Below are 68,112 nucleotides of genomic sequence, written 5' to 3'. Positions count from 1 at the left end.
CCCCCCCCCCCAACCCTGTTGATATTTCTGCATTAATCTGACTTTTCCTTCTCTTTCATGTGCAGGAAGACGACACTGAAGACGAAGAGTCCTGCCATCATGGAGAAGGCGCTGGCGTAGTATGGGAAGGCTGAGGGGATGAAGCGCTCATATTGTGTGTGCTGCAGGGGACGAACTGATACCTGTAGAAGATAAACAGTTGGGAAAATTGAAATTATTAAGCCATGCATCAGCTGATGAAAGTGTTGAGTTTTTATTTAATTCAACCTCCTGTAACAACTAGGAATAATATCAGTTTTTTTATTTGAGTAAAACTTGGTGGAATTATCTTGTTCAACTTGCCTGAGTGGAGGAGTAGAGATGTGTGTATCCCAGTCGGTTGTAGTCCACCTTAAACTGGAAGACTCCATACACATCAGGCAGCTTGAACTGGACGCTATATTTACCTCCTAGACAAAAAAAGGGCAGCATTTATAGGGATTACAGCCAAAAGACATTAGGTGCTATTGATTTATGTTGAATCAAGATTTGCATACCATTTTTCTTGAGATAAGTTCTGACAAAAGGATCGATCCTCACAAACTCTAGCTGAATATCATCTCCGTCAAAAGGGACCCAGCGGCCCTCAGACAATATTTCAATGACGATGCTGTACTCCTGAAAGAAAAGGTCTTACTTTCAGATACAGGACTTTTAATTTAAGAGGGAAAAAAACAAACCTTAATGATAATGGCGGTAAAAACTCACCACAAGGTCAGTAACAGTGTATGCTGCCGGGGGAGTGGTCTCTCCCACAGGATGATGGGTAACGGCTCCCACTCTGAGGACTCCTGCCTCCTTGAACACCCAGCGAGACAGAGCCGCAGCCAGCTCCATGTTCCCCGTCTGCTCGTGCCTGTTCAAGCAAACAAGCAGAGCAAAGATTTCAAAACACAGCATTATTATTTGTATTCCTTTTTAAAACTTGTATGCTTTCACAAAGTCCTGATAAGAACGCTTCCTGTTGAGCTTCGTGAATCTTAGGTTGTAATATTTTTTTGTTTTACTGGAAATGAGTGAAAGATGTATACAGACAAGGAAATAAGAGAAACCCAGTACCTCTGTGAACCTGGTCTGGCCTTCTGCACAGCAGAGTTGAAGAAAGCATCACTGAAGAACTCCATGGAGCCGCTGAAAACCACTCTGGCGTTGTTCCTGGCCTGGAGTCCGGCGATCAGAAGGGTATTCTTACCCACAGCATGGGGGTACTGGAGCAGAAGAAGACATGTTACTGACTCTGCTAAACCATTTCTATGACTGAAGTGTTATGTTTAAACTAAAACACAAAAAGATATAAAAGAATACCTAGTAGCACAAAATTGAGAACAAGGTTCATATAAAAGGTTTATACAGACAACATTTTACAAACAGCATTTCTTTTTTCCCTCTCCATGTCCAACTGTTTGTTGGCACAGATGTAGCAATCCTGAGGCTTTGAATAGGAGGCAACTGGACATAATTTCTTAAGAAGCCTTTTGGAAGTTGGAGGTGAAACGTCTTCAAGAAACAAGTGCAGTTGCCTTCAATTCAAACCCTTAAAATTCACCATCTTTTCCACCCTTTGAAGTTTTGTAGTTTACTTGCATAATATAGCACTGTTTGAAAAGCAATCAATAAAAGAAAGAAAATAGGCCTTGTTAAACTGGTAATGTATGGGCACATAAATCATAAAATGCCTATATAAACAGACAGTCTTAAAGCTTAACTTTGTAAATAAAGCTGTACAGAAAATGTTAAAAGTTACCTGAGAGATGGGTCTGTCAGGGAAATACGAGTAGGAAGTTGAAGAGCCAGTAAGGATGTCCAAGACAAGCGGGTTGTCTGGGTCAGCAACCATTCTAGAAAGAAATTTAGCACGATTGGAATAGGTTTCATTTAATTTTACCATCCTAAACAAGAAAACTGTGATATTTATTAAATCAAAATAGTAAGAGTTATTTTTGATATTTAGCACCAATCAGTTACATCCATTGTGTGGTTTAGTAATAACCATTTAATTTTGCCATTTGTACTTACCCAACACCCTTGAACAGAACAGGTTTATTGGTGGGTTTGCCAACAATAGTTGGAGCTTTCAGCAGGTTCTCTGGGTCAGCAACGATCAGAGTGTGCTGGAGACAAGATAAATTGGAAATTATAATGTTGACAGACAAATCCCAAGATTAGTTTTGTGAAGCAGAGTTAATGGTTCTGCTGTGCAAAGATGAAGCTATTTACCTCTCCGGGATCAGACACGTCATAGTTGTGATGGTCAATAACAGCAGTCTTCTCCTCATCAAACTCGATGCCACATTCACTGCCTAACTCCCTCAGAGGGTCGCCTGTTTCACAAGGAAAACAAAAACATGAATAATAATAATACATTTATACTTTAAGTGATGAAACGTTAGACAATGTTTTCATTAATCAACTGACCAATATCGGAGCTAGCAGCAATCAGGACATTGCCTCCACCGTCAATGAAAGATGTTATGGTCTCCACGTTTATATTTCCACCAAAGTCTGAAAATAACCAAAAATATTCCACAGATTGCTTAATCAAGAGAAACACAAGCCATCAAAAAGTCATTTTCATTTTGAATACAAAAAGAAATTTACCCTCAACAGATGGTGAGAAGATGATCAAATGGTCGTACAGGAACTGTCCATATTTAATCAGAGACAGGGATGGATCGTCAGCTGTCTTGAATGTGAGGTCAAAGCCCCGATCTGAAACAGAAAAATCAGCAACACTGAAACAAACGCTGTACTCATGATTTTATGCATTAATTGAAAGGGTTTTAAAAGAACTTCCAAATGATTCTAAGATCATGCATCTGGGTTAAATTAAAAAAAAATAGGAATGCTCCAGCGCCATAAAATACAAAATTTGGGCATATTTGTGTTATGCTATATTATATATGTTAATGCAAAATTTAATTTTGTCATTAACATTTCAACGAGGCACCAGCTTTGTCCAAGCAGCTCCTTAAGGCCTGCAACAGACTTAATGCCAGGTGGCACTAAAAACGATATTTGTTAATGTAAAAGTGATTAATGAAAACAGCACCGTGTCTTTCACTGACCTGCCAGGTTGCGGAAGAAGACTGAATGGGTGTCTTTGATGTTGAGGTTGTCCAGCAGCACCAGGGTCTTACCGTCGGCCAAAGCACCGTGCAACATGGAGGCTAACGACAGGAACAAGATAACATTTCTGTCCAAATGTTTAAACCACCGTGCTGCCCTCATTCCGGTTCGTTTTTGAGTCGTTAATGAAGAACTGAACCGGTTAGCCTCCCTCACCGCTGTCGACGACGCCATTTTGCTGCAGAAGTCGACGTCAGCGTAAGCAGAGGTTGTATTACCTTTGACCCCAAGATCCAGCCAATCAGAGGAAGGAACGCGTCCCGAACGCCTCTCTACCAATCAGATGAAGGCTGTGCTGACAGACACGGAAATGAAATGAAAATATTGCCTTGATTTATTAATAAAACCGTGAATCATTAAATAACTTAAGGTAGTAAGCGTCGAGTTAAATATTATTCTACTTGATTTGTTTATCTTAATTCTAATCTATGATAGCTGGCTATTATTGACAATGCAAAAAAAAAATCAGTTTTTATTAGGTACACATATATATTTTATCAATTATCAAGTTCACTGTTCCAAATTCCATGAAATACAAAACACTAAAAAAATTATAACACTACAACACATAGATTATCAGACAGCAATAATCTTTAATGAGATGAGGTGGATGGTCACTGAGTTAGCAAGGTTACAAATATTTTTATAGGTCAGATTTTTATAGGTCAAATTATAAACTTTTTGTGCCATAGTCACATTTACTTTTTGTCAGATTAAGAGACTTTTTTTTCGACAGATATGTACACACATACAGTACAAGCGCAGGATTTGTGTTTGTCAAAAAACACACCATGAAAACAAACAAAAAAAATCCCATTTAACTTCTTTACTACAGTAAAGTGTGAACTGTCTTGCAGCTAAATATTTAGTACCACTGTATGTTTATGTAGCTGTTCTACATAAAACACATTTAGTTAGGTATAGTAAAATATTGTTTTTTAAGAAAATGTACACATTTTATCTAGAAAAAAGAAAAATATTAGCTTTTCTTCCAGTTAAATTTAATGATATTTATTACCTAACATAAAGGACAAGACACTGTCCTACATTTTAGTCTAAAAATAAACCAAGTATACAAATTTGTATATTCATCTCTGCAAAGCTTTACAAAAATAACTGGACACTGCTGTGCTATATGAAAGCAAATACATAATTTGAGATTAATAATTCTTTGAAAAAAAAACTTATTTTAAAGGTGTATTTTATAGCTCCAGTTAAGATTTTTTTAAACATCATGGTACAACTAAATCAATGCCTCATTAGGGCACCTAATATTTAAATTTTCTTCTATTGCATAAATTAGATTAGTCAGGACGAACATTTCATGAAATCTTATAAAATCTCATCCACTATGCCTGACTCTCACATTCCATTTCCTCCTTCTTTTCTTCCTCTACATCTTCGCCCTCTGTTTGGTGCTCAGAATGAGTTTCAACTTGTCCTTCCTCCACCTCCTCCACTACATGAATTATTTCTTCTGACCCTTGTGGTTCCTGTGTCCCCCCAGGTATCCCGTCCTCTGGTTTTCTCTCTCCGTCCTCTGTACGGATGATAACTTGTCCTTCCTGGATAACCTGTTCAGATGTGGGTTGCCATGTAGTAGCGGCATCCCCCTCAGCAGTGGTGGCTGTGGTGGTGTACTGGTAGAAGTCGGAATCTGCCTGAAACATGACCAAGGCCTGAGCTGTGTGGATGCGCACATGCTGAGCGAGGGAGCTGGCATCCAGGAATTTGTCCCCACACGAGTCACAGGCATACAAGATCTGAGTGTTCGGGTCTGTGAGCAAAAGACAAGGTAACAAAGTGAGTCATTTGCAGTCTGATTTCTTATTTCATGCTTCCTTTAAAGCTGAAAGGTCTACCAGGAAGGTTAGCAATTTTTCTTCCATTTTGTTAATGAAAACAACAAAAATAACATTACATTTTGAAAGCAATTTTTTGTCCTTGAGCTGCTTGTATCTATAGTTAATGCTTCCCATCATACTTTATTACATGGCTTTGAAGACCTTTTTGTACTCTACCACATCACTTCAAAGATATTGTCAAAGATATTTTCCTGATACTAACTGAAGCATCATATCTAACTCCAATATTTGAACAACGTCCTGCTTTTTGATCCTTGATTCAAAGAAATCTTACCTTCTTCTTGCACCTTCTCCACTGCTCTGTTGATTTCAGCTTTCAAAGCCTCGGTCTCATCTGCAGACACTGATGCAGACACTGGAACAACTGTTAATTGAAATAAAAAACATTTAACATTGTCTGATCACGCCACGTTGTACAGAAGCATTCATCCCTGAGCACTAACTTTATATCAAAAAACACAGATCTTGCAGAAGCTGTTTGACCTGTAAGCTGAGCTACGGCGCTGGCTGCAAGGGCTTCGGTTGCCAGAGTGACGATGTCCTCTGTGGAGACGGTAACAATTTTGATCTCGTCAGTGGAGGATGCTCCTACGCAGTCTTCACTCTCTTCCTCTACAGTTCTGCCTGCTACCACAAGCCGCTTCATGCCAGCTTTGCCGTGGTGAACAGTCTTGACGTGGGAGCGCAGGTTATCCACACGGTTAAACCCTCGGCCGCATTTATCACAAAGGAAAGGTTTCTCCCCTGAAATGACAAAATGAAGAAAGATGAGCTACTGAAGACCTGAGAGGGAATGCTGTGAGCTCAGTCGGAGGTAGATGTGGTAGGAAAAGCGACTTCACAGTTCAACATGTGAAAAAAATCTACAAATTTCCACAACTCCAAAACCTCATGATTATTTGACCCAAAGTTTTGTCCTTACCAGTGTGTATGATAATATGTTTGGACAGGTCTCCCACATTGACAAACGCCTTGTTGCACATTCGACACTTGTGTGGCCGCACGTTGTCATGGTGGCGAATGTGATTGGCCAGTTGGCTTGACTGCACAAATCTGCCCAGATAAAAATAAAGATTAGATATTCTTGTAGCAAAAAAAGGCAAATAAAAAAAAAACAACAATAACAAACAAAAAAAAACACACACAAAACACGCATATCCATCTTAATTATAACAATTCAAATGAAAATAAGTGGTATCGAGATTAAAAGTCTGATTTTTTTGATGGAGATAGCATTTTAGTAAACTTTCTTAAGATGACTGTTTCATGGGTATCTTGAAGCTCAAAACTCCAACATGTCATTGTTATGGTGTTTCAATTTCATTCAAAAATTAAAAATAAGCCATTTACAGATGGGGTTGAGTGTGATTGAAGCTACTTGTTAACCTCATCTTTGATCATTCATCCATTAGCACAATGGATGAATGATCAAAGTCAACTCAAAAAGCCACAGTAGCTGTGTCAGCAGTTTATTGAGTGAGCCCAATAATTTGTCTGGCATTTCGATCATGATCCTGTTGTTTCATTACTGATGTGTCCGTTCCACCTCAGCAAGCTGACCTTTTGCCACAGCGCTCACAGACGTAGGGTTTCTCTCCAGTGTGCTGACGAACATGAGCGATGAGGGAGCTGGCCTGGGTGAAAGCTTTGCCACAGACGAGACAAATGCAGGGCTTCTCTCCTGTAACGCATAAATTACTGTCTCACTATAGAAGCAAGGAGGTTACATTCACCCGAGGTTTCTGACTTTCACAAAACAGCATGTCTGGATGTGATAAGAGTACCTGTATGGATGCGTTCATGGCGCTGCAGAGCTCCTGGGTCGCTAAAAGCTCTCTGGCAGTGCGAGCACACGTACGGTTTCTCCCCACTGTGAACCCGCAGGTGTCTTTTCAGGTTTCCTACAAAGCAGACACCGTCACACAAAGATTAGACCAAGAGACTCAAAGTCAAAAGCAAAACAAAAAAATACTTGTTTTTACTACCAGCAGACTAACAACAGCTATAATTGTGCCTGTTTGAAACATTTACATGAATATCTAAATGTAGCTGTGTGACCGCTAAATACTTGTAAGGGCTTTAAAGCTTTAGCCAACATGATGTGCATTATATGTTGAACAGTGTCTGAAAACAATCCAAAATTCAAAACAGAAAACCCTCATTTGAGTTTGGCTGTTAAGGATATTTACTAAAATCAAACCACTTCAGGATTATTTTTCTTTTATAAAAAGGTATAGAATAGTTCACTTTTTTTGCTGAATTTTTATAATATCCAAACACATTTTAACCTTCTTTTGCATTCCTTGATTGACATCAGGTCCATAACAGCCCAAATAGCAAAGAGAAATAAAAAATGCATCTCATGCAAGAGTTCAGGACTTGGGAGGTTAATGTTGGTTATTTTATACATAACCTTTTAAAAAAGTAGAAGCAGTTTCATATGGAACAAAAAAAAGTGAAATAGCAATATATTTAATTTATGAGACTGATTTACCAGACAGGGAAGTCATTTTTACGGCTAACAGGATTTTCTTCTAGAGGAATCATTTTATTTTTTTAAGAAACTGGAAGCCTAAAAACCTTAACATCCTACAGATTTCTTATGCAACAAGCATAATTTCCTTCTTTTACCTGAAGTTGTAAACTGTTTGCCACATTCTTTGCACTTCAGAGGCCCGTCTGCAATATGGATTTTTAAATGTGCCTTCAGATTCCCCACCTAGTGAAAATAAAAGGTAAAAATATACAGGAAGAATTTACTGGATCTTACTGTAACTGTGAACAGCTCAGCTGGTGATGCAAAAATTTCTATTAAAAAGAGATGCAGCTCCAGCCACATTTTTCAGAACCCGTTGTTACCTGGTTGAAGCGTTTGTCGCAGTGTGGACACTTGTTGCCCTTCTCGGTGTCGTGCGTCTCGAGGTGCCGCATCTTGGCAGTGGGGTCGGAGAAAGCCTTGTCGCAGTAGTCGCACTGGTATGGCTTCTCGCCGCTGTGCACCAGCTGGTGGCGTTTCAGATTGCCCGATGTCGTGAAGAGCTTGCTGCAGACTTCGCAGCTGTACCGTGCTTCGCCCGTGTGGCGTTTGCGGTGCAGGTTGAGCAGACTGATCTGGCGGTAGCTCTTTCCACAAGTGGAGCAGCAGTATGGCTTCAGAGGACTTGGAAGGCACAGAAAGTCCCGTTTAAGACCATAAAATCCTGATGTAGCTCAGTGTAAAGAAATAAATAGAAGCGTAAATAAAGTTTATATTCACCTGTGGGTTTTCTCATGGGCTTTGCAAGCTGCAGGGTCAGAGAAAGCCTTGTTGCAGTCCCGGCAGCTGAAAGGCTTTTCTCCTGTGTGAATACGCATGTGTCTCTTAAAATTACCTGTGTGGGTGAATTTCTTCCCACAGTCCTAGAACGAAGGAAATTGTGTCATGAAGGTTGAACAGATAAAACCCTGAAATGCTGAGTTACATAAGCAAATGTATCTAAATGCATTTGCACCAAAAACTCCATGTAACCTTACATCACCAGCATTTGCACGTTTGATCCCATCATACAAGCTTTAAACTCATTCTTCCCATAAATACCATTTCTCACCTCACATTTGTGCGTCACAGAGCTGTAGGACTTTGACTCAGATCGACTGCTCATGGAGGCCGACTGAGTTTGTTTTTCATCTCTCTCATCGGCTCCATCCACTTCCTGGCTGGTTTCGACATTTTCCTCTTCAAGCACATCTTCATCATCAGCATCCCCAGAGTCATATTCCTGCTCGTCAGCCACCTCTTCAGGCTCCGCTGCCTTCTTCTCCTTTTTCATTTTCGATGGACCTTCATCTTCAGAGTCATCTTCTGCAAAGAGGTGGACAAAATGTTGTAAAAATGACAGCCTGTAGTAGAAATAGTTTTAAAGGCAAAATCACACCAGATCACAGAGGAACAGTTTTAGAACAATGCCACCACCAGTCATTAGATCAAAATAAGAAATTTAATAAGAAATATTCAAAAAATCTAATTAAAGTGGTTAAAAATCTTCAAGCTATACTATTTTAAAAATTCTGTTTTTTTGTCCTGACTAAGTACCCGTTCAGACCTGAAACTGTAGCTTATGGTGACCAAAGCGGGTCGAGTCAGCTCTAAAAACAATCAGAACAAACTTTAAACTAAAGAGAAACTCATCATGCATCCATCTGGTAATCCTTTCTGACCAATAAAATCCAGACAAAACAAACATTTCTATTGAAGTACACTTCTTTAAAACTTTAACCCCCCTCCTAAAATCAAATAAAGCCATATCTTCAGAATAAAAGATGTTTAATTATCTTTAATCAGCGACAGGTGAGAGGACTCCCTCCCTCCAAGGCAGCCAGGGCGTAGGACCTCAGTAAGTCCTACATCGAGGATCAATATGGACTACACTCAGACTACCAAACGTATGCTGATAAAGGAGGTCCAGACCTCCATGAAAGGTGGTTGGAAGTTTTCATTGCACATAAAGGCCATTTACACATTTACTGCATTTAGACGTATCCGAGTGCCATAGCTAAAGTCAAATTGAAACATCAGGTCTGAACAAGGTCTAAGAAGAGTAAAGTTGGTAATAAACACTAAGCCGTTGTTAAAGCTGATACAGCAGGTCTTGCTCACCAGGTGGAAAGTTCCTTCGAAGAGGTTTGCGGATTCTTCTCCCTCGAGAGCTCATGTAGGATGAGCTGCCTGAAGACTTCAGCTGGGATTCTGGAGATAAATTTGTAAACCAACAGATTACGAGGGTCAAACACTTACTTTTTATTATTATTGCTTATTATATAGACCACCAAAACTGATAAACATGTATTTACTAGTCGTGTAGTCGGCATCTGAGGGGTCATCCTGAAATTCAGAAGCATCTGGCTTTGAGCTTTCAACCTCCTTTTTCACAGTTATCGTCTTCTGAGCAGAAAGCTGAGAGGTTTTGGGGGGTCGGCCACGGCCCCTGTGTGTTTCAGTGGGGTTGGGCTGACAAACTGTTTGTTGCGTGTCAGCTGAGACGTCTTTGTTTAAATCGTTGTGACTTTCTGTGGCTTCATGATCTTCTGTGGAAGTACTAGGAGGACACTCTTCTGCCGGTGCTGGCACCTCTGGCAGGGGGTTTTCAGTCCCTTCTTTCTGCTCTTTTCCACTCACCTTTTCATCTGATTTAATGAAAGAAAAAAAAAGGTTTAAGATTTATTAAAACTCTAATCTAGTTGATAAAGAACAATATTGTTAAAGTAATAAGTCAAGGAATCGTTTATAAACAGGATGGTGAAATTTAATCTAACAACAATGTATGAATGCTCCTCTGACTGTCTAACATAAAAGATAAAATATGTTAAACTCTCAATATGGAAAAATTTAACTTATAAGGCTGGAATTATGCTCAATAAATATTTAATGTGTCTAATTTATTCTGGGCACAAATTAATAAATCAAAAATAAGGCCTAAGATACAAAAGGTAAAAGTCAAGATGCTAATAGCATTCATTACAGAAAAATATAAGACCAAAATATATACATATGTATATTTGAATACCTGGCTCATTAACAGGAATATCCAGTGTTATGATAGATGGAGCTGGACGTGATATAGACTGATAAGCAGAACATGCATTTATGATTTCTTGCATCTGCAGGAAGTGAGCGACAGAAAGCACGTCTTCAACATTTTGTGGGGTTAAATTCAGCTTGGAAGTGTACATAAAATCCAGGACTTGACCTAAACCTAAAACAACAATCAGAAAAAAAAAAAAAACGAGAGATCAGATTAGAAAAGCAAAGCCAGAGTGGCAGACATAAATAAATAAATGAGGTGGTACGCAAAACACGCAGCTTGATTCGGTCACACTCTGAAACCTACCAGCTGCGTTGCTAATGTCCAAATGCACCACGTCCTTCTGATCCAGGAAAAGGGTGCGGAAGTACATACTGCATGCTGCCAGCACAGATTTGTGGGCTTTGAAGTCCACACCGTCCACAACGAATGTGCAGTCACACAGCAGGCCCTGCTTACGCTGCCGGTTCAGCTGCTCCAGAACCTCGCCGCTGTGCCACGGGAACTCCATCTTCCTGACGGGGTGAGGGTCGGCCCAGAGCCCAGCAAGCACAAGATCTGAGTTAAAGAACAACAAACATTTTCTTATGTGTGCCACCTGTTCATGTATCTAGCATTACATATGTTAAAAAAAGATCATTAAGTGCTACTCTCGTTTTAAAATCAGTTCAAATTTACTGAAATCTCTGGAGATTTTCAGACTATGTGAAATAAGAGCAGGTGGAGACACATATCTTTTATGATTTACATTCCCCTGTGTCATGTAACATAACACTGATCATTTTTAAACGAAAAAAAGTCATTAAGTTTTGTAGTTCTATCATTTTGTGCTGCTGTCTGTTGGGTCAAATAATTTTATTATAGATGTGTTAGACATGCTTTATCTGCTTTGATGAGCAAATATACAAAGAAATCATCACATATAGCACATCCCAGCTGAGCCTTATTTTTAACCTTTTCAAGATTTACTTATTCTGGCTTCACTGATTTATAAGTTGGATCGATTCATTTGTTTCCCCTTAACAGCTCCTCATAATGTTAAAACAAAAACATAATTTTTATTTGATAGTTTGTTTCTATTAAAAGCCAGACAGAAACCTGCCATTAACCGAAGTGTTTAGTCCATTTGTTCTGACACACCTGACCTCAGGTGTACCTTATGACACTTTTACATCTTGACTAGGGTCCATCTGTGCCTAACCGAGCTCGTTAGGACTCATCTATAGGGACTTCCTTGTGTGTAACCTTAAGGACACAGAGTGCAATCAAAAGAACTGTCCTAAGTCCTGTGAGACATGATGATCTGTGTATTGGGGGAAAAAAAATCTGGGAAAGGATGCAGGAACAATTCTGCAGCATTCAAGTTATAAAGTCTGCTAATCATATTGATAATAAATAATCAGATAGGTTTGGCCTGTACCACTGCAGTTGTTGTGAACATTTTCTCCTCATCAGCAGGGCAAAGCATTTGTGAAACCTAAAAAAACCAGGATGCTCTTACTTTAAAAAAAGGAGGTCTGCTTTCTTCTCTTACCTTGAATTATTAAAGTTTTACTTTTGTGAAAAAGCCCCCAGCAGGTCTGATAATAAACCATACCACAACACACACACAGGATTTTTATTTGCAGCAAAGTTTTCACGTCTAAAACTAATTTTAATGTGTATCTAGCAGTGCGACGCAGTGGAACAGCAGGTAACCTCAGCTAACTATGAGCAGTCTCTTATCCCCGACCCATCTTCCATTTTGTCTTCCTGAGAGAACACGTTTAGTATCTAGTAATATGAGTTTTCTACAAGTTTACAAAGATTGGTTTGACAGCGCAATGCATCGATTGCAATTCCTCCATCCTCGCAGCTTTTGTATCAGGGATTAATTTAGCTTGCCTACATGCAGTGAAGCAGGGACACGAGCCCAGCCCGGGCCTGTCTTCAGCTCCTGCTGTTTACTGAGTTAGCACCCGCTTTTCGCCCAGGCACTCGCCGTCATTTTAACAGAAACTAGCTCCAAAAGTACCTACTTGTTACCGCCTCCTTTCTCCGGTTTCACAACCGCTGAAATGCGACGTGTTGTGTAGTTTCTGACTGGCGAAAGGACGAGCCCAATCGAGCTTTCGGCGATCGATCTTCGCCCCGATGGCTACAGCCACACCGCCATCTTCCTTTCTCTGATCGATTGATAGCGACCGGTGTTGTACCGTAAAACGTACCCATGTCACAAGAAGCCCCTTTTCAAGACACTTGTCTCACCTATATTAAGTAAAACTGAAAAATCGACTCTTTTTGCGGGACTGACAATTGACAAACCGACTTTTTAGGACCCTTATGGACACAGGTGTTGAAAAAAGCGTTACCTCTCAATATCCAAAACTAATTTATGCTAGGAGCACCGGCACGGTAGTATAGCTGTATATACGTAATTCAAAATTAAATAACTGTAGGTAATTGTATACTTAAACAAAGATAAAATGTTAGTTTGTCGTTTCTGACTTTTACTCAGTTTCTTATTGAATATAATATAAAAATATAATAAACCTTAAACGACAGGGGTGCTTTTTTGGACACAACACCAGTCGGCTGTCTCAGTGGAGCATGCGCACTATGAACACATGTTAGACCGATGTTGACCGCTAGATGGCGAAATAGGAAAGTAAATAATACAAACACTACAACTGCCATTAGCAACAAAACTTTTTTTCTTGAATTAATATTTTTTACTAATTTCAACTTTGCATATTTGTCAAACATAGTGTTTTTCTTCTTAGACCACATGTTGACCTGCCCAAATGAATTATAGTCTGGTAAACAGCAAAGAATGAAAGATTAAAATACACTATGCCCAAAATAGAGTTGTTTAAACTGTGTACACATAGCATTTTTACCTTTGAATACCTCCTTTAAAAGTTTTGCTTTCAAAAAGGAAGGACAAGATTTTTCACAATTACTTCCACACAGAAAAGACTGAATAAAAGCCTCCTCTATCCACTGAATGCTAATTTTGCTTCGTATTGATACAGGGGTTTTCTTTGTGGTTGTCATTGTTCCCATTTGCACATTTTATTTAATCTGGATTATTTTCTTTAACCAAATGACTATTAGTCATGCATTTATATATATTTTTTTCTTTTCATTAGTACAGAAAAACAGTCATAGTCAGCTGCAGCAGATGCTCCAGTTTCCTCTTGCAGTCCAAAAACATTCATTTCCAGCCAATCTGGTGATTCATAATTGAGATAGACACAAATGTTTTCTGCCCCTTTGTCAGTTGGGAAAAAAGCTCTAGCCACTGTGACCCTGGTAAATATAATAAACTGAACAGATAAATGGATGATGTTGTGAGAATAAGATTTCGGCACGGAGGTAACTGCCTCCCTATTTTACCCTTCATCTCCCACACAGAATTTACATTTTAATAAATGCAAAATGAAAGTCTGAATGCCCCGAAGTTATTTGGTTTAAATAGAAAATATTTTAACCTAAAAAGGACAAAATAATCTTAATTCTTCACATAAAAATAGACATATTTAACATGAATTCAGAATTTCTTGTTAATGTTTTCTACCTTGTGATTTCATGTTTTTGCTTGCGTCTGTGTCCATATGTTCATTTGCCTTCACTTTAGCAAAATATCTCTTGAATCACTGATCTAATTTTAATGAAATTTTCAGAATATAATTATTGGATGCACCTCTACAACTGGTTAACTTTTGAAATCAACTCGATTTAAGATGGCTGCCGCAGCAACATGTTCATAGCAAACACAAAAAGGGCTAAAATACTAACAGTTTTACATTTATGAGCTAAAATTTGTGCTTTTTAAGTAGCTGAGAGTGATCCCCAATTCTGAGAGTTAATCTGCAAAAAATATGTTTAAAACAATCAAATCAACGCTGTCTGTCTGTTAGCAAAATATTTCATGAATCACTCAATGAATTTCAGTGATACTTTAAGAAATTAATCATTGGATGTACATCTACAACTGATTAACTTTTGGCAACAACTGGACTCAAGATGGCCGCCACAGCCAAGTGACCTTAGAAAGCACAAAATGACTATATCTCAGATAAATCTACATATATTGAGCTAAAACTTAGTGTGGTAGTAGCTGAGCATCATGGCTAACACATACTCACATATTTAATTAAAACTTTTGCATTAACTATTTGCATCAAACCTATTAGTCTGTTAGAAAAATATCTCATAAACAACTGGACAGATTTTAGTGAAGATAATGATTGCATGTATATCTACAACTGATTAACCTGTGGTGTCAACTCAATTCAAAATGGCCACTGAGTAAATTGACTGTAACCAACACAAAAATGGCTAAAAAGTAGTTTATTTTACAGCTCATGAGCTACAATTTAATGTGGTTCAAGAGCTAACAAATCATACAATATGTTCAATTGTCGCCTGAGATCATCCATAATGTCTTTTACAAATATTGTCCCCTCTCGTCATAAAATGATCTTTAAAACTCTGGGACTGGGATGAAAGGTGATGGGTGATATGCATTCCTTCAAGGAATGCAAGTTTTTTTTTTTGAATTTAGTCAAGTTTTTGCCCAAAACTTTTAATGTACACCTTTTTCTGCTCTTCAAACTGGTTACACAGAATAGGAGTTGTTTTTGGCAGTCATGTTTAATGTAGGTTTATCCACACAGGTAAAATTACACAATAAATACTTTTTTTTTGGAAAACAAAGGTATTTAATATTTGAAGTGAGTAATTAGTTTTAAGCTGTGTTACAGAACAGGAGTGAAGTAACGGTTTGCTCTCCAACCTCTGTGTCTGACCGTTTCTGTAGAGTTAGACTAACATTGTAGAAGGTGGGCGAACAGTGGCTGATGTGCAAACAGGACAACAGGAGTTAGAACACAAGACGTGACGAGTTTGTTGTGAAAAAGACAGTCCCTCTCTAGATTTTGATCTCTGTGCGGAAGGTCTGTACGAGCTCGTGTTTGGCCGGGTTCCTCCTCGCCCGCACCGTGAGGGTCCCGTCGGGGCCCAGTGATGACGTCACCGAGGTGGGGTCCACGTCCTCAGGTAGTTGGCACTTGTGGGTGAAAGTGTTCATCACTGAACCATCCGGGGCCAACTACAAACAGCGGAGAGACCAGTACAGATGACTGAGGGGGTTCTTCTGCTTCTGAGATTTATGTTTAAAGCTAAAAACAATAAAAATAAAAACACCCACCTTTTCTGCACGCACTTCTATCTGGTTGTTGGACGTGGTGACGATGACATCCTCAGGGGAGAAGCCTCGCACATCGACTGTAAACTGGTACGAATCATCCAGAGTTTTGATGTTTCCAGTGGCGCCTGAAAGCAGCAAAAGGATAAAAGAAAGCAGACTAGTCAGATCATTATAAGTCAATATATTATTGGTGGCGTTTGCCTTTTTATAATATGTTATAACATATAACTCACAGGTCTTCATGAGCTCTTTTACTTTACACCACTGTAAATTATTACTATTATTTAGAAAAAACATTTATTCAAAGTGAGTTTCGAGTGAGCAGCACTCTGAAAGGACAATGTGGGGTTTAGGATTTTATCAGTGAAACTTTGTGTAATTATTACTAGGTTTAGGTTTAAGTTTAGATTTGAGTGAGTCAGCGTTCACATTATTGTTGTCCTGTTTGTAGTTCATTCTTTACGGTTTTTACAGTCAAACTACTTCCACATACTTTGTGTTATTTGAACGTTTCTTATATCAAAATATTTGGCTCAATTGTTAATAGTGGGCTACAACTTTTAGAATATGTAACTTTTAGACTTTTTGAATTATTTAACTTTTTTATAAGCTATTCTCCACAGAAATACACTGAGATCTCTTCAATTCTTTCAAAAATTTTAAAATCTCCTTCAGCTCACTTTCACTAATTAAGTCTTCTTATGCTTTTATGCTCCTTTTAGCTTTTAGCTGCTGTCTTGATAATTTGAGCTTTTAGCCACAGTTTTGTTCATAGTAACATTTCACTAAGGTTTTGATAATTGTAGCTTGTAGCAACTTTTAGCTATAGTTTTGCTAATATTGCTTTTAGCTACTATATTGCTGATTTTAGCTTCTGTTTTTTTAATTTAATAGTTCAACTAAAAGTTCCTTCTTCAACAAATTTCAGGAATCGTTCAGCCTTCATTTCACAGAAAATAACATTTTTCCAGTTGCTTCTGTTGAACTAGCAACCTTCCAATTAAAAATCAGCCTGACTTCCTCCTGATCTATAAAAAACTTCAAAGCACGTAATTTAAAGTGCTTTAATTGAAAATCCAACCCAGGTGAGCAGGTTAGCGAGCAGTAATGCCCCCAGAAAGCCGAAAAACGCTTTAAAAACTGTAGAGCTGAAAGAAATTTGAACTGCAGATTTGTCACTGGAAGCTCCCTGAAACGTTACATTTATGTGCACAATGGATTTCACAGTGTATCTATTAGCACAGCTGTCAAAACAAAACCTTAAACAAGAAAAAGGACGGGTGTTAGCGAGAGAAAAATCTGATGTTCTATCTTTCAAATCCTCATGGAATCAGAGTTTATTGAAGGCCGGATTGATCTAACTCCACGTGATGACGTGTGTGTGCTCTGACTTCACATGTACAGTTTAGTTTCAGTGTGTGACATCATTCCAAGTGTGTGTATGTGTGTACTGGTCACCAGGCAACCAACTGGCTGTTCATCACGCAGACGTCATCTCAGATACTCTGTGTGTGAAGTCACACAGCTGGCAGGCAGGCCAGCATTCCTGCCTGCAGGCATGTGTGTGTGTGTGTGTGTGTGTGTGTGTGTGTGTGTGTGTGTTTATCCTGAAGCGTCATGTATGGGATACCAAAGATGAAGCTTTTCAAAACAACACTCCGCTGCCCCTTACATACGAAGAACATAAGTCGGTTTAAAAGTTAGATGTCAGGTATTTGCAGGCCGCCTCACACCAGCTTGAGGGATTACAGAGCCAACGGATGAACCGGACACTTGGAAGTGAAACGTTTCATGAACCTACTTTGTATTTCAAACACATGAACACAAAAAAGAAACAGATCCTGTAAAATGTGGTGTGTTCACCCGAAACACTTCACATCCACCCCCGCCCAAACGTAAACAAAAGTCAACTTTATCATTAAACCTGCCTCTTTATCAGACTTTTATGTCTTACTTAAAGACTTTTTTTGTTTTCAAATGCAGTCCAAAGCTTTGAATTTTCTCCCAACTTACTGGAAAAGCCCAAAGCGTCGCTCCCGGGCCTCATGAAGGAGTCAAAGCCCTCTGCGAACAGACCCCGGCTCTTCTCCATGTATGGGTTACAGGAGGATGAAGATGAGGATGAGGTCTGGTGGAAACTACGCTCCGAACGGTAGGCAGAGGAGTTGGTCACACTCATGGATGGTTTTAAGTGCTGGATAAGGCAGAGGAGGAGAGTAAAAGGAGAGAAGAGGGAGGCGGAGAGAGGGGATGTTTTTTTTTTCCTTCTTCCTGGAGCAGCTCTGAGAGTCTTCCAGCAGCCTGAATATTACAGATTAACCTCACAGCTCTTTTGTTTTTAACTATTCTTCCCTTTTTTTTTTTTACTGTCTTTGTTGTTTATTCCAAGGACGTTTATGGTTCCCCGTCTCCTGCAGCCAATCACACTCGGGCCTTATATACTGTATGCATGTTTGGGAGGTGGCACACGTGTCATGGCTTATTGGAAAAAGGTAATAGAGTTCTATTTTTATCACGAGACGCACAGAGGGATGAAGAGGAGAGGCTGTGGTTGGAAAAGTTCTGGGCGACGAAGGGCCCGAGGTTAAGAGAGTGGGATTTGATAGAGATGGAGGGGGTGGGGGGCACAACAGTTGTCATTCCAGACACATCACTCCTGAAATAGCTTCTTTATCCCTCCTCACTTTAACTCTCACTGCTCTCCGTCGCTGCCTCTGTCTGCATGTTTGACTTTCTTAATATCCAGCGCCTCGTTTTTCGACCTGAAACTGGATCCACGCACCGTTCTGCCATTTCAGGAGTGTTTTCACGGCACAGTGTGACCTCGTTAGAGAGGGGTTTATTTCTCTCTGCTCTCGTTTGTCATTTTCTTCATTAACTGCGTCTCGTGTATATTTTAAACACTTACGGATCTGCAGGAAAACGTTTCTATAAAAGCCGAGGGGGAAAAAAACTGAAAAGTGAAAAAGGGGGGAGCCTTACTTCATATCTCTGGAGATAAGTTAAGAACAAAACAAAGATGGAAAGTATGTGGTTGAAAACAAAGCCATGAGCAGGAGCAGGGGACTTAGTTGTGACATTGCTTTGTGGCTATTAATATCTGCACGAAGACTGCAGCCCATCGTGATTAGAAAACATTCACTGCTCTTGTTACTAGTTAGCACTGCTGGCAGCGAATCCATTAAAATCCATTTATAAGCTCTCTGGTGTTGTGTATTTGACCTCTCCGTAAGAATAATTTACACACATACAAGAGAAAACACTGATTTCCACCAGCATTTTTTAATTACTTGCCATCATTATCACCCTAAAAGCCACAAGCATCTGCTACTAAAGGTTTCCCTCTCTTATTTCAGTGCTTGTAAGGTTACTGCACATTACAAATGACTCAACAGGGTATTATTTGATTTCAGCCTTATCACCACAGAGCACAGAACCCCATGCTTCAGGTCTAAATCCAGCCTAGCAACTCACCACCTCCCAACCAGGGTGCACACAGAGCCCCCTCGACTCCATAACAAGGAGAATATTGTTGCTTCACTGCAGCCTCAGACTAATGGAGCTGCAATCGAGACCAGATCTGCAGGTGGAGAAAGAAAGTCAGAAATCTGCTCCCTTCCTGTTAGATCTTTGCCTTTTATTTGAGTGAAATGTGGATAGTTTCACTTCAGAAATATAAAACTGAAAGCATTCATTGAAGGATTGCTTCTAATGCTAGAGTTTTAAAGATCATCGTAAAAGTTGTAGTCGCTTTGGTCAAACCTAAAAAATAATGTTAGGTGCAATCACATCTGATGTAAGATTTGATGCTCAAAGTATGTGTTGTGAATGACTCTCAGCAACTACCACACCAAACTTTAAATCAATTGACTGACTTAGAGCCAATTTTTGTGTTGGCTAATGACAATTAGTTGTGAGAGTCATCTTTAATTATAAAGATTAGTTTAAGTTTAATTAGTTTAATTAGGTCCAGTCCAAAGGGTAATAAGTTGTAGATGAACATCCAAGGACAACTTCCTGAAAGTTTTATTAAAACCCATCTTGAGATATTTGCTAACAAACAGGGTTGACTCCAAAAGTATCCCATGTATCTGTAGATCCAATAATTATTTCCTGAAAGTTTCAATAGTTGTTAGTCGTTCATGAGGTATTTTGCTAACAAACAGACAAAGTTGACTCCAAGTAGTTAATGACAATATTTTACACAAAGATTTAGCTCAATCTGATAACATTCAGAATATGTGTTGGGGATCAATATCAGCAACTACTACAGCAAAATGTTGGCCCATATCTGTAAAACTGACTAAATTATAACCATTTTTGTGCTGTTAAAGTCCCTCATCTGTGGTGACCATTTTGAATCGAGTTGAGTCCAGAAGATAATCATTTGTAGATGATTACCAGTGATTACCTTCTGTATTTTTCACTGAAATTAGTCCTGTAATTCATAAGATATTTTGCTAACAGACACATAAATGCAAACACAGAATATATTTCTGTTTGTAAAGATCAGATGAAAGACCATCAAACCTCAGTGTTTACAGAACTTTGTCAGATTTTGTGACGTGGAACGGACGAGTTCTGATGGTGAGATTTCAAGACATAAAGTCAGACAGATGCTGCATCCTGAAAGTAAATTATTAAAGTCAGAGTTTGGAATTCAAAACAAATCGAGTCCCCAGATCAATAGATCCAAATTAGGGTTTATTGTGTTTATAGTTTTGATTCACACAATTTTAGAATAATTAATAATTCATGAATATACTGACATACATAACATCACCAGTATCAGATATTTTAATTGTAAAATAACTGCTTGTTTTTTGTGGAGAAAAGAGCAGCTGGAAGGAAAGGTAGAAGGGATTATAATGCAGGTCGTCATAGCAACTGATACGATTTAAAGGAGCTCCAAATCCTAAACTGTGTTGAAAAGCTCAGCAGATCGCAGCACCTCTGTAACTTCAGCGTCACGGATCGTCTCTGCTGAACGCCACCTGCAGGCGCTCAAACAGGTCAGAGTTCAGAGACAAACACACTGCATGATTTCCTGGGAGGAAGAAGAACTGCTCGTATTTGTTGTGTGATGAAGCTTAGAGGCTTTTTTTTTTAAGAATATCATTAAAATCCTTCTATTTGGTAAATAAAGTAGAAAAAATAGCTGGTAATTGTTTTTTGGGTAAATGCTTTGATTTATGAAACAAGACAACTTCACAGTGAAGGTAAAATCAGGTGCAGTTGTCTGAAATAAATCCATCATTCACCTGTGTGTACTTTTAGGATTTTTGTCATCATTTGTGAAATTTTTGTTCGATTTGCTTCTTCTATTTTCCACCTTTATTTCTTTATCGCCTTATTTCTGCAAACTTCTAGTATATGATGAGTCTTGAGCGTTTTTTGTTGTTTTTTAAAGTAAGATCTGAAACATTTATGTACCATCCCAACAAGATGTCGAAGGTGAACAATGTCAAGCAGCGAGATGCAAAGAGATGCATGAAGGGAACATTTTTTGGCCCAACTGGTCACATTTCAGGACTTTGTGATGTTATTTAGTGCTGCAGATGAGTGCAGACGGTTTGTGTTCTGGTGTGAGATTGATTACGTTCTCTCTTTGCTCCAAAGTTGTTTTTTTGTGTCAAAGTTTGGTGAAACAATCAGTAAATGGCACTTTTCTTCCCCCAGATCTACTGTTTTGTCCTTGAAAACGACCTCTTGCTTCCATTTTCAGTTTTCCCTCCGGCGTCCTTCAACACTGAAGCTCAGCGAGCAGCAGAGGACAAATCAAGACGGATTTTACAAATACTGTCAGTTGAGATTTATTGTCTTTTTGAAGCAGATTGGTTTACATTATGGGGACTTGCTTTAAAAAAATCCTTATCTAAATAAGTGAAGTTTTAGGCACTGCTGGTCTTCATCATACTGTTTACTCGTTGTCTGGCTGACCACCTGCTTCCTGGTTTTACATCAACAGCTTTTACAGACTTGCTTTTTGTCCCCATAATGAGGACATGTCCCCAAAGTGTCACTGTGTAAACAGAACATTTGTGGACACAGGATCGCTCACCAGAAAGATCCAAGAGTCAACGATGGTGGCAAAACCAAGCGGCTAAAGTATAAAAATGTGTTCATTTTCCATTACATCTATAATTATTTATCAGGTATACTTTAATTTTTATAAAACTGTTAACAACAAAACTAACAGAACAAAAACTTAACATATATTTATGATGATTAAATTATTAAAACACTGTAAATAAAAACACCAGATACAGTAAATAAAGACCCTTTTCTAACAAACTCATGTTCATGAATATTGCACCATTAATGTTTGGATAAACAAATTTTTTATTTATTTTTTTGGCAGGCACCAGCAAGCTTTCAAAAGATTTCTTGTGAGAATTTGATGAACCGTCTTGGCAGAAGTGACAGAAGCAGAAAACATTAAGCTGAGACAAATGCAGAATAAATAAAAAAACCTAACAAACTGTTTTAAAGCTGTTCTGCCTCAGACAAAAAAAGAATAAAAAACTCTGTAAAAATTCAACCCTGTCATGTTGTTCATGCTGGTCTGAGTGGAAACACTCACCTGGAGCTGTGAGGTCGATGTTGGAGGAAATACAAATACTTGTGTTCTTAAAATTAAAGCTGCATCATTATATTTGTCTTTTTTGGGTAAAGAAACATTCTGACAAATAATCTGCTGTATTCAGTTGTTTTAGCGTGAATAGACTCAGCCACATGAAGCAAAACTAAAATGGATTTATTAATGTTTCAGTCAGATTAAAATAAGACCAGTATTTGTATTTGTTTTGGTTTAAACTTTTTAAAATCTCAGTAAAATTATAAAAAAAAAAAATTGCCTCCCCTGACCTGAAACTTTCTGTTTAGAGAAAAATAAATCAGGTGATAAAGTCAGATTTTTCACTTCATGTCAAATCCTTTTTTATTTTGTTTAATTTTTGTTTCTTCCTTTCTTTGAGCAATCTGTCCTTATCCTGTCAGTGTTTTATATTAAAGTTTGTGATTTTGTGCTCCTCTTGAGTTCCTGCCCTGTTAAATTTGACTGTTTTTGTATTTTTTCTGATCTTAAATGTTTTTTTTGCTTCTAATCTGGTTGTCTTTCCAGGTGAAATAGGCTCTTATAACAATCACAGAGGGAGACAAATCTGTTGCTAGTATTTCAGAGATCTGTGGTTTCTTGTCACCTGCAGTTCAGACTTTAAAACATGCTGCAGATGGGATCAGTCCAGCTAAAAGGTGAGAACTGCGTGTCTGAAAGGGGCGAAAAAGCCTCTGTGACACGTTTTATTCGTGTAATAAGTTCTTATAGAAACAGAAGTTACATTTCTAAAGCTTTTTAGTCACTTTCCTTGCAGATCCCAGATGTAGTTTGCATTTTAAAAGCATTTTCTGTTTTTATTTCTCCTTTGCACGTTGACTAAGTATATTAAAGTTGCGACTTTGCGCTCTCAAACAGGAAATGCATTTGCTTAATAAAGTGTGTTACATAAATTGATCGGCTTGTTATCTTCTTCGTCAGCAGGGAAACCTCAGAGGTCCTCAGAAACAATCGTCATCTGCTTCCCTGGTCGTCTCATTGTGCTGTTTCCATGGAAACATGTTTCATACCGAGAAACGCTTTTCGTAAGACAATATATGAACGTGTGAGAGATGGTGTGTCTGATGCTAACAGCATGCAGATTTCAAGGCTCCAAAAATAAAACAAGTGCTGATTGAAAGAGTTCATCGACGGAAAATAAACATTAACCAACGTGTCGTTGGAAAAGTCTCTTTGGGGCTGAAACTGTGTCTGAGCAATGATTACCTTGACCTTGAAGGTTGCTGGAACCTACTTTTGATTTCTCATAAAGTGTCAAACATTTAGAGGATATATTATGGGTGTTTCATTATAAGGTCTGGTTGTTTTTTTTTGGTCCCGACTGACTTGTGGATTGAGGATCTGTGAAGCCAGGATGGGGCAGGAAGTTCAGAGCAGCGATAAAACCTTTAATTTACCACCTTGTACTACAACAAATATCTTTAATTGAAAGTTCAAAGTTTTCTATCATCAATGGTTGGAAAAAAAACACATATTCACTGGTTTAGGGTCTGAGATCAGACCCAAAGTAGATTTTATGTGAACCCAGATTGATTGTTGAATCAGTATGTTTTAAAATACAGTACAGATATTTTAATTGGAAGTGTTTTCTAGCTTTTGGCGTTATTCTACATCTGGCTTGTAATTTCTTTCTGCCACAGATGATCAGGCCTAAGGCTCTCCAAGGGTGAATGAGTGGAGGAAACTAGCATGGCTGTCACTAAAAGACAATTTACATTTTAAAATATCTGTTGTTCGATAGAGAATAAGTTGTTTTGCTGTTCTTTGTTGAATTTTAACTGAAGACCACTGCTGTAGTGTTAAGAAGAAACATTTAGATTCTGCTTGAATCCTGCAGTTTCACCTGCCAGGACGAACCAAATTAGCTAAACAATAATGCTCATTTAAAATAAAAAGCTAAAAATGAGTTGGTTTTGATGCCAACAAACTGGTGAGGTGACAGAAACAGGTGAGGAAGAGGGTTTAGATGATCGCCTGATCGGGGTAAACTGTGTCTGAAGAGGAGGAAATGTCTAAAGCTATTCCATAATAAAAACATCAGTGTCTTCTGAAGATAGTGGCGCTTTTAGCAAAAAAATAATTTGATTCTTTAGTCTTACATTTTTGTAAATATAACCTTAGATGTACAAAATTATTAACCAAAACCTGAGCTGAAATCCAGAAGGTGAGAAAATCCATACCCTGCTTGGTGATACTATTTTTCCATAAATATGTATAATAAAAATAAGACTTGCTGATGAGCTCAATAAAAAATGAACAAAAAGCTGAATTTCTTTTTTTTTTTTTTTTTTGGTAAACCTGCCTTTTTGCAGTCCGGACTCATGAAGGGCACCTACCGCTGTTCCTCCAAGGAGTTAATATTAGCTACGCTTTCAGCCGTGACAGCTTCATCATCTCTATGCAAATACCTTAACAGAGGTCAGCTTCCAACCAGGTAACAACTTACCTCCAACACACAGATACAGGTACTATATGTTTTCTTACAAATGGATATAACCGCTCAAAAGCAAGCAGGAGGTAAGTTTTCTTGTCATTTATGCTCGTTTGGTTAAAACTTGCCATCTGAGATTCTATTTGTGACATTATTATGTATCGGAAGCCAAAAAGAAGAACTCTGACGAGTCTCCTGGGAGAGAAACAGATGAAGAGAACAGCATTCAGGAGCAAGAAAATCAATCAGAAACATCCCATTATAGGATCCCTCTACTTTTGAATCCATGGAAACCATGCAGAGCGCCTCGCACAGCCGTCAAAGGTCAGTGATGTGCAAAATGAGACGGCTGTGATCGATAGAGCATTTCATTACACAAACTGGTTTACCACCCAAAAACGTTTGCTTTCCTTCCCTTTTCATCTCAGGGTTCTAAATTATTGACAAACTTAAGATTAACTCAGTCAAAATGCTTCAAACTTTTATTGAAGGAGATCAACAACACATGACTAAAAGCATACATGAGGCAAAGAATGAAATATCAATAAAAAAATCACTTTTTACCTTTAATTAAATATATTTGGTTGTAATATTCTGGATTTCTCTTTTGCAGTGTTACTATTTGTACCAACATGGTCCAGTTTTGGTTATTATATAGTGATTATATAGTAATTATTGGGTGTACATCTACGACTGATAAACTTTTGGAGTCAGCCTGATTTAAGATGGCCGCCACAGCCATCTGACAATAAAACAAACACTTACATGGCTATAACTCAATAAATAAAAAGATGTTTGTTTTTGAAACAGCACATTAAACATATGAACCTTTTACTCTAATATTCATGTTCTTACATTTCCTGAAGCCAGTGTGGTGGGACAAATCAGCCCTAGAGCTCATTTTTAAATTCCCTCTAAGAATAAACCTCCAATTTAAATACACTTATGATGTATTCTATTTTTATTTCGTATTGCAGCATCTCCATGTTGGTACATTGCTTAGAAAATATCTCCATTGATAGAATTAATCCTCATGTGTGGGCTTGCATTGTCAAAAATGGTATTTTACTTGGATTTGCATGTTTCCTGTCTTCATATGTCACCCAAATGTTGTTTTAGTTGGAGGATTTTTGTCTCCACAGAGTGGCTTCTGAAGCTGAAGTGTTGTTTGGGATCAGTGTGTGGGATTGAGTGGTATGGTTACGCCACTCTTGGTATTTTGACAGCCGTCCTGAGCTTCCTCATGGACTTTATCGTAGCCATGTTGCTGAGAGGTGAAAGAACACAAACACAACTACTCATTTTTAACAATCTGAGGACATGAAAAGATAAAAATGGTGGTTATCTTGTCCTCTTTTATCACTTGCAGCTCACCAGTGGCTTTATATGAACCTGGAAGGCAACATACTGCTGCAGTTCCTCTGCTGGACTCTTTACCCAGCATGCCTCTGTGCTTTAGCAGCAACGTTCTCCCATAACATCTGCCCCTTCTCCACAGGTTAGTCCACAAACCGTTGCACAGACATGGACTGGAAGTTAGTTAGATTTTCAAAAGGTTCAGGAGGCAGAAGTGACTTTAATAAGCGAATTACTTAAACAAATGAGCTCCTGAGGTACAGCAGCAGAAGACCACACCAGGCGCCACTCGTGTCAGCTAAGGCTCACCGACATTGGCCAATAAGAGACTAGAAAACACTTCCTGTTCTGATTAGTCTCTGTAAATCCTAGAGCTGGTTGTGTGTGAAAATCCTAGTTCTGAAATACTCAGACCAGCTGTCTGGCACCAACAGCCACACCACGTTCAAAATCCCCTTAATTCACTTTATTCCCCTTCTGATGCTGCGTGAACTTCATCAAATCGTCTTCATCATGGAGGAGGAGGAGGTATCCCTGACTGCTTTGAAGCCCACTGAAGATGCAACACTGACAGAAATGTTTTTAGTTTCATTTAAGAAACTATTTATAACAAAATCTTACAGTGAAGCTGAAAATCAGGGTGCAGTTATTGCAGCCTTCCCAACCATTAACTCAACAACTATAAAATCCCACAAAGATCCTTCCCTCAAATGACTTCTTATTGTAGCTTTTTACAACTTTTCTTTTGTATCCCATGCATTGTTCCGTTTTGTTTCTGTTCAGGTTCTGGGGTGCCTGAAGTGAGGACCATGCTAGCTGGGTTTGAAATGCCTCATTACTTGTCTCTCACCAACATGTTTGCCAAGTTCCTGGGCCTTATCTGCACGCTGGCAGCCGGCAGCACAGTTTTCCTCGGCAAAGTGGTGAGAGACGACTCGTCATACCGGTTTGAAACGCAGTGACTTGGATGTTTCAAGTTCGTCACACTTTATCCCCTAAACAGGGGCCATTTGTGCATCTTTCCACCATGTTAGGGGCCTACTTGGACAACCTCTGCACCCTTATACAAGGCAGCACGAAGGTAATTCAGCAGCTGGTGGACAGTTTGTCTACTTAGAAGTATTTATATTAAATTTAAAAACAAGCATTCCTTGAAGGAATGCATATCAGCTGCTGGTTTGCCAAAAATTTCGCTCAGAGTGTGTTTGGGATGACTCCCAGCAACTACCGCATCACATTTTAGCTTAAGATCTTCAAATGTAACTGAGTTTGCTTTGATATGAATCAGGTTGACTCCAGAAGTTGTTTAATGTCTAAAAAGGAGTACCATGCAGCCCCAAAAAACGGTGTGTATCTTCTAGGAGAAAGCGGTCCCAGAAATGTTGGTTGTAGCTGCTGGAGATGGAGTCGCCAGCTGCTTCGGCGCTCCAGTCAGCGGTGAGAGACTCAGGAAAGAACAAAGTCTATAAATCAAACAGATTTATGCAGGATTTTATATGCTGCTCTGGATTTGTTTGTCTCACCTTTGCTGTCTGATTAATGTGTTTGTACCTTTTGATTTTTCTTCCATGAGCGTTTAAAAGATTCCTCTTTATATCCTCCTGACTTTGTTCTGTTGCACATTTCCCTTCTTTGATCATCCCACCCCCAAATATTTTCATGTTGTTTCTGTTTCCTTCAGTCTTCAGGCTCTGTTTGTGGAATAAACTCAAAATGTCAGAATTAACATAAAACCCTTAGACTTTGCATTAGCAGCTAAAATATTTGTTGTAGTTTGGTTTATTAGCACCATTTCACAACAGAGGATATATCAGAACCATTTATAGTGGGAATAAACAGGTCTGATTCAATACAATTTATTTTATTGAATAAAGTCCAGCTCAATCTAATTATAATTTTATTTATTACACTCAGATTTAGAGTCAAATCCAGTCACTTTATAATTTAAGACAATTTATTCCAGTCCAGTAGATTCCAGTTCAGTCCAGTTCTAATTCAGTTCTATCCAATAAAATGTGTATGTCCAAAAAGATAATACATAAAAAAATAGGATGTAGATCATTTTAGATAAATTTCTAAATGATAGCCCTTGCGTTCCCTTCAGTTCAGTGCCCCATTCTGGGCATGCACAGGTCAGTGGGCGACAGTGGAGAGGAAAAACATCCCTTTAACAGGAAGTAACTTACTGCAGAACCAGGACAAAAGGTCAAGTGTCTCAACCAGCTGGGGGTTAAGAGGACAGGAAAAAGACACAAACAAACACAAATCAAATGGCTGTAAATGTTTGCCAAGAAAATGTATTATTTATAACAATAATGGTTTACTTAAAAAGTCTAATGAAGAGAAGGTTTGGAGTGTGTCAGGTGTCTTTTCTGTCTTTATTAGCATAACTAAAGGGATGGTTCACTCAGTCAGCAGTCCTAAAAGTGGACAGTTTCAGCCTCACAGGAAAAAGACTCGGAGCTGGTTCTTTTAGAAACTCTTATAAAGACAAATAAACCTGCAGTCTGAGAACAAAGTGATCTGCTGGGAAAATGTGGATCTTTAAAATCATTGCAGACCTAGAAAGTTGTTTGATTGGGAGTTAAAGGACATTTTAATCAAAAATAACTCTAGTGTGTCTTGACTTGAAGCCAGACTAATGCCATATCAGGTAACCAATTCAGTGAGTTAGTTTTCAACTCCAAAGACAGCTTTTTTATTATTTAAAAGCAGAAAATTGAAATAATTCAAGCTTTTGTGTCTTTGAGAATATATAGTTCCAGATGCTCAAATCCAGAACATGACTGTTCAGGTACTAACAGGAAGTAAATCTGTCTGAAGGATTTGACCCTTTACGTTTACACACTCCTCCTATCATTGCTTTGTGTTCTTGTGGTGCAGGAGTGCTGTTCAGCGTGGAGGTAATGTGTTCCCACTTCGCCCTGAAGCATTACTGCCCATGTTTCTTCTCGGCTGCATGTGGGGCGCTGACCTTCCACCTGCTCTCCATGTGGAGCGGAGATGGAGGTAATGGATGCACCGGTCAACACTCCACCCCCGCACGGTCAGCAGGGAGAAAGTTCACGTTAAAGTCACCGAGACATGAAACCCTGAGGGGAGACAACAATCCAACATCAGCCGTGTCGCTGACTGGAAGTTTGGCAAAAATTAATAATTGTCTGAATACTGATTTTCTTGTTTTTTATTTTTGTACATTTTTTTGCAGGCTATCTGCTTTTGAAAACTTTGCAGAATTTAATCAAATATAAAAACAAACTGTGCTATTTAACTTGCTAAGATTTGTGGGTTTTTGTAATTCTTATACTTTTCAAAATATTTTACTTTACTTACGAATATTTTCCCCATACAAATACATCGACAACTCTTCAATTCCTTCAAAAAACATTTTTCTCTTTGAAATTTGCTTCAGCTTACTGCTCTAGTTTTGGCTTCCTGTGCTACTTTTAACTTTCCTTTTTGAAACTTTTTGCTTTTTAGTTCATGTTTTGCTAGTTTTTGCTTTTAGCTAGCATTTTACTACTTTATATTTTAACCAGCATTTGGCTACTTTTAGCTTTTAGCCAGTCTTCTGTATTCAAGGTTTCTCTTGTTTTTTTTTTAAATCTTATTTCTTGTTCTGAATATGTCACTGAAAAACACTCGGACACAACATGTTAGTGGCAGTTTTCTTCCTAATCAGTCAGTCTAATTATCTAAGAATCATGTTGTTTTAAAGAAACACTTCTATTTAAAGGTAAATGTAATGCTTTGATTTAGTGATCTAATTAGGTGTGATTATAATTGGAAATTTCACCTTCAACAAAAAGTAGGAGAAGCATCAAAGCTGGCTGTAAATTTCAATAAAGTGTCAATGCAATAATGTGTTGGAATATTAGATCTCTAACAGGCTGCTGGAAACCAAAGTGATGACTCAGATGTGTTTTGTGTCCACAGAGACTCTCCAGGCGTTGTTCAAAACTAATTTCCCCACCGCTTTACCTTTCTATCCGCTGGAGATTCTGCTGTTTGTGTTTCTGGGGTGAGTTTACTTTGAAAGCTTCTGCATAGTTAAACAAGTCCCCTATTTGTCTTTGTCCCGCTAATAAAAACTGACATTTGGCTTTCATTTTAATATCAGTCACAAGGATAAATAGGTCTGCGTGTTTTCCATCAGTTCTAATTAGTATTCAGAGTTTTTATTTCTCCTCATTCATATAATTTCCTGCCCTCCTCCCCGCTCCTTCCACGGCTCTAACGACTTCCGATCGTCTCTTGCTGCCTGAATTAAAACGATCATTCTGGATTGTGTCACTGTCTGAAAACAGGCTGCTGTGTGGGGCTGTGAGCTGCTGCTACCTCTTCTGTCATCGCTGGATCCTGAATTTCACCAAAACCAACACATTCGTGTTAAAGATGCTGACGACAGAGTGAGAGCTCTTAACAGTGTGATGTCATCTGTCAAGCCTTTTCCAGCGGCATTTACTCGCTCCAAGAATTCCTAAACCTTATTCAGCTTCGTTCTTTCGATCACATACTGTAGTTAAATGATGTAATCCTAATAGGTTTACCATGGAATGACCTAAACGCCTGTTATTTGTGTAAACCTCTCTGCAGGAAGGGTCTGTACTCTGGTCTGGTGGTCTTCTTTCTGGCCTTGCTGACTTTTCCTCACTCTGCTGGTCAATACATGGCTTCTAAGGTGGGAATTAATCGCAGTTAAGGCCTGATGTGGTGCTGTTTATGTTCCTGACCATGTGATTGACAGAAAACTTTGTGTTTCTGCATCCATCAAAATGTTCAGCATCTTAATCTGTATCAAAAATGAGCTTGAGCTGCTTTTTGATATTGGTCTGCGTATTAAGATAAGTGGGGTTTTTTATGTGCACATAAGATTTTTTTTCTGTTTTGTGTATCTAAACATAATTTCCATGATCCATCAATCAATCAGCCTTTTTGCCATAAAGCTGCTAAAATTATTCATCAGGAACTCATTTTGTGATTTGTTTATATGTAAACAAAACCTGAAGTAAAGTTCTCTTTCAAGGGCTTTCATGTGAAATTCAGGGTCAGTAATTGTCCACCTAATAACTAGTTAATTAGTTAGTTAATTAGTTAACAGTGACTTTGTTAGAGGGGCCAGGACCAAAGTGGATGGCTGCTGTCCTAAAATAACTACAATCTCAAAAATTTCATTTTACAGCAGTTTTTGCAAACATAATCTTATAAACCTTTAAGATGCTGTCAGTATCAGAGAACATGGTTATGATCTAGCCAGCAGCAGATCTAACAGTAACTATTTACAGCACTTCTGCCAGAAATATTATGATATTTCTCCTGATATACTCATGTAATGTGAAACTGATGATGGTGTAAAAGTTTATAAAATAGTGCTTGCAGTTACCTTTGTGATCATTTATGATGCTCTTCTATCTTGGCTCCCCCGACCAGCCGTTAGCTCATCAGATCGGCCAGACTCAAAGGGCACTTTGACAGAACAGTTCTGCAAAATGGCTGCAAAGACCAGTCCATCTTAAAGCTGCCTCATAAATCACTAATCAAGGTGACGACATCCTGTACAGACATGAGCTTTCAGAAATAAACTGAGCTTTGTGGAACCAAAAGAGACGTGGAGCACTGAATGTGTGACGAATGTTTCCCTCATAATTTTCAAAACACGATGAATTAACTCAGTTTTAGCGGTCCTCTTTGTGGCTAACCAGATTCGTCAACTAAATGTAAACTTGCTGTGCGTCAGCGATCTTAGCAGTGTAAGGAATTAGTTTATTGTTGTTTAGGTGAGGTTTTCACACAGACCACATCCTTGAGACTCAAAGTCGGCTTACTTTTTTTCACATCGACTGATTTCTGCCTTGCTTGGAGGCTCAAAGCACAACAACAGTGGGTTGGCTTCAAGCCCTCATGCTGCGTTAAACAGTTCAGAAATCACACTGAGAAGGTGTCTCAGTTCTGGTTTGGAGTGTCTAAGATCTTTTTTACCAAACTGAAGTTGTTCAAAGAGCTACAACTTCAAAACATCTGTTTTTTATGCCAGTTTTCCTTGTATTTAAGCTGTAATCCTGATGCCACTCATCTGTCTATCAGTACACCACCAAGCAGCTCCTCACTTCCCTTCTGGACAGCAGGCAGTGGAGCTCTCAATCCCACAATGCATCTGTGCAGCTGGAGCCACTGTTGGAGTGGAGCTCATCGGGCGCTCCCGTTTTCCTGTCTTTGACTGTCTTTCTGCTCATGAAGGTAAAAATAATTTAAAGGTCAATTATTGAATCCGCTCTGTCTGTCAACCTTCTGCCTCTTTATTTTCTGTAACCTCATTAACATTTTCACAACAGAGTAAGCAAACAAAGCCAGTTTAACCTTTTGAGCTGAAATGTTTTGTGAGATATGATCGTCGCACAACAATGCTGCAGCAGCAAAGAACAATTTTTGTGACTTTTTGTGCAGTGAATTGTTGTCTTTCAAAGGATCTGACAACTTTAATGTTCAAAACAGACTTTGAAATAATGAATAAATGTAGACAACACTACATTTAAAGGATTTTCTTATGCCTTATAAAGCAAAACAACCTTGAACACTGAATATATGCGAGGGAGTGCAATTTTTAAGGATAAATTTAGCTCCAGTTCTTTTACCTGTTACAACATGTAAATGTAAAATGGGAATAATTCGATATTTATGAGTGCAAGCAGCACAAAGCTGCATACAGCGTGACAGTGACTCATGTGCAGAAGTGCAGGTGCCAGCAGAGCTGTGGGGATTTTTTTCACAATCTGTTTCTCTTTTGTTGATTCTGAGATGTGGATGTTGGTCCTCGCCTGCACTCTGCCTCTGCCAGCCGGATACTTCATGCCAGTGTTTGTCTGCGGTGAGTGACGGGGGCAGAACCCAAATAAAGGTGTTTTTACGCCATACTGAAGAGACTTGTGTCTAAATTTAAAGTATAGATGTAACACGAAATGTAAAACCTCAGCTAGGTTCATATGATCAAACCTGAAATAACATTTAAGGTTTTAAAAACTCTTTTTTATTTTCTGTTTTGTTTCTTCTTCTCCAGGAGCAGCTTTGGGTCGTTTGTTCGGTGAAGGAGTGGCTTATGTGTCCTCTAGTGGAGCGATTCTAGGACAGCAGTGGGGATCTGTAAATCCTGGGGGCTATGCACTCGCTGGTACAAAAAATAAATCTCATTGTGTAAAACAAACAAAAAAGAAAAGAAAGAAAAATGTAATTTTTTTTATTACTGAAAAGCTGAAGTGGGCAATAATCTGTGTGTTTTTTACCTGTAGCATGTCTTTTACCACGTTATCTCATCAAGCACTGGACAAATTAGATGAAACTTGCAGAAAGTAATCACTGGATGTACATCTACAACCAATTAACTTTTGGATTTAGCCCAATTCAAGATGGCCGCCACAGCACACTGAAACTAAAACCACATAAATTACTATAATTCAGTCAGTTTTACAGATGATCTAAAGTTTGGTGTTGTAGTAGCTGAGACTGATCCTCAACACATACTTTGAGCACTAACAGTCAGAGCAAGACTTTTGTTTACAATATTGCCCATAACTACTGAGAATCAACACTGTCTGTCTGTTAGCAAAATATCTCATGAACCACTGGATGAATTTTAATGAGTGTATGAGAAAGCAATTACTGGATGTACATCTACAACTGATTAACTTTTGGAATCAATTTAATTCAGGATGGTTATCACAGCTAGTCAACATGAGACAACACTTAAATGGTATTAACTCAATCAGTTTTACTCATATTGCACTAAAATTTGAGTGATAGTAACTTAAAGTCATTCACAACACATTAACTACTCTAATTCTAAGGTTTTACGTCACAGTACAAAACTTAAAAAAGAACATTGAAAAAGTCCTTTAAGAAATCTTAAAAGTAGGTAAAGTTTGGTGTCTCTCTTGTAGGAGCAGCTGCCTTCTCTGGTGCCGTGACTCACACTCTGTCTCCGGTTCTGCTGGCTGTTGAGTTAACGGGTCAGTTCAGCCACGCTGTACCCATCCTCCTGTCCGCTCTGCTGGCCAACAGCGTGGCGCGCTCCGGACACAGGCCTTCCTTCTACGACGCCCTGTCCATCAGCAAGAAGCTCCCGTACCTGCCCTCACTAAAGAAGGCGTGTCCTCGGTGAGTGGGAACAAAATGAATGCACCGAGTCTGGAGAACATGACCCAAAATTACAGTAAAAATTGACTCTGGTTCTCTGTATCACACATGAATTGGTGCAAGAGCCAAATGTAAAAACAGCTCTGGAAACTTCTAATCAACACATGAAAGTTCTGAGGCTGTAACAAGAGTAAATCTGAGAAAATAAAATAAAAACTAAAACTGTGAGTTAGGATTTATTTGTCTCTAGGAATACTTCATGTGAGAGTTGTTGAATGAAGATGTCATTAAAAACGTCTGAGTTGTCGGTGGCCCAAGTATGATCAATGTCCTGACTTTTGATTAAGTTTTACATTTTAGTTCATGACAGGTTGAATTAATATCTATTGTCAGTATCATTGATAGCTTAGTAAAATTCAGCATCATTTACTTGATGAAGTAACTCGTTGTTTTGTACGTATCGCCCAGCACCAAAAGGTAAAGTGGAAGGTAATGTTTTTGCTTGTGCCTATGTGTGTCTGGTGCAAAAATATCTCTCAAACTACTGGATGAATTTTAATGAAACTTACAGAAAGTATACACTGGATGTGCATCTACAACTGACTAACTTTTAAAACCAACCTCATTTAAGATGGCTGCCACTGCCAACTGAGCTTAAAAAACACAAAAACGGCTATAACTGTCAAGACTCATCATAAAAAGGGAAACTGATTTATTAAATAAAAGAAAACAAGAGGCTGACGTGGCAGCAAAGACAAACACAAAAAAAGAAACAAGGAGCAGAACTTGTCTGGGCAACTAAACACTGCAATTAGAATGAATGAACCAGCGAGGAAGAGGAGAAGGTGACCAGGTTTTAAAGACGGGGGGTAATCAGGGGAAGTGAGCACAGGTGAGTGATACAACTAGGAACAGGTGAAGATGGGCGTGGCAAGAAGACAAGAGATAAACAGAGGAGACGTGAATGATGACAGGAAACAACGACACAAGGAAAATAAAATGAAACCCAAAACAGAAGCATAAATCAGAAACAAGAAAACAAAACCCTTGAAAACAGAAAAACGAAGAACCAAAAACAAACTAAAAAATTACTGGAATTCATCACAATAACTGTAAATTTTTATACAATTAGACCTTAAAATTTGGTGTTTTAGTAGCTGCACCCAATCCCAACATATATTCTGAGTATAAATAGATTGAGCATAATATTTATTAAGAATTTTGCCTTGGAGTCATCTCTGCCTGTCTGTTAGCTAAATGTTTTATGACCCACTGGAAGGATTCAAGGAAACTCTCAGAAACTACTGATTGGTTGTATCTACCACTGATTAACGTTTGGAGTTAATGCAGTTTAAGATGGCTACTGTGTGATATACTGGGATTCTTCTGTCGTGTTGTGAAGCCTCGGCTGGTTTTGTTTTCCTTCGCAGACTTCCCTCCACACCAGTCGGGCGGGTTTTAGGAGTGAAATCAGTGCAGCTTCAGAAAGCAGCTGGACCAGCAGAGGTTCAGCGTGCTGTCAACAGCAGCACTGAAGCACAAATCCCCGTGGTGGACTCGCACGGTACGCAAACATGTCTGGACTTCCGTATGTCAACCTAATTTTTCTCCAAAAAAAGTTCCAGTACATGGTCAAATATGGAAACAAAGTCATTAAAATCTTTAAGAAGATTTCATAAACAGAACAATCAGACTGCTATGACTGCATTTTGAAGTATAAAAAAAGAGCAAAGACTGATCGAAAAATGTTCACAAGTGAAAGCAATTTAACGGAGTGAGAAGGTGACAATTTAGAGAAAATAGTCTGCCACCTGAGCATTTCAGCAGCAATCATATGGAGGAATTTCATGACTCACAAGCAGTCGATTGTTGCACTCATACCTAAAACTGTGGCACTGACTGTGACAAAGAAACTTATATATTTCTGTCTTCTTTTTCTTGTTGAAGACTCACAGATTTTACTGGGTTTCGTTCTGCGATCAGAGCTACAGATGTTCCTGCATCACTGTAGGAATCAGGTAACAGGCTGCAGAGTTTCAACGACGTCCGTCTGAGAAGCAGCTGTTTAAAAAACAGTCCATGTCTTTCAAATCCTTTTGGAAAAAAAGAAAAGAGCTGTACAGCCAGGTTTGCTTTCTTACTGACGTAAAAGCTCATTTTATTACAGCTCACATCCATCTGGAAGCAACATCTGTTCACAAAAAATATACTTTAGATAAATGCTTCTTATCAAAAAATTGGATTGCAGCTTTAGGCAGGAATTAATTATAGAAAGTATGAAGAGTTTTTCATGGGGAAAGAAACAACTATTGTTGCTGATTCAGGACACGAATTGTCTATTATTACTTATGAGCTGTTTTGTGCAGAAAGTGGAGGGACGTCTGGATGAAGTCTGCTGCATTCACCCAACCTCGGTCCTGTTGTCGCCTCACAACACTGTTAAAGAGGTAGGAAGGTGCAAAACATGAGAAATCAGCATCAGCACAGATTTGTAATAAGAGCACCACTGAACACTTTACAGTTTAATAAAAAAGGATCATTTACTGAAGGAATTTAGTCAAACTTAGTATTCAGTTAATAACTAACATGTCTGCCACGTTGCAGGCTAAAGTTTTAAACAAAAGTGTTGGGAATGACTCTCAGCTACTATGGTTCATATCAGACATATTTTGCTAACAGACAGTCAAACGGACACACACAGACAGAATTAATTATGTCACCCACCTTCCAAAAGTGTACAAAATAAACTATTTTTTATTACTGGGTCATGTTGCTGTTGCCACAGAATTTTTGATACTACACCAGGAAGGACCAGGATCATTTCATGCTCTGTGCACATTGGGCTCATTTGGTTTGGCACATTAATTTTGTGCCAGAACTTTAATCTATTTGTCTCATACTTGCAGTTATTAGAAAAAGAAAACAAAACAAAACCACAAGTCTGTTTTAAACAAGATACTTTTACTCATAGATAATCATTTAACTTATCCTACCAAGTTAAGAGAAACAAAACATGATTGAATATTACTTGTGTTTGTCTTACAAGTTCTGTTGCAGCTTCATTCAGGTGTTTATTTGCTGGGATGGTAACCATCTGTTTTAGCCTACACCTTTTCTATGCATTGTGGGATATTCTGAGTTTTAAGTACACATTTAGACAGTGCTGCAAAATGAAAAACTTCTTTTAAAGAGAAGTGAATGATTTCTGAGAGTCACCTCCTGGGATTTGTGAGGATGGTGTGTGTGGAGCAGAAAAGCATTATTGGAACATAAGAAATGTTGGAAACCGAAAAGCAGTGGAGTTTTTCTTTCAGAGAGGGTACTTTGAAATGATTTTACCTCACCTGTTTAGGTGTGGAACATTCAGCAAATGTCTGAAAAGACAAATCCTAAATGTAATTCTATGTGGAAAATTGAATAATTCAGTGTTATGTTGACATTTTTGTTGACTTTAAATGGGAAAAACCAATAAAATAACACACAATATGTTGTTTTTTTTTACATCAAATTGAGTAAGGTTATTTTCTAAAGTGCTGAACTATTTTTTCTTAAGTTTCAGGTCATTTTCTCTGTCATTTCAGGCCTACAGCATTCTGAGTGCAGCTGGAGCTCAGACTTTATTTGTGGCAGACAAAGGAAGGCTAGTTGGACACATCACATGGTCAGAGGTGTGTATTCCTACTTACCCGTACTCACAAATTTCTTTTTAAGACCCTGATTTATCTGAGAGTGTTTGTCCTTTTTTCGTCCTCTTCTTCTTCTTCTTCTTCTTCTCGTCTTGTCCTTTGTTGTTTTTTCTCCAGATGAAGCGAATATTAGAGACCTTGGCTGCAGAAATCTAAGCTGCATCAGAAATGGGATCAGCACTTCCTGTGACCATGTCTTAATCTTATATGGATACATCCTCCTCTGATTAACATGCAACAAAGCCAGCGTCTAATAATAATATCACTTCTTCATTCCCCAAGTGTAACAATGTTTGCACATGAAGAAAACTGCAATTAACCGGTGACTCTGATGATAAACAATCATTATAGCTTATTGTTCTGCCTTCCATTGTAATTAGCAGCATCTCGTCCAATGAATATCTTATTTACTGATCTGCACTTTTTGACAGAGTAATAATAAATGTTTGTCCATCAGAATAATGTTCATTGAGCAGGCATACAAAGGTCCTCTGAATATTTTATACACCAGTTAACATAGTGAATTCATGCTGTTTTTTCTCTCCTGCTAAACACGTCTCAGTCAGAATCTCATCTATATGTATATATTTATAGCTCCTGTGTTGGCAAAGTCATTTTGCACATCTACAAGTTGCACCATTAGGGTTATGACTTTAAGACTTCAAAGATCTGAGACCAAATCAAGACAAAAATGAAAATGAAGCTGATATTCCTTTTTTCTGTAAATCCTAAAAAGCCACTTTAAAATATTTGCATCTGTTTGGGACAAATTGTTTGGGTGTTGCTGTACTCATGCAGTTTTATTCATAGAAAAGATTGAGTTTTACTTGCTTAACCCTTTCATGCATGCACACTAACTAACCTGGAGTTTTGAACAATTTCATAATAATTAGTGCACCAAAAAGTCAAGTTCCTTTCTGCATATTTAAGCCTTTTTAATTTTAATCTTTTTAATGTAGAATAATAGAGGCATAAATAATGGCTGACTGTCTCCTGAAAACAAGCATCAGTGTTTCTTTTTATTCTGCTCCTCAGCCTTTTTGCCTGTATTATGTTATTTTATTTTATTTTATTTTATTTTATTTTATTTTATTTTATTTTATTTTATTTTATTTTATTTTATTTTATTTTATTTTATTTTATTTGGGAAAACATCCAGGAGCTTCCATGCAGCATGTGTCTTGTCCACATGGTGACACATTTTTGAGCCCTCACCCCCTCCATAGGCTGGTTCAGATAACAAAACGTATGTCTCACAGTCCATGTACACAAGCATATGTAGAAACTATAAACAGAGTTTACTTTTAGATTTAAATAACCTTTACAATTATTGGTCTTTAACTTTGGTTTGAATAAATTCCTTTTCCCCGTCCTTATTTGATCAACTTATTATAACAATAAACTTATCAGAACTAGACAGTTACTGCTTCACACCATAAAAACAATTTTGCAGGCAGTTAAAACTTCTCAGACATTAGAAGGCCATAATATAATAATAATAATAATAATAATAATAATAATAATAATAATAATAATAATAATAATAATAATAATAATAATAAAGGCCTTTTTTAATAAAGGCTTTGATGGAATGCATTTCACTGAATTAGAGCCAGTGTTGTGTTTTCTAAGGTTAGTTGGCTGGGGAGCCATATTGAATCAGGTTCATTTCCAAAGTTAATCAGTTTTAGATGTAAATGCAGTGATTACTTTATGCAGGGTTTATTGAAATTCATCCAGTGGTTCGTGAGATATTTTGGCAACATTCAGACACGAATACACAGGCATGCAGACAGACAGACACAAGCAAAAACAGATTTGTCTGTCTTTGCCTTTCGTCTGTGGGTGATCACCATGATCCTGAAATATAGCATCTTATACTGGTGCAGGTTTTTTATTAAATGCCTTAGAAACCCACTTTAGGAAAGCTGCTGCTGTCTTCAGTATCAAAGAGTTTTAAATTTTAATTACGTATTTTCTTTCTGCTATTATGCATATTTATTTGTATCTTCTTAATGAAAAGCGGCTTTCTTATTTGTTGCACATCTGTCTGGTTTTGCTTTTTTGTGACATGTTTTTTTTTTATCCTTAAGTCGCCACAGATGTTGTTTTTGCAGTGGAGCAATAAATAAAGCCTCATTACGTCTCCATTCTACTGAAGCACTGTGACGATGGAAGAGATCACGCCAGCCACAGAAAAAGCCTTTGTTCCCGAACAACCACCATCTGATCTCAAATAACAAAAGAGAAGATCACAATGTCGTTTTGAGTAAACATCCCCTGAAAGAATCCGATGACGGGTAGCTGTAACACCTCCATTCAGCATCCACCTCGGTATCAAACACGCAGGTACACACGTACAGCTGTGCCCTCCTCCCCTCCCTGTTTGTATATCCTACGCTCGTCTTTTCTCTCCTTCCTCGCACCTGTGGCTCTCAGACAGAAAAGTGTGAATGATGGCTAATCACAGCTCAGACCCAGACAGATAATTGGATGTGCAATTTTTTTTTAACTTTCTCTGGTTCAGTTGAGAAATCTCAAAGGAACACATTTTCAGTTTCCTGGTCTTATCGCCAGCTAATCAAGATAATCTCCTCAACCTGTCCGTGTGAGAGAAAACCCATTCAAAGCACAAACAGACAGCCTTATGCAGCACATAGAATAAAACTGATGCTTTATAACAAGATATTTACACCCGTGTCATTCAACTCTTTACATCTCAGTTCTGTGTTTAGAAAATTAAGATATTTCAGTCAATCTGTAAATTCACAAAAGCATCGGCCTAAACCAAAGAAAAAATACTATTTGGAGTCTTTGTATCTGAGGATGAGGCCTTTAAATCTTTCCAGGAAAAGCTTTTTAAAGAGTTGCTTCTTGAAGTGTCTGTTTTTTTACTTTCAGTATCGATCATTGCTGGTGGTTGAGTCTTAAAGTCTTCTCACAGAGTCTTATTTCATAGAAAGCCATCAGAAATGCTGGCTTTTTTTATTTTCCCCAATCCTAGTTGTAAAAAACATCATCCTCTGACAGTGAGCTGCTGTCTACGTGTCGCACAGCAGCTTCTACAGTGAGTGTGTTTCTGTCCTCAAAGGGATGATCCACGTCCCGCTGAGCATTAGATGTTGGAGAAACTGAGTTGACCGGCAGTGGATGAACCAGGCTGGATCCATAATCGTCACCATAAGTCTGGGTGTGAATGCTGTAGAGTTGCTGAGGAACACCGACGCTTCCTCCGTCAAGGAGGTACTTGGACAGGAAGTGGCTCTGTGCAGCTGAGGAGGGAAAACAGAATCAGACACACCTTTCAAAACTATTTTAATATCTTGATGTACACCCATGGCCAAAGGTTACAAGGATGACGCAGTTATTGGTTTTCACAAAGGTCTGTGCTTCAGCCTCTATAGATCCTTTTGTCAGCTCTTTCTATGATATACTTTTAAGCATTTCATAAGTTTCATTGGCTGTTAAGAATTAAGTTTATGCAAAAAGTCAATCTTTGCAGTGTTTTTCAAGACCTCTGCAATTCACCCTGACATGTTTTTAGTCTGGGCCAAATCCTGACTGATGGCAGCCCCATTCTCACATAATCAGTGTTTGGAGCTTGTCTGAGTTTGTAGGGTTTTGTTTGTCCACCATCATCTTGAGGATTGACCTCAAGTTCTCAACAGGATTTAAGTCTGTGCTATTCCCTGAGCATGGATCCAAATTTCTGAGCCACTTATCACTTTTTTCCTCATGGCACAGTGACCGTAATGCTGGAAAAGGAATTGTTTGTCACTAAATTGTGGAGAAGTTTAGGTATCATTCTTTGTTCATGGTTGAGCCCCCTCCCTTAGAAACATCTCCACACACGAATGGTCTCAGGCTGCTTTCTGGTTGACATGAAACAGGGATGATGGTAGTGTTCACCTTTTCTTTTCTGGACAATATTTCGTCTGGATGCCACAAACAATTGAAAAGGGGATTCATCAGAAAAAAATGACTTTATCCAGTCCTCAGCAGCCCAGTTTTTGTACCTTTTTGCAGAAGATCAGACTGTCCCTGATGTTTTTCTTGGAGAGAAAGGCCTTTTTTGCTACCCTTCTTGACACCATCCTCCAAAAATCTTTGTCTCACTGCACGTTTATGCCAGCTGTCATTCCTGAGCAAGCTCTGCACCGGTGGTTTCCTGATCCTACAGCTGAACCAGCCTTAAGAGACAATCCTGGCATTTGATGGACTTTTTCGCCCTAAAGCATTCTTCACAACAATTGAACCTCTGTTCGTGAAGTTCTTAATGATCTAATAAATGGTTGATTTGACAGCAATATTCTTGCCTTTGAATTCCTTTTTGTGCAAAGCACTGATGACTGCATGTGTTTCCTTGCAGGGAACCACGGTTAACAGAGGAAGAACAATGATTTCCACCCCTCCTATCTAAGACATCATGACAGATTGATCTTCAGCCTCATCCTCTTCAACACTTTCACCTGCATTAATGAGAGAGTCGCTGAAAGGATGTCAGCAGGTTCTTTTGTGTCAGAGCTGAAATGCAGTGAAGACGTTTTTGAGGGGATTAAAATTATTTTCATGGCAAAGAGAGACTTTGCCATCGAGTGCAATTCATCTGATCACTCTTGATAAACTACTAGAGTTATGCAAATTGCCATCATAAAAACTGAGGCTGCAAACTTTATTTGTGTCATTTTCAAAACTCACAGGTGTTAACGACAGATGGGTTTTCTCCAGTTGTTTGAATCAAAGTAATATAAATGCACAAATGCTGCTGGTGTAGATAAAAATGAGGTGTCACAGTTGTGAAACAGCTGCTGCTCAGCATGTTGCAGTTAATCTTAATAACACACGACTATTAATCCCTTCAAACATAACAAACGTAGCCAAGCAGCAAGCAAATTGTTCTGTTTGATAAAACATTCACTGAAAATCTCACAGTTTGAATGTTCATTTACACACATACAGATAAAAGTAAAAGACTGCATCAAAAGAAATTATTTTCATAGATAAATTTAGTTAAAAACAATCTGTATTAAATGCCTATAAATGCATATAAAACAGAAAAAGACATGTAACATGAGAGTAGAGTAAACCACAAATGTCAAAAGAAGCAAAATGTGAAAAAATAAAAATAACTATATTGTGAAATGACATAAAAATCAGAAAACACAAAAGGATTGTTCAAAGCATCTGAAGAAAGCAATGATTTTCAAAAAATACAGTAGAAGTTATTTTAACAAGAATAAACCCAAATTAAACCTGGGTATTTCTTTTGAAAAACCTGAGTAAGTAAACTACAAAATCATGAAAAGTATTTAGTTTTTTAAAAAGTGCTTTAAAAAATAAACAAAAAACATGTTTAAATGCTGCAACAGTTTTAAAGGATACTGGATTAACATTAAAATCAAAGTACAGATGAAACTGGAAAAAGCTCCATATTTTTGAGATCAGTCAAGATAGTTGGTGGCATTTTTTATTTATTACATTTCTAACAATACATTTATTATAAAACAAGAATTGAATCTTTGGTGTGTTTCTTTTCTTTCTGAGATCCTTTAGAGAACAAAAGCCTTCAGATAATTACTTTAAATTGATAAGCCAGACAAAGACCACCTTCTGATTGTCTTTTAATCTTTTGGTTCATTTGTATTCGGTGGCGTTCGCAGGGTTTAGCACTTATTAAAACTAAAAGCTTCACTGACTCACCAACCTTGTAAGCTGGTGGATGGCTGCTCCAAGTTATCGCTCATGGACCAAACATTCATCGTGGCCTCGGCCAGGGCAAACTGCTCTGCTACACCTGAGAAACAAAACACAAACAGGTTTGATATTGCTTTTCTCAAACCCCTGGTGTTTCTCTAGAGGTCCAACCAACATCACAAATTAGGGAAAATCCAATAAGGGCACTAGATTTAAGTCACTGTCCCTGGAAACCCTTAGGTTTATTGATTTTGTAGTCAAAGCTAATCAAACAGAAATAATGGCCGAGGGCTCCGAGCATCACGTCACCTCCACTGACCACAGTTTGTTTCATCTAAATTAAATTCATCCATTTGTCTTACCTGCTGCAAAGCGAGCTTCCTTGAACTCATCCGTCATTTGGGAGTAGAACTGTTCGTCCTCCTGCGGCCCGGTCCCCACCCCCCCCCATCCACCTCCTCCTTTGCTCCAGCCTCCGCTCCAACTGGCGCCACCTCCCCCAGCCTCTCCACATCCACCCCAACCCTTCCACTCAATCAGGTGAGCCACTCTCCCCTGGGCCATCGCCGTTGGCTTGGTGATATGCTCCTTTATTGTGGCCACCAGGCCTAAACAAAGAGAGGCGAAGGGATACATCTTCATACAATTTATTAGATAAAAATCAGGTGGGCTGAAATGAGGGGGATAATTTGATGAGGAGGTAAAGCGGAATGGCTTGATTGCTATTGCTGCCCTCTGAGAGACAAAGGGAAAAACAAAGAGTATGCAGTGATTTGCATGTGTCATATACAGGTAAACTGTGGGTTTGGTGAGAAAAGCACATTTATTTTACACTCTCCAAACTTTATGTGTATCTGTGAAGATTTGACACATTTAACCAGTGTTAAAGACTGCCCTCTTTTGCGTTGTACTGTGCGTGAGTTAGAAACTACAACAACAATGGCACCATTTTTACCGATTTTTAAAAACATGTTGTTAATGTCAACGTTGTCGCCACCTAGTGGCCTGGTTTGGGTATTTCAGCGTTTACCTATCCTGTCTAAATATTCTTTTCTAACGAACAAATATCCATTTAAAAAAATAACTTCAGTAGTGTATTTGAAGTCTCAGAGTCTCTGTGTTCCTGTGTCTCTCCAATAATTTGTTATTCATAACCTGTGGAATCCCTGAACAAAACGACAGAGAAGCCATCATTTTATTTAACCACAGGAGACGAGGGCAGAAAGGTCTCTGCAAATGAAGAGTAAAAGTGAAACTGACAGTATACATTGGTTATTTTTCAGAGAAGAAAATTAAACCTGGGCAAATAATATATATATAGGATAAAGGTTGAAAAGATAAAAGGTCAAAAGAGGAGAAAAATGTCAATAACAGAAAGAGAGGTTCCACTGTGTAATAGACAGGAAAACAACAAAACAAACTAATAAAAAAAAGTGTTTAAAGGAAAGTGCTGGATGTCAGGGTTCTGTGAAACTGAGATAAATATCACAACTATTTTATTTTCCTCTGAGCTCAGTCCACAGAGATTTCTTTCTGTGTTTTGTTGTGCAATGTGGCGCCTACAGCTGTCTCACCCCGCTTTCACACAGCGATGACTCTGTTAGGAGGATCTGTTCTGGCTGATTGTTAAATGTGAGGAAGATCATATCCGCATGGACCGGCTTTCTGTTCAACAGGAAGGGACAATGCATTTGCATCACTATTTGGTATGTTTCAAAAGGAAAAGGAAAGTTCTGAGACACACTTTATACAAGAAAATTAAAGAATCTTTATTTGCTTGATTGGGTCAAAATTTAAATTCGAATTATCTTTTTAAATTTTTACCCAGTTCATCATCTGGTGCTTGTTGGATGATGGCAAACACCTGAACAGGAAGACCATCAGCTCTGATAAGTCAAGTGCAGAATGTGAGGTGAGCTATTAGGAAACAAACTTTAAAGATGAAACTTTATAGCTGAACTTTTATTTAAAATGAAGTCCTTGAAACCCTGAATACTTGAGACAGAGACTGACTGAAATCATTCCTGCAGGAGTGAACTGTCTACACTGAGGCCACAGCTTATAAATGCAGTGCTCTTAAGGTATGAGAGTAAAATTGCGTGTCTTTTACTATTTCATTTTCTTTCTCTTTTGCATGCTGTTATGTAGTTTCTATTCTGCACTTGAGCTGATTGATTTCATGTTCAAGTGTTTATGATAATCAGGTGTTTGCAATCATCCTGCAGTTACTAAAATGGGGAACATACGGTCTGTAACCCAGCCCTGTTACTTTATGTTCAGAGGGCCTGAATGGTTTTATGGCTTTAATAGGCAGCCATCTGATTAAAGGCCTCTATTTAACTTCTAAAGCTAAAGAGAACATGACTGCAGAAGAAAGTGATACTCTAATTTTATTCTATTTTTTGTATTTTATCAGGACTGATCCACTTGGTTAAAATTAGTTTATCCTTTAATAAAATCGGCCTGAAACTCTTCATGGTTGAAAAAACTTTGAATATTTTAAAAAGCAAGATATTTCCTTGTGCTAATTGTTAACTAAAGAATTAATGGAAAAACAAAGACTAGAGCTGAGATGCCAGATCAGTTTTAAAAAGAGAGAGAGAGTTTAAATCATCCAAGGTCAGGTCATGGAGGCAACATATCCAGCAGGGAAACCCAGACATCCCTCTCCTGCTCCTCCTGGGGGATCCCAAGGTGCTCTCAGGCCAGAGAGGATACATAATCCCTCGAGGTCTACCTTGGGGTCTCCACAGATAACAGAGCTCCTCACCTTATCTCTAAAGCTGAGCCCAGCCACCCTACGAAGGAAGTCTGCTTGTATGCAGGATCTCCTCTTTCTGTCATGATCCATACCTCATAACCAGAGCTGAGAGTTGAAATGCAGATGCACCAGTAAATCAAGAAATTTGCTCTTTTTTTTTTTTACCACAACAGACCAAAACAACGTCCTCATTTCTGCAGATGAGGACCTGATGAGATTATCCAGACTCACCCCACACCCAGAGGGAGCGTTTCACCTTTCTCCAGGTGAAAACCATGGCCTCGTGGTTCATTGTTTGGTGGATCATTTGGAAGCTGGCTCTCAGCTTGTCTCATTAATCTACCTTATTAAAATGAGCTTTCCTTTGATGAAGAAAACCTGAAATTCTTCATAGCTCAAAAAGACTTTGAAGATGTTTCTATGTGTTTCTTAAAATTTAATGTGGGGGAGGATATAAGGCTAGAGCTGAAGTGCCAGATCGAGTTTAAATCAGTGGATATGAAATGGCACTTAAAAGAAGATGAAAACTGCAAACAGCTGAAAATGCAGCGATTTCAAACACTTTCCTTCTCTTTATCTCTTTGTACATCCAAAACAGCCGCAGCTGTAATTTAATTCAAACTGTGGTGATCTTGGTAGTGACAACATTGTAAGCAATGTTTAAGCACTTAAATGTTGCAGATAAGTCAGCATGAGAACCAGCTACAAATGTTTTAAAGCCGACATGCCGTATTTCTCCAACTTCAGCCACACACCGAACACAGAAAGATCAGTTCGATGAAAAGCAGCAGCAGAGCCACAGATCAGAGCGGGTTTTCAAATGTCATGCTGGTATTGCAGTCAGAGGTCATTATGGATATCCAAAGACAATTTAATTTCACTAAATCGCCATCAGGCAAGTAATGTTAAGGTCACGATTTGTTAAAACCACCTGACCTGTTATGAGGGCTAATCTGTTTAGGAAAAGTTATTACTAAATGACCAATCAATTAAATACCAGTTGACACACGACCCAAACTGCCTTAAACATATTTATATTCACAGGATGCGACTTTAAATCTTACTGCAGCAACAATCAACCAACAAGACAGATTCTTGTATGAAAGACGCTGCACAGCTACAGCTGATGTTTCTATCATATAAAAATTTGAATTTTTTAAACATTTCTCAATGTGATCTGATTATTATAGCCTCCAACCAGGGGAAAAAAGGGGCAAATATGTTTTTGCTTGTATCTGTGTGTTCATGTCTATCTGCTAGCAAAAAAAAAAATCTCATGAAGCACTGGCCAGAGTTTAGTGAAACTTTCAGAAAGTAATTATTGGTGTCAAGATCCGTGGAGAGCATGAACCCAGAGTGCAGACTCATTTAAAAAAAAACTAATTTATTAAAATAAAAGATAATCAAAAAACAAAAAGCTGACGTGGCAGCAAAAATCCAAAATACAAACACAGCAAAAAGGTGAGGTAAGGCAAGGGAACCAGAAGACAAGAGACATACCAGAGACAATGAATCAAAGGGAAGTAGAGAAAGTGTCCAGGTTTTAAAGCTGAGGATGATTATGGGAAGTGGGCACAGGTGAGTGATTACAATTGCGGGCAGGTGGAGATGGGCGTGGCAGGAAAACAAGAGCTGACTGGGTACAAGTGGAGAAAGACAAGAAACAAGAAACCCAAACAGAAACAAAAGAAAACATAACCCCTGAAAACAAAGCACCAAGGCACAAATCCTAAACAAAAACTTCTGAATTCATGGCAATTGGATGTACACCTGCAAGTGATTAACTCTTGGCATCACCCCATTTCAAGATGTCTGTCACAACTAATCAGTATTAGCAAACACAAACGTGACTAAGCCTTAGTCAAATTCATTGAGCTCAAGTTTGATGTGATAATAGGTGAGCTTTATTTTTAACACATATATTCTCAGATATTGTGCGATTTTGCAATGCTGCATGAGAACAAAAATGGCTGCAACTTCATCTTAAATGTTTCCAGTTCAACAGCCTAACATAAAAAGGAATGAGCGATTATTGTTGGTTTGCAGACACAAGAAGTCTCCAGACTGCTGAGCTAAGTGATGTGGGATTTTTGTCTGAGTAAATATTAAAAGCCTATTAAACACCTCTTCATGGTATTGAATCTGTCAGTGTCGGAGCAGGTGTCAGCATCTCCGCTGTGCGCCTGAATGTATTTGTCTAACTTATTCATGAGGTTTTCATGCTCTTCATAATTACACTGTCAGCCTAATAAAAGAGCTTTCACTTGGGAAAGTTCAGCGGGGCTCAACACATTAACTAAAATAATGAGCCTCCTGCAGAGCGAGGGATGCTGTAAAGATGACGCAGAGTGACACAAAATGAGGGGAAAAGAGAGAGAAAATGAGGATGAGGCGCAAAGATAAAAAGGGCAGGAAGCCAGATATAAAGGTGGAATTTAATGGAGGAAGGATACATGTATGCATGCTGGAGTGTGTGTTTGGGTGTTTGAGAGAAAAAGAAATGAAGGAAAAAGGAAATTTACTCTCCCAACCACCAGTTGACACAAATACAACTTTCACCGTTTTAAATTCATTAAAAAGAAGCATTAATTACTCACGACATGAACAAAACATGTCTGTTTTTGTGTTTCTCACCCATCAAGGAAGATGTAGCCAGCTCTCCGATGTCATAATGGCTGGATTTATCTGCTACGGTGCCGTTGGAGGGATTCTGACCGTCCTGCAGAGCACAAAAACAGAAACCAGAAACCAGAAGGTCATAGTTACTCTTGTGGAGAAGTTAAAAACAAACTTACATTTTGGTTTACTGAAAGTAAAGAAATGTTTCATTTAGAAAAGGAGAGCAGTCATTTTTGTGTTTGTTAGGACAGTTTTGTTTTGAGTTGTCTTTGGTGAGACGCTGAACTCAACTCTGTTCAAAGCTTTGCGAAGGTCCTGTTCATACTTGGCTCTAACATCCATCTTAGGTGATTCGACTGCAAGTGGACAGCTCTGATTGAGGACTTTCACACCTGACAATTAAGTGCATACCCCCAAAGCATTTAGCTGTCGAATGCTAATTACCCGTTCTACATGCAGCCACCTCACACAGTGGGCTGTGATTTTAGCAACATGACTGATGTTCCTGAATATTATTAACATGATTCAAGTCACAGGAGAAGTGGATAAAAGAATGGATGGATGATTCGAGTCACAATCATGTGGAGTTATTCAGTTCACAACTCTTAACCCTCGCAAAGTCCTCGTAACTGAAGAGATGAAGAGAAGCCATTGTAACTTTCGGTCAATTTGACCCAAAGGCCACAGGAGGGTTATGCTTAATTACCTAACCGTCATAATAGGAGAAATTAAGGTTCATACTTAGTGACTTCACAGAGCTCAATATCAGAGCAAAGACTGAAGATTTTAAGCCATAAAACCCACCGCAGTAAAACGATGCATAACATTTCCAGCCATCAGCTGTTTTTCTTTTCACACAGCTTCAGTGTGAATGTAACACTGGTGTTGTGTTTAACCCTCCTGAAGCCCTCAAAAGAGAGAGCCGTAAAGAAGCCCTTGTAACTTCGAGTCATTTTGACCTGAAGGTTATGGGAGGGTTAAGTGTGTGGGCACAACGCTACTTAGACTGTTGTCCTGTGATTGACACGACACATACGGTTTACAGCGACTTCCATGGGTCCAATCACAGCTAAAAACAATCAAGAAACATTAAACTGAGGAGAAAATCACCATACAGCATTCTGGTAATCCTCTTCGATTAATAAAACTTCAACAAACCTGACATTTGTATTAAGAACAAGTCTTAGAAACAGTCCATTAAAACTTTTAGCTGAAAAAAATACCGTATCTTCAGAATATTCCCAAGGACGGCTGTTTGATTGTCTTTGATTAGCTGGCAAATGAAACAGTCTTTTCGTGCTTTATTCATTTCATTTTTACCAAGAGAAGTAATAGTTCTGCTACTTATGTAGGGTCATGTCAGTTCAGTAGGTGGCTCTGGATGGATTGTGTTCAGACTACCAAACATATGCGGGTAAATGTGTCCAGACCGACTCCGAAGTTGGTCTGAATGAAAATGTTTTCAATGTGCACACCTGTACTGTCATTTCTGAATGCAATCTGAACACCCAGGATGGATATTAATGGCAGGTGTGAAAGGGATCTAAACGATTGCATAGACCAGCAATTTGTATATGAATCTGTGTGAAGGGGTTAGAAGAGGTTAAAGTACTGTGAGGGGCAAACAAGGCAAAAAAAGTTCTTTTTAAATGTAATCCATTTACCATTTCAGAGATGGGGAGGATTCTGCACAAAACCAACAGCAAACTATGTAAATTAAATACAAGCATAAAAAGAACCATTTAAATAGATGCTCCTATAGCATTCACGTCTTGTGACTCAACCCACACTTTCCCCACTTTTTATTTTCTTTTATGCAAACTAGTGATAATGAAAAAGAAAACCTGCAGAGATTCTGCAGCATTCACACTCAGTCTGAATCAGGTGCAAACAACAGAAGGTATTCTCAACACCTAGGAAGATGCAGTCAGTATGGAGAGGGGAGCTTTTTGGGTGGATTATTCTCCATTTAGTATTCTTGTGACGATAGCAAAGACTTGTGAGGTTTTTTAAAGAAGTGCAAACAAGATGGGTTTATTTCAGGGCATGGTGCAGAACAAACTGTACACTTTATTTGTTCTCAGATTCGTCAGCATTTAATTAAATTTAATAATAATTTAGGTTAGCATGACACCTCCCACCTCAACCCTTACTTTCAAATCCCTTCTGAATCAAACTCCTCTTGCTTAATTCACGTCCATCAGGTGACACTTTCCTAATAAACGTTAATGAGGTTGTCCATGTTCACCCTGCAAAATGAAAAATTTCTGCCCTGGGGCTTAGGTTGGATTTCCACCACTTTCTTACTGCATGGAGCTAACTCTGCTCTGGTGGCTGTTTTCTGTTTTATTTATTTATTTATTTGGCACTTCCACTGTGTAATTTAAATGTCATCATATTAAAAAGGCCCTCGTTTTTCTAAACTATGTTGGTCTCTACTTTATGCTGTGGGTTAGAAGAAAAAAAACTTCTTTAATTCTTTATAAGCTTAAAGAAACTGACTAAAGGGAAGTAAAAATATTTAAAGTGGCTTGATGATTCTGTAATTCATCAAGCCACACAGTTGAAATTAAAAAGTGCTGCAGTTTCCTCCTTCATACAATGAATTTTAAAATGTAGATAATCCAAAGATGTTCAATATTAACAATATTTTAAAATAATTCTAAATCATACTTTATTTCCTGTAAACTAAGGTTGCATCACCAAGAAGATCTAAAAGACAATATTTGTAATACCAAAAAGCCCCCAAAAGGTTTTTGTCTGGGCTCCCTTCATTCTTGGTCAACATTTTGCAAAGCGCCACAAAGAAACAGTTTTCCTGGACTGGCTGCTTATTGTGAGAACAAATCTTCAAAATTAGACAAGTACATTTCACGAAGTGACAACTTTTCATTTGGGTGCCGCTGCCCAATCTACTGACTCACCAAGGCTTCGAGGCATGAATGAAATGTTTTTGCTTGAGTCACATTTTCAATGTCTAAAATGGAAATTGGATTTTTAAAAAGCTGTGACAATATGTGAAGAAATATGTGAAAAAAAAGAAAAGAAAACTTTTGGCCAGTGCCACATACAGGTCTACTCGACACTGAACGTGTGCATTTTAAAAACTACATTATTGTATATTATTGAGTACAATTTTGTAAATAACATAAAAACTGTGAATCACATCAGCATAAATTCTTGTCTATCACATCAAGGACTTCATGTCGCCAAAATATAATTAAGAATTTATATAAATTAAAAGCCAAGCATTTCTTGAAGGATGCATAGTCCCCAGTCTTTCATACCTGAGTAAAGACAGAGTTTTAGCTGTTTTGGCCAAACCTTGAAAAAAACATTATGTGCAATCTCATGCAATATCACAAGATGGGTTGGAATGACTCTCAGTTACTACTACTACTGGATTTTTAGCTCAATATCTGTAAAACTGACTAAATTATAGCTTTATTTGTGTTTTGTAAGGTCAGTTGGATTTGCCAGCCATCTTGTATTGGGTTGGCTTCAAAGGTTAATCACTTGTAGAGGTACATGAAATTATTATTTTCAGAGAGTTTTATTAAAATTTCTTTGTGGTTCTTCAGATATTTTACTACATGAACACATGAGCAAAAACACGATTGCCCACCATTTTGGCAACGGGTTATAAATATCCGTGACAGGATGAATACTGTTGTGTTGTGTACTTCTAGAAAAACCTGTTTTGTGCTTCCTAGTTAAGCCAAAACCTAAAAACTGTCAGGATCCGAGGAAAGCGTGATGAACCCAGAGCGCAGACTCATTAAAAAAAAATAACTAGTTTATTAAAATAAAAGATAACAAAAGGCTGACGTGGCAGCAAACATCCAAAATACAAACACAACAAAAAGGCGAGGCAAAGCAAGGGAACCAGAAGACAAGAGACAAGAGACATACCAGAGACAATGAACCAACAGGGAAGTGGAGAGAGTGACCAGGTTTTAAAGCTGAGGATTACGGGAAGTGGGCACAGGTGAGTGATTACAATTAGCAACAGGTGAAGATGTGCTTGGTGGGAAGACAAGAGATAAACAGAGGAGAAGTGAATGATGACAGAACACAAAAGACAGAAACAATACAAAGACAAAACATGAAAACAATAACCCAAAAATGCAAAAGAAATCACAAAGAAAAAACAACAAAAACCCAAATCCTGACAAAAAACAAATACATGTTGGTTGGATTTCATTAGTTTAAATGATGCAATAACAACATATGAAAAAAATGCAATAACAATAATACATGACAGCAGTGGAAGCTGCTTCGTACCTTTAAGGAAGATGACTGACCTTCCTCGGCCTGGTGCAGCATCGACAAGGGAAGCTGAAGCTCTGCGGGGAATCACACACACAAACAGCCGTTAGGTTCATGGAGTGTTTGTGGCCAAAGGGTCAAGTGAGGCTCATTTATAATGGATGAGCTGGCAGAGAACTTTCTGAAACCTGTTAGAGTCATTTAACCAAAGCCCCTCTGCGTATTTAGCTTCACATCGGTTTATGCTCGGCCTGTTTGCTTCGTAATTGATGGTGATGAGGTTTGTGTGAATGACAAGAGGAAATGAAGTGGAAGCCAATGCAGTGGAGAGCTGGCATCATTAGGAAGGTCAACACACACACACATTTTCACACTCAAGAAATATAAACACATGCTTGGGGTTTCCCAGGGGAGGTGTCGTCAGGACAATTGGCAGTCGCTATGGAAACGCCACAGCAACAAGAGGCAAGTGATCCCCCTCCATTTACCTATGTCATGGCCACTAAGACACAGATAGATACACACACTGGTGCACGGGGCTTCATCTGATCTCTGGCCTCATCTAGCAGGTCATGAAACCACATCATGATTCCTAAACCAATTTGCTGCCCTTGTGGGTTTCTAACTCTCGCACACACACACACACACACACACACACACTGTTCCCTTATCTGTCTGTCGTCTCGTAGTTGCCTTCTCCCTGCAGCTTGAAAGCCCTGCGCTCAATACGCTCTGCCTCCTTAAAAAAGGGACCCTTGTTGAATAAAAACAGACTTTGTTTTTTACAGAACCTTTTCAGCGCATTGCAAACTCAGACTGAACATAACACACACACACAATGTAAAAACACAAGCAATGATTGTTGTTTGGAGTCACTGCAGAAAGATGGGACAGTCAGGGTTTGACAGCACAGATTTCATCTCCTGTTTGTCCTGGGGGAAAAAACTAACAGCTTCTGAGATGCACTGCATTTTTTTCCATCTTGAGACAAAAAGTCTGACAGAAAATTGCAACTCGAGTCACATCTTCAAATCATGACAAGTTGGGGATGAAGCTGTCACATTTTTAAAGCCACACAATCCTCATCATGACCTTCCTGCTCCTGAATCTTGTTTTTGAAAGCCTTTTTGCACAGAAGAAAACCTGCGAGGGAGCTGCTGAAAGTAAATATGTTTTTAGATTAGTATTTTTACTCACACCTAATTTTCCTCTGATGTCGTCACCACACAAACACACCTGTTGGGCTAAAAATGACCCGTAGATGTTTGTCAGCACCTCAACCACGTCTGCATTCAGCCACAAGACAAAACACATCTCGTGACGTGACTTTTTCAAGCTCTGAACAAACAGCCGTTCCTCAGAACTTCATAACTCTTTGTGGCTGCTGTCAGCTCGTTCTGCAAAGCTTTGCTCGGACGTTTCAAACGCATGCAGGTGGACTCAGACACTGACCTTTGTGACCTCTGCAGAGGCAGGCACCCATGGTCTCAGTGCAGCCAGGCGGTTATCTGTTCACCATGGTGGTCTGAAGATGAAGATGAGGAGAAGCAGGGGGAAGAAGAGAAGCAAGAAGAAAGGAAGAAAAAGGCGGCAGCAGCAGCAGAGGTATCACTCAGCGCAGAGGAGAGTGAAAAATTGAGGCTGCGAGGTGGAGGGTGGTGGGTGGAGGGGGGAGTCTAAACGCAAACAGACTGTAGGCTGATGCACAGGCTGACTTCTCTGTATAGGAGAAGAGAGGTGAGAGAGCGATAAAGTGTGTGTGTGTGTGTGTGGGGGGGGGGGAGAAAGGGAGGAAATCAGGGAGAAAGCATGAATGCCTGTTTGCTGACGACTGTGAATCCCCTCCCCTCTGCAGCTTCTGCTCCCCTCCCGTTGTGTTCTCCCTCTCCGTCTCACTGGATGCTTTCTAACCTTACGGTGTGTTCACGGAGCTGTGCCGGGCATCTTTCAGAGTGTGTGTTAGTTAGTTTCCTCTGTTTGATTCTGATTTCAGCAGAAGATAACAGGTTGATCAGAACACCTGATCTCGTGAAGCGTTTTCATGTGATGATCGCAAGTTTTGGTTTTCTTCAGAGACTCTTTAGGTCCTAACAGCATTCATGATAAAAGCAGGTTGAATTTTCTTAAATGTTTAGGTTTATATTACCTTTTGTTTTGCAAATTGTAGCCATCGCCTTTTCTTTGGTTAATTTGAACTTTTTACTAATGTTTTGCTACTTTGTGCTTTTAGCTTTTGTTTTGCTGATCTAACCATCCAGTTTCAGTTTGTTGGACCAATGTCAGCAAAGACATTCAGCATTCACACTGATTCTCTTGTTTCAAGTTTCCTTGTTTTTCTCAGCATTTCCTCATCTCTCTGTAAATACACTCCTGGGCTTTCACTTGTTCTCTGCTGCATCTGTCTCTGTTTCTGATGTGTGTTTCGGTTGTCATCTCGCTAAGTGTTTTGTTTTCATCCGGCCATGCTTCCATTAGTTTTGTCACTGGGATTTTTTTTTTTTTTTTTTTTTGGCTGTTTGGTTTTCTGCTTTTGTTTAAGTAAAAGTTTAATTATTTTCTCCCTTCGTCTCCCTCCGACGTTTGTTTCGAGTCCGCTCTTCACTGCTCCTACATGAAGTCATGACAATTAACCTGTTGAGGAAAGCCAATAGCTGTCATTACGTGTCAGATGATTAAAGTGCAGAAACCAGTCTCCACTCACCTCTGAGGTGACACTTAACAACAAAAGGCTCCTCTAAGCAATTGACTGAGGATCTGAAAGTGAAGCTAATTTATTTCTGCAGAACGGGGGAAGAATTTAAAACGTCCTATCAGGGTGTCCCCTGGCTGCAGTTTTCAAAGACATGTTATTAAGAAATAATAGCTGAAGGAAATTATGGAGGCAATGAAAAATCTTATAGAGCATCCTCAAGACTGAATGTATACATTTTATAAAGAAATGTATCAGTAAACTATTACAAAACAAAATAAGCATCTCTGTCTACTTTACAATGAGATCATAGCTAAAATCAGCTGGATTTTTATCTCGGTTTATTGTTATTCATTAAACAGAAATTTGTACCCATAAGTTATTTATCACCTGCTGCCGAAGGTGAAAGGCATTAAAATTTTTGCCTGTGTCTGCATATGTGTGTGTGTGTGTGTGGCTGTTACAAAAATTATCTTGTGATACACCTTAACAGTTTTAAGCAAAACCTTTGTAACCAGCATTTTGTTATTTTCAGCTAGTGTTGGGCTACCTTTAGCTGCCATTTTGCTTGTTTTAGGTATTGTTTTTCTACTTTTAACATTTAACTATCACATTTATTATTTTTGAGCTTGCCTTTTGCAACATTTAGCTTTCAGGTCAGTTTCAGCTTCTACAGCAAATTTCTGCAGAGTCAGTTTCTCTAGCGGCCATAAGCTTTCCAATTTGTAGAGCCTTTTGAATTTCTAGCGTTTATTTAAACATTAATTACCCATTCTTTTTTTTACCACCATAATGAGTTCTTTACAATCACTCAGTTGAGTTTCCTTCACAATATAAACCTAATTCACTGAACAGCTTCATTTAAAAAAAAAATCCTGTATACACCACATACCCATCAACATTGTCAAACTTTAAGATGTTAATCATGTTTGTATTTTGTCCCAATTAGGACACGGGCAGCCATGTTACCCCCATAATGTGACTCGTGTTCTCACACCCGAAATGAAACAATCAGCACTCCCTCGTCGGCTGTTATCGTCCCCGTCTGGCGCAGATTCATCCTGGCATCAGCCTGGTGGTGAAACAGGGGCTGTTGTGACATCACCCACACCAACAGAACCTCCATGATGTGGGGAAAATCCTGTTGCCATGGCGACCACTCCACTCTACGCTTTTGATGCCTGTTTCCCGACTAATTGGCCAAAGGAAGAGATTAGGGGGAGGGAAAAAAAAAAACAGATCTGGATTGATACAGGAGGTCTGAGATGATAAAGTTAGCCAAACAATAGACGCTGACCTCACTGTTATAGAAAAAAAGCCGCTGATGGGTTTGTTTTTCCTTTCAACAGGAGATTTTTTTTTTCTTTCTGCTCTTTAAGAACAGACTTTACAATTAAATGAAGCAGATGTCAGGAAACAAATAACACTTTCACAGATTAGAGATAAAAAAGGGTTTTGGAGAATAAAATAAATGGTCTAATTTAATGTTTCTCAGCTCTTGCCATTATGATAACTAAAAACAGAAACATAAAATAATTTAAAATGGCCTCATCAAAATCTGCTTAAGATTCTTATTGATAACTTGATCTTAGTTTTTTTTAACAATGTATAAATAATGAAAGATCTTTTTGGTTTCTTGAAATCACTTGAGTACCAGGAGTCCCCCTTTTTTGCATAAACAACTTTGAAATTCAGCGAACTCAACAACCTCATCAAGAAACTGTGGGAATCTCTCTAGAAATCTGCTCTCCCCCCGGGACCATTTAGAGACATTAAAGACAACAGTAAATACAGCCAAAAGCTTTATTAGGCACAGCTGATAGTCCCCTGTGTGTTTCTGAAACCTCCTTGAGGAACACACTGAGGAAACACTAGAAAACCTTCAAGAAAAACTGGGCCCCTCAGAGATCCGTTGTGCTCCTCAGAGGAAACCTTTGAAAATAAAATGCCAAAAGAAAGAACCCAAAATTTGAGCCTTAGGCTGTTTGAACCCTGAAAAACCATCAAGGGACTCAGGAAATATTTTTTAGACTAGTGGGAGCACCTCAGAAAATGCTTGGAGATGCCATTGAGACAGTTTTTGGACCATAACTGTTAACAGAGAATCTTACATTTCTCTGGAACATTCCTTTCAATCTGTCCTTGAGTCTCCTCGGGTTTCTGAGTCTCATGTTAAAACACAAACCTTAGTGACTGCCTCATGAGCAGCCTGACCTCTGGTGGTAAAAAGCCCAAAGTGCATAAATCTGCTGCAGAATATCTTCAGCAGCAGGATTCCAGGTGTGTTTTTCTTCGTAAACCTTCAAACCTTTTCCTTGTGCATACATCACTGAATCAAACACGGCACATGCTCGAACATTAAAGAAAAGAGCTTTGAAAAGTGTTTCATCAATAATTCAGTCCAGCAAGAGGAAAGAGTTCACTCGCCTCCCCGGGGTTAGATTCTGCTTCTTGCATGAACCAGAAAAATCCATTTCTGTGCTGTTAGATAATCAGAGACTCACCATGCCCATGTTCCCCATGTCCTTATCACAAAGGTTTCCCAGATCTGACCTCCTTCAGTGCCTCCTCTGTGCGCTGATGCTCCTCTCAACAAGTGGGAGTCATAAGTTTGGTTTGATGAGAATATAAGGGTTTGATCTGAGGAGCACAAAGACAGCAAGAGTTGAAAGTTCACATACATACTTCTAGGTCATTATGATTCAAAATGTGACCTTACAGATCAGCTCAAATGGTTTTGGATGGTGTTATTAGCTCTTTTTCTATCCTTCGCATTATCCGTCTGATCAACCTGGGGTTGCATTTCCTTTTGCGTCTACATCCTGCAAAGTTGGCTACAGTCCCATGAAACTTACACTGTTTACTAATATCGTCAGCTGTGGTCAGAGGAACATAAGGCTGCTTGGAGACCTTCCTGCAGACTTTACCTGTAACATGGATATCTAGCTTCTCTCTGAGCTGCTCAGACAGCTCTCACCTCTGCTTTCTCTGCTCCAGGCTCAGTGTGGTGCAAACAAAGATGCCAAAGAGTGGCTGTTTGTTCCGAGGACGCAGAAGACGATGGAGGAAGATGACTTCCTGTGGCGACCCCTGAAAAGGGAACAGCTGAAAGGAAAAGAGGAAGGATGATCTGATGAAAAGCTTGAAGACACCTGTGACAATTAAAGTTAAAAACCTTTTTAAAAAATGAGTTTAATGCAAAGATTAATAGCCTCTTTAATGGTACCAACAAATCTGCCCATGCTATTTTAGCATATTGTTTTAAAATAAACAAATCATTTCTTTTCAGGTTGTTGTTTTTTTTTTTTGGTTACTCCATGATATGCTGAAGGCATGCAGATATACAGATATATAGATTTGCTTTGAGCTGACTCACTTTTCACATGAAATGAAGCCTCGTTTCAATGAGCTGCAAAGCTACCAACTAAACGATCTGCGTCTGTACGTGATGTTCCTCGGTGGGAAACCGCAGCAGCTCAGCAGCATCATTTCTGTGGTCCTCTGAGCCAAAGACAGGGCTGGATGCCTTACAGCGGATGATTCTGAAATGTTGCAAAGTATTCATGAAACAGCATATTTTCTCTCTCTCCTTTACTCTGACATGTTGTAATGAAAAACATGTGTGATTAAGTGGACTCTTTTATCCGAGACAAGATTTACTCCAGCTTCTGGGGAACTTTAGGTTCTCTTTCCTGCTGCAGTCGGTCTCAATGTTGGAATTTCCCACTCTGAATGAAACATGGAGGATAACTGTCTTGGAGGCATATTTTTAAATCCTTAACAAGGTCAAGCTGACAGACCACCGTGCTTTTTATAGACCCCACCCTGCTTCACGTTTCACACTGTATGGTCCTGCTCCCGTGGTCGGTGGGTTCTGAGAAAAATTCACCCACTCAAGAAGAAAAGAGTCCAATTTTTTTTTAAAGTGAAAACTAAAAAGGATTTGCTTACGTTAAAGTTGCATCATGTCAATTAGTTTTAATACGCCTGACTGATCAAGACATTTGGCAAAAGCAGCTAAATTTTAAAAAACATTTTTTAACTTTGCTTATAAACAAATACCTTTATGTTTAAAGTTGCTACCAACTCAAAGGCGTCTAATACAGCTCATCACTGTTAACTTGTTTGGGGCTCTCTGGGTTAATAAAAATAAAATAAAACCATATGTACAGCACAGTCTGTGTATTTACAAAGACTATGTCACAATTCCATCTAGAGTAAAACATAAATCTCATTTATTCTACTTAAATGTAAACATTTTTACACTTTGGTTTCATAATTGCAAATTTGTAAATAAATGTTAAGGTTAAAAAGGAGAGAAACAAAAGTTAAATACCATTGAAACGCTGTAACTAAATGCCAGTTTGGTAAAAAGGCAGCTAAACAATCAGCTTAAACTTGTTTTTACACGTTTATTTTATTTTTAAGAGCACCACACTCAGATACATTTGTCACCACAGGAGACTGATTTTGCTCAGCCACTCCATGTTTTTAAACATTAATTTTACATTTTTGTGAATTTATCATGATTGCACAAGCATTAGTTTGTACCTTTTCTCCAAATCAAAATTTTGAAACCTCACTTTGTTTAGTTTTTTAAAAAAGAGGAACTACAATTATTTTCCTGTGGACTGATTATTATGCACTAAGGTTATAAAATGAGAAATTAAACACTGTTCTCTTCTGGTTACTTGGTGAATCTGAAACTAATTTCATTTACTTTTTGTCTATTCATTAAAGTGCAGTGAAGCTGTTATTAATCCCACATAAAGTTTTTATTAGTCAAAAAAATTGTTTTTTCCAATTTCACTGGTTATAAATGTTTGAGTTTTGTTATATAGTATAAAGTGCAGTCAGATCATAAAAAGAATAAATGCAAAGATAATGAGAAACTAGTTACATTATATATTTTTATTGCAGTAAATGACAACTGCAAGGTGGCATGTATTCTACATTATTTACACTTTATGTGGTCTATAATTTTTAGGTAGTTGTGGGTTTTAAAAGGTTAAGTATTGGGGAGTTAAGTTGAACAGATCCATCACTGGTTATCAGAATATCTAACAAGTATCATGGTTACTTTCTGATGACCACAGTTAACCAAATGTTATGAAAACACATTAAAAATGAGAAGAGTAACATCTGAATTTCATGAAACATTTCAGTTTCTTCTATATTTTAACCCCTCCTAAATGGCCGACAAGCAGGCGCACGCCTCATCGGGGAACATGATGTCGATGATTCTTTATCAGGAGATATAAGCCCAGCTTAGCATAGCTGCCAGGAAAGTATTTTCTGATAAACAAAGAGTAAAACCAAAGAATTTTCTTTTATTTGGACAGTGGATTATATGGTAATGGGACACAACATGTCGGTGAGCTTTAGAGATTTCTGCTGCATTTTTGAATGGTAGAAAAAAATCAGCGTTACCTCCACATGCACCCAATTAGGCTGTGACTTTATCCTCTTCCTGCTTTTTTCACATTTGGTTTCTAAAATCCGTACTATTAGATGACTAAAGGTGCTGGTTTGGTCCCTCTGGACCCAAATGTCATGATCTTATCAAGAACACTGAAGCATTTTATGTTTTTCTTTGTGTTTCCTGGAGCCATTATAGGATCTGTTTTACTTTTATATGCCATTAATAAGTCAGCAGGGAACCTGAACGGCTCACTGTGTTTCATGTTTTATTTGCAGAAGTCAGATGACAAATGCCACACTCAGATGACACGAGACAGCTTGTCATCTGGTTTAACTTTCTGAGAAAGTGTGAGGAAGTTTCCGTGGCCTAAATCCAGGCACGAACGGTGACGGGAAGTCTCACTTCCATTTGTCTGTACAACTAAGTCATCACAGTTGCATGTAAATCGTGTTATGGTGTCATTTTGCCAGAACTCCCACCGTGTCAGGCACAATGAAACCATAATATTAGCTCTAGAATCCCATGATAGGCCGGGCACGCTGAAAACCACTGTCTGCAGATTGACCACTTTTCCCTCCCTTTCCTGCCACTTCAAATTTATTTTTCTGTTTTGACGTGGACGCACCAAAATATCTTTCTTAACTTTGAGGAGAGCATATTTTGATGACACCAACCTCAATGGTTGCTACGCCCCGGAAAAGAAAGATCTGAAAATAAGGAGGACTTTTGCTGCCCAGCGGCTCTGGTTACTTGGCCTGCAGCAAAGTTGGCAAGGTCTCTCAAGGCTACACCAACAGGAAATTGCATTAATCCAAAGCTGGACTGAAGTAATTCACTCCCTTCTTTTTTGAAGGCTTTGCCAAAGATTTAGCAGACCACCTCGGCTGTCCTGTTAGAGACGAACAGGAGTGTTAGGCCTCAGGGCCTCCCCTCCATGTGCTCCCTAATTGGTTTAATGACTATAATTATCTGCTGGGGTGCATGTTGTGCAGGGGACGATTAATGACCTCCAAAACATATGCAGACAGGCGGAAATCAAGGGAGGGGGGCATCGAGACAAAGAATAGCTGTGCAGGAGAAAAGAGCCGTGAAGCTGCAGAGAGAAATGTGCTGCTGGCTCAGAAAGGTAAAACAATGACAGTTTTTTCTCAATGGTTTTGTCTTTCTGTTTTTGTCCATGGATTTGTGTGTGAGGGAGTGGTCAGTGTTCTTCTCAATCCTCGGTATGAGGCATAAATATGAAGCGACACATAGTGGCACACATGTAGAAGGAAGGTAAAGATGAACTTTACAACTTTAATTATCTCCAAATTATATCATGTTGTATAATTATATACAAAGAGCTTTGATGTTTGAGCTACTGTGGCTGCATCACCACCGATGTCCTGCTGCTACTGCTGTAACGGATGAATTGAGCTATTTTTACATTTCCAACATCCAATTAACTTACAGCATAATTTTATGTTATAGTTAGCTTTGGATACAGACACAGAATGCAAATTTGTAAAATGGCTTTGAGCGATACCTGCATCAGGGTGAAGTTTTTAAAAACAGAATTTACCTCAGTGGAAATAATTAAAAAAAACAGTTTAAACAGAATTTTTCTAACCCAAAAGTTGGGTTGGCTATGTTTATGCCAGTTACTGACAACATAAAACCAGATCTAAGCTGCAGGAAGTGTTAGCATTAATGCTAAGGAAGATAAGCTGTAAAATAACATGCAGAAACCCTTGCACACTGCAGGAGTACTGCTGTGCAACAAGGTGACTTTAAAATGTGTTTCTTTGCTTTACACAAGATAACCTTTACAGCAAATATACTAGTACACCTACAAGAGGATTAAAGAGAGAAAGCAAGGCAAAATGTTCAATGTAAATATAAATTTAGTCTGAAAAAGAAGAAAAAAACCCCAACAAAATTAGTGGAATAACTTTTAGACGTCATCAATAAGTGAAGACTTTAAAGTGCATAAATTACAATAATTCTGAGTTTAAAACTGTGAAAAAATAAAAGAGGTGGAGGGCCCATTCCGGTGTTTGGAAGACTGATTAAATCTGCCCCTGCATGGGAGAATATGAGGAAAGATCGGCTCAGATATTCTCTGCAGCGACCTGTTCACACATGGAGAACATGTTCAGAATAAAGATGTTGTCACAACTGGAAACGGTTGTTGTGGAAATCAGTCTCTTGTTTACAGGAAGACGTTGCCATATTTATCTGTAATGACTGTTTTTACCTTCATGCCTAACATACATGCGTACATGCTTCTCTGACAAACGATTGGAAAATAAAGCAGAGGCAGTCAAGGCAATAAAGCTGCATCAGTCATCATCAGGCACGCTCACTCACTGTCAGCTCTGCAGAGAATTACCTGCTCTGCTAAAACAAGGGCTTATTCACAAATTTTCTGGGCTTAATGACAGAGAACTTGCAGGAGAACGCCTGCAAAAAGTCAGGTTTTATTGCAGACAATTGCGGCCTCACATGTAGAAAGCAGAGGGTCTGGAAAGTTTCAGGGCTGCAGAACGTTTATGTGCAGACCTGCAGCACGTGGGACAGAAAAGGGACAACTTCTAACAAGATGGAAAGATTTTCATCCACGTACGTACGTTAACTTGCTGTTGACTGACTAGTTGTTTCAGTTTTTTTCCCCACTAAGAATTGTTTCATCATTAGTCAGCTGAGGAATTACTCAACCATCTCAACTGTCAAAGAGGAAGGTTTCCAACATTCCTGTACCTGATGTGTTTTCTTTTTGTTATCTTTGTATTAACATTTCCTCATACATCCATTTACAGCTTTATGTTTTATGACTTCTGAATACCTGAGCTTTTAGTGTGTCAGCATTTTTTTCCCTAAAGGCAAAGTTGTAGATGATAAAAGTGTCTCATCCTGTCTTCATCCCTCTCAAATAGTCGCTTTATCCTCCCATTTGGTTTAGATTTAGATCAGTCAGGAGTTATCAGATTAAAACTACGGCAGGAACAAGTCCAGGAACCCTTAGATTGATTTTCACAAAGTTTTAAAAACCTGTGTTCGTAAAGAAAAGAGACAAACCAACTCTGAGCACACACACAAACTGGAACATAATGAAAATAATTAAAACTAGAAGGCAACAATCAGGCAATATTTGAAATTATGAAACAACAACATAACTTTTTAAAATTGTGTCTCTTTTGTTTGTTTTTTTACTTATAATTATTGCATTAAGAGGAAAAAATGAAATCATATGATGAAACAAAAAAAACAATATAAATATATGTATATTACTTTTATAGTCTTTTAGACTGTTTTATTACTTTTAGAACTTTGTATACAATCTTTTATCTCTGCTTATTATTCAAATATTATTTCTTTTATTGTATTTTACTGTATTATTATGAAATATTTAGCTGTTTATGATTTTGAAAAGATACTACAATTTATTTATTTATTGCTTTTTTCACATTACTAACTTAAATAACTAATTGGGTTAAGTAGCAGACGATAGATAGCAAATCATTTTATTTGCCAATTTCAAATAAACAAAAACATATATTTGAACAAAACTTTATTTTTCTAAACAAAAAAATATTAAAAATAATACAGTTTACTGTTGATTGTTTTTTTAATACAGTTGTTTATGTTTATTTTTTTTGAATTCTTGGTTCCTATATTGTTTCTTCTAGTTTATTTATTTTACTGTGATGTACTTGGTGATTTTTCTCTTAGAGCAGTGCTATAGAAATTAATTTCTTCTATTTTTTTAACTACTTCATAAAAAGAATCATTTCCCTACCTGAAAAAGAAAAAAACATGAACTAACAAGAAACAAGAACCGAAAACCAGTTTGTTTTTGCATCTGCAGCATTTTTTTGTCTTTTTAACCCCCAAACACTGACCCCACATTTGACACGCTGTCTTCGTAAATGTTTAGATTTCATTTTAAAACGCCCTTTTTCATTAAAGCATCACAGCTGATAAAGAAATTGGTTCAGCTCTTGGGTCATTTCTGCAGAGAACAACATCTCCCCTCCCCCCCGATTACCATCTAGACCAACCTGTAGCAGCCAGGCGCTCGTCAGGCAGCTCTGGGAGAACCTTAATGGTGACATCAGCAGCGTGATCAGAAACATGGAGTGAATTAGGCGGACGTTTGTAAAATATACAAAGTGTCTGCAGAGAGATGGATCTTATGTCAACAGCAGCTTGTGTTACTGCGCTCCGCTCCCCCTCATGTCGTCTGTGGTGACATCAAACAGCTCTCAGCAGCAAGGCGAAGGGAAGTGCTTCACTCTGGAAATGATTAGTTTCTCCTTATTATATTTTTACAGCATCTGCTTCATGCAGCTTAGTTTATTTTTTCATGGATTAAATCTGGAGAGGAGCTTTGGCTGCGCTCTCTGTGTAATCTTAGATCAGGACATTTAAGATCCTCCAGAATGCAGAGAGAAAATGGGAAAATGAAGGGGCTTGGAGGAGACTGGGCTTACGGACAGAAATCTGCATAATCCTCGGAGAGCTGCTGGGAGAAACAGAAACGGAAAGACGCAAGAAAGACCAATATAGACAGAAATTGGAGGATGTGTTTTCTGGTCAGGAACCCATCGCTAAAATTAGCAAGGATGTAAATTCCTGAGCGTTGCCGGTTTGCAGACCAGCTCGTGACACCGAGTGTTGCCAGAAGGACATGAAACAAAAAAGAATAAAACATGTAAAAATAAAGGGCAGCGGTGGAGGGAGAGGTCATACATGAGCAGTGCTGTGGTAATGTTTTCCTTTTCCCCTTATTTCTTTTTTAATAGGCCTGCGCCTGGGGAACAAAGACATCTAAGGGGCCACAAGAAGAAGGGAAAGCCGCGGCCCCCACATACAACGGTCCACAGAGGGGAGGCTCAGGCCCTCGACGCCAACCCTTCAACACAATCACCACACATGCTATTGTGGCCTGCAAGTAAAGCTCTGGTATGGCTCAAATCTCCATCTAAACCCCCTCTACTCCCACTATCATCAGCAGGCTTCAGCCTCTCCTCCTGCTCTTTCTCTGCCCCTCCGTGTGTCTCTGTCATTTACAGCACTAATGACAAGACTCAAACTTCCACACACTCAGCCCCTGCAGCGCGAGGATCATCACGTTACAGCTGACGACAGGGACGTAAACCAAAATCAGCTTTGATGCACTCGGAAGAGGAGTCAACATAAATCCTAACATTACACTTTAACTGTGCTGCTCTGTTCCTATTTTTCCATTGTGGATGGAAGGAGGAGGAGAAGTTAAAAAAAAAAGAAAAAGAAAACACCCCGCGTGCTGTGAATCACTAAAAGGAGCGGACGGGTGAAGATGGAAAATAGTGGAAGCCTTTCTCGGTTTACAGTCGCCACATAAAGCCAGCACTATTTCTGGGCATCCTCAGCAGAGAACATGCAGCCAGCTGGAAGTGAAGGACAAAGCCTCATGGGAGACAAAGTTCCCATGATCTGTCTTTGCCGGGCCTTTTGCTTGCTACTTCACAGATTAGTTCAATACTTAAATATTGACATTCCTCTATGTGGTGTGTGCAGCTCTTATCTGAGGCTTTGCAACTTGCACCAATCAGTCACTGCTGATATTTCTCAGAATCCAAGGCGCCGGCGACTTCCTTGTCACAAGGTCAGAGAGAGAGAGAGATAAGCTGATTCAGTCCAGGAAAAGGGCACGTATGGACTTGTTAGATTCTTAAGAGAATAGATTTATGAGCATTAGCAGGTGTGAGTCCTGAAATATGAAAGGAAACTGATGAAACATTACGCTATATTGACTCGCATCTCTGCGATCCTAGAGAGTTCTGTTTCGGTGCAGTTCAAGAAAAAAAATATGAGCAAACGTTTGTAATCAGAGGAGTGCATTCTTTTTGATTTTATTTAGCTTGTAGTGGTTGAGTTCAGGGATCGAGATAATCTCTAGCAGTCAGAGTCTAAAGTGACTCTAAGGCCATCTTAAGACCGACTGTGTAGAAAATAACGTTACCCTGTTATTTATTTGAATGGGAGCGATCCCACAGCACAGGAATGCCAGCACAAGGAGTAAAAAAAGCTCCGCGATGGTTAGATCCTGTACATACAAGCAAACATTCATTGTAGATTATTCTGAGAACAAATGCATTATATCTTCTGATTGTTGTTACCCAGAATCATAAAATCTGATCTGATGGCATAATTAAAGGCCTAGCATTACTTGAAGGAATGCATCTCGCCCACCGCTTTTTAGAGTAAGATCATTTTATGGTGAGAAACAAGAGAGTTAGAGCTGATTCGGTCAAACCAGTTTTAGTATGATATCTGTAAAATTTCATTAAATTTTGTGCTTTCTATTGTTGGCTGTGGCTGCTATTTTGAATTGGATTGATTCCAAAAGTTAATCAGTTGTGGAGGCACATCAAACTAATATTTCCTGAAAGTTTCAGTAAAATCTGTCCCGTGGTTCTTGAGATATTTTGCTAACAGACAGGCCACAAGCGCACAGAAACTGTAGGGATCTGGAGTTTTAGCCCCGCCTTGGGGCGGCTCCTCCAGCCTTTCCCTTCACAGGTGATCCAGATCCAGCTAATGAGAACTGCTACTACTTAAGCCTTCAGCTGAGACCAGACCTTCGCTGGAGCATCAAACCTACTGGGTTAGATTCTCAGCCACAGTCTCTAA

The 68,112-nt window shown here is 38.6% G+C and overlaps 5 protein-coding genes across 5 annotated transcripts; 1 reads left to right on the top strand and 4 right to left on the bottom strand.

Moving 5' to 3' along the window:
* Nucleotides 1–6: 6 nt before the first annotated feature.
* ddost (dolichyl-diphosphooligosaccharide--protein glycosyltransferase subunit (non-catalytic)) lies at nucleotides 7–3,371 on the bottom strand. The gene is made up of 11 exons (XM_017411222.3): nucleotides 3,105–3,371; nucleotides 2,638–2,748; nucleotides 2,455–2,541; nucleotides 2,257–2,360; nucleotides 2,056–2,150; nucleotides 1,784–1,877; nucleotides 1,099–1,247; nucleotides 748–895; nucleotides 537–657; nucleotides 343–449; nucleotides 7–182 (listed from the first exon to the last, which is right to left on the bottom strand). Exons 1-11 carry the CDS (start codon nucleotides 3,337–3,339, stop codon nucleotides 33–35), a joined length of 1,401 nt encoding a protein of 466 aa, XP_017266711.1. The 5' UTR covers nucleotides 3,340–3,371; the 3' UTR covers nucleotides 7–32.
* A 363-nt stretch (nucleotides 3,372–3,734) lies between these two features.
* Nucleotides 3,735–12,757, bottom strand: zbtb17 (zinc finger and BTB domain containing 17). Its single transcript, XM_017411183.3, has 15 exons — nucleotides 12,610–12,757; nucleotides 10,898–11,149; nucleotides 10,574–10,762; nucleotides 9,861–10,193; nucleotides 9,667–9,756; nucleotides 8,618–8,871; nucleotides 8,287–8,429; nucleotides 7,890–8,190; nucleotides 7,662–7,749; nucleotides 6,815–6,931; nucleotides 6,591–6,711; nucleotides 5,953–6,083; nucleotides 5,514–5,774; nucleotides 5,305–5,394; nucleotides 3,735–4,942 (listed from the first exon to the last, which is right to left on the bottom strand). The coding sequence occupies exons 2-15, from the start codon at nucleotides 11,100–11,102 to the stop codon at nucleotides 4,515–4,517; spliced, it is 2,751 nt and encodes a 916-aa protein (XP_017266672.1). The 5' UTR covers nucleotides 11,103–11,149; nucleotides 12,610–12,757; the 3' UTR covers nucleotides 3,735–4,514.
* A 2,154-nt stretch (nucleotides 12,758–14,911) lies between these two features.
* hspb7 (heat shock protein family, member 7 (cardiovascular)) lies at nucleotides 14,912–18,188 on the bottom strand. The gene is made up of 3 exons (XM_017411235.3): nucleotides 17,799–18,188; nucleotides 15,786–15,910; nucleotides 14,912–15,686 (listed from the first exon to the last, which is right to left on the bottom strand). Exons 1-3 carry the CDS (start codon nucleotides 17,962–17,964, stop codon nucleotides 15,507–15,509), a joined length of 471 nt encoding a protein of 156 aa, XP_017266724.1. The 5' UTR covers nucleotides 17,965–18,188; the 3' UTR covers nucleotides 14,912–15,506.
* Nucleotides 18,189–24,832: 6,644 nt separating this feature from the next.
* On the top strand, nucleotides 24,833–39,476 carry clcnk (chloride channel K). Its single transcript, XM_017411252.3, has 20 exons — nucleotides 24,833–24,918; nucleotides 25,001–25,156; nucleotides 25,975–26,106; nucleotides 26,202–26,330; nucleotides 26,972–27,111; nucleotides 27,192–27,269; nucleotides 27,550–27,625; nucleotides 29,072–29,197; nucleotides 30,125–30,209; nucleotides 30,496–30,597; nucleotides 30,785–30,869; nucleotides 32,273–32,425; nucleotides 32,984–33,053; nucleotides 33,243–33,353; nucleotides 34,120–34,336; nucleotides 35,746–35,879; nucleotides 36,263–36,333; nucleotides 36,682–36,762; nucleotides 37,897–37,983; nucleotides 38,119–39,476. The coding sequence occupies exons 1-20, from the start codon at nucleotides 24,888–24,890 to the stop codon at nucleotides 38,155–38,157; spliced, it is 2,103 nt and encodes a 700-aa protein (XP_017266741.1). The 5' UTR covers nucleotides 24,833–24,887; the 3' UTR covers nucleotides 38,158–39,476.
* Nucleotides 39,477–40,598: 1,122 nt separating this feature from the next.
* Nucleotides 40,599–55,056, bottom strand: fam131c (family with sequence similarity 131 member C). The gene is made up of 6 exons (XM_017411249.3): nucleotides 54,797–55,056; nucleotides 53,360–53,421; nucleotides 49,091–49,175; nucleotides 44,058–44,303; nucleotides 43,706–43,795; nucleotides 40,599–41,273 (listed from the first exon to the last, which is right to left on the bottom strand). Exons 1-6 carry the CDS (start codon nucleotides 54,825–54,827, stop codon nucleotides 41,002–41,004), a joined length of 786 nt encoding a protein of 261 aa, XP_017266738.1. The 5' UTR covers nucleotides 54,828–55,056; the 3' UTR covers nucleotides 40,599–41,001.
* Between the last annotated feature and the right edge of the window lie 13,056 nt (nucleotides 55,057–68,112).

This window comes from Kryptolebias marmoratus, linkage group LG8 (genome assembly GCF_001649575.2).
Source record: "Kryptolebias marmoratus isolate JLee-2015 linkage group LG8, ASM164957v2, whole genome shotgun sequence".
NCBI lineage: Eukaryota > Metazoa > Chordata > Actinopteri > Cyprinodontiformes > Rivulidae > Kryptolebias > Kryptolebias marmoratus.
This window is presented reverse-complemented; position numbering and strand designations above follow the sequence as displayed.

Coding starts and splice junctions, on each gene's coding strand:
- hspb7 (XM_017411235.3), bottom strand. CDS start 17,964: ATGAGTGTGACCAACTCCTCTGCCTACCGTTCGGAGCGTAGTTTCCAC. Junction 15,911..17,798: donor CGACGCTTTGGGCTTTTCCA/GTAAGTTGGGAG, acceptor TGCTGCTTTCAG/GCGCCACTGGAAACATCAAA. Junction 15,687..15,785: donor TAGAAGTGCGTGCAGAAAAG/GTGGGTGTTTTT, acceptor CGCTGTTTGTAG/TTGGCCCCGGATGGTTCAGT.
- ddost (XM_017411222.3), bottom strand. CDS start 3,339: ATGGCGTCGTCGACAGCGGTGAGGGAGGCTAACCGGTTCAGTTCTTCA. Junction 1,248..1,783: donor CTGACAGACCCATCTCTCAG/GTAACTTTTAAC, acceptor CTTCTGCTCCAG/TACCCCCATGCTGTGGGTAA. Junction 896..1,098: donor GCCAGACCAGGTTCACAGAG/GTACTGGGTTTC, acceptor TTGCTTGAACAG/GCACGAGCAGACGGGGAACA.
- clcnk (XM_017411252.3), top strand. CDS start 24,888: ATGGATATAACCGCTCAAAAGCAAGCAGGAG. Junction 24,919..25,000: donor CGCTCAAAAGCAAGCAGGAG/GTAAGTTTTCTT, acceptor ATGTATCGGAAG/CCAAAAAGAAGAACTCTGAC. Junction 26,331..26,971: donor CATCTGCCCCTTCTCCACAG/GTTAGTCCACAA, acceptor GTTTCTGTTCAG/GTTCTGGGGTGCCTGAAGTG.
- zbtb17 (XM_017411183.3), bottom strand. CDS start 11,102: ATGGAGTTCCCGTGGCACAGCGGCGAGGTTCTGGAGCAGCTGAACCGG. Junction 8,872..9,666: donor TCGAAGGAACTTTCCACCTG/GTGAGCAAGACC, acceptor ACCTCTTTGCAG/AAGATGACTCTGAAGATGAA. Junction 8,191..8,286: donor GCCCATGAGAAAACCCACAG/GTGAATATAAAC, acceptor GTGCCTTCCAAG/TCCTCTGAAGCCATACTGCT.
- fam131c (XM_017411249.3), bottom strand. CDS start 54,827: ATGGGTGCCTGCCTCTGCAGAGGTCACAAAG. Junction 49,176..53,359: donor GTCAGTCATCTTCCTTAAAG/GTACGAAGCAGC, acceptor TGTGCTCTGCAG/GACGGTCAGAATCCCTCCAA. Junction 43,796..44,057: donor GGAAGCTCGCTTTGCAGCAG/GTAAGACAAATG, acceptor TTTGTTTCTCAG/GTGTAGCAGAGCAGTTTGCC.